At 42.6% G+C, this 72,089-nt stretch overlaps 3 protein-coding genes across 6 annotated transcripts in view; 2 read left to right on the forward strand and 1 right to left on the reverse strand.

Moving 5' to 3' along the window:
• The window catches only part of LOC105889127 (dnaJ homolog subfamily A member 2), a 10,575-nt gene extending 1,279 nt beyond the window's left edge, over positions 1 to 9,296 (reverse strand). Inside the window, exons 1-8 of the mRNA XM_012814912.3 lie at positions 9,154 to 9,296; positions 7,329 to 7,388; positions 6,524 to 6,747; positions 6,095 to 6,175; positions 3,807 to 3,940; positions 1,794 to 1,990; positions 959 to 1,103; positions 611 to 738 (exon numbers count right to left, since the gene is read on the reverse strand). Coding sequence (XP_012670366.1) covers positions 611 to 738; positions 959 to 1,103; positions 1,794 to 1,990; positions 3,807 to 3,940; positions 6,095 to 6,175; positions 6,524 to 6,747; positions 7,329 to 7,388; positions 9,154 to 9,231 — 1,047 coding nt within the window. The 5' untranslated portion in view covers positions 9,232 to 9,296. The remainder of the gene's footprint in view (positions 1 to 610; positions 739 to 958; positions 1,104 to 1,793; positions 1,991 to 3,806; positions 3,941 to 6,094; positions 6,176 to 6,523; positions 6,748 to 7,328; positions 7,389 to 9,153) is intronic.
• Positions 9,297 to 29,490: 20,194 nt separating this feature from the next.
• On the forward strand, positions 29,491 to 58,886 carry bnc1 (basonuclin 1). 3 transcript variants are annotated; one of them, XM_031569635.1, is made up of 5 exons: positions 29,491 to 29,751; positions 53,164 to 53,266; positions 53,444 to 53,679; positions 54,343 to 56,294; positions 56,480 to 58,886. In XM_031569635.1, exons 1-5 carry the CDS (start codon positions 29,725 to 29,727, stop codon positions 57,147 to 57,149), a joined length of 2,988 nt encoding a protein of 995 aa, XP_031425495.1. In that variant the 5' UTR covers positions 29,491 to 29,724; the 3' UTR covers positions 57,150 to 58,886. The 3 variants fall into 3 exon arrangements, with proteins under 3 accessions (XP_031425495.1, XP_012670290.2, XP_031425496.1); XM_012814836.2 differs by lacking the exon at positions 29,491 to 29,751 and adding an exon at positions 45,009 to 45,474; XM_031569636.2 differs by lacking the exon at positions 29,491 to 29,751 and adding an exon at positions 47,336 to 47,595.
• Positions 58,887 to 62,706: 3,820 nt separating this feature from the next.
• hdgfl3 (HDGF like 3) overlaps positions 62,707 to 72,089 on the forward strand; it is a 9,588-nt gene continuing 205 nt past the window's right edge. Inside the window, exons 1-6 of one of the 2 annotated variants that reach the window (XM_012814841.3) lie at positions 62,707 to 63,330; positions 66,341 to 66,417; positions 66,702 to 66,840; positions 68,778 to 68,927; positions 69,887 to 70,033; positions 70,693 to 72,089. The exon at positions 70,693 to 72,089 is cut by the window's right edge and continues 205 nt beyond it. In XM_012814841.3, the coding sequence (XP_012670295.1) occupies positions 63,247 to 63,330; positions 66,341 to 66,417; positions 66,702 to 66,840; positions 68,778 to 68,927; positions 69,887 to 70,033; positions 70,693 to 70,719 (624 nt within the window). In that variant the 5' untranslated portion in view covers positions 62,707 to 63,246 and the 3' untranslated portion in view covers positions 70,720 to 72,089. The remainder of the gene's footprint in view (positions 63,331 to 66,340; positions 66,418 to 66,701; positions 66,841 to 68,777; positions 68,928 to 69,886; positions 70,034 to 70,692) is intronic. The other variant, XM_012814842.3, reaches the window with a different exon arrangement.

Genomic DNA, 72,089 nt, shown 5'->3' on the forward strand with positions numbered 1-72,089 from the left:
GTCTGAGCTTCATGTTTCACTACTAGACTGCTAAATGGACCCTGGAGAACTTTCTGGATTCCCAATTTGCACAACACACTGAACTACGCCGTCATATCTTATAATTAACTAGGCCAACCAACTGCGCAGCTCAGTGCGTATGTTAATTACCCAGCTGGACATCAGCCAGTACCATATTTGTTTCAGTTATACATTAATGTAGAGTGGCAGTAGTTAAAAGTAATTTCATTTTTCATGGCCTGCCAGGTATTCTGTAGGCAAAAAGTTCACACTGAGAAATACAGTCTTTTCTAACCTAGAATACATTTCTGTGAAATCATGACTTTTGAAGCCACATTTTCCAGGCATATAATCTTAACCACAACATGGTCAGAATAACTATAGCGTTACCCAATATTGAGATTCACATGAAGATCTCTACTTCGGAGATTGAAAAAATATAAATCTAAAAGGGTTGAATTCCCCCACTGCAATTTTATGGATGGCTCACTGTGGTTTAAAGCTAATCCAACACACATTACCTCATAGATTTAGTCACTTCCACAGCCAAAACATGCAGGTAGGTTTGCCCTAGCACTGAAGACAGCATGCCTCATCCAAAGCAACTTACCGTCAGCTTCTCTGGGCTGATCCAGTTGTTCTCGGGGAACTGCACATCAAATTTGATGTACAGATCTCCTTTCTCAAAGGGGTTGCGGTACTGTGGCATGCCCTCTCCTCTCACCACCCTGATGGAGCCTGACGGGCACACAACACATCATCACCACCCAACCCTGGCACTGCCACAGGGGGCACACAACACATCACCACCACCCAACCCTGGCACTGCCACAGGGGGCAAGATCACCCCGCCATCACAGAACCCTCTGCCCCTCAAAGCAAAGAAACACAATGGCATAACACTTTCACACCATAACAGAGAATGGTTGTAAAGACATCATTTCCAAAGGCCTCTCACCTGGCTCAATGACTTTTCCAGCGGGGTACTTCACCACAATCTGTCTGGCATCTAGGTGTTTCAGTGTAAACTGGAATCCGCAAAGTGCTTCAACTAAACCAATTTTGTGAACCATGTGTAGGTCGCTGCCATCTCTCTTGTAAGTCTGAAATAAGAAGACATTTGATGAGTGAGAGTTTTTAGTGCATGCAAGGAAGAAAATAATTCCCCATCACGCACCTGGTCCAATGGGCAAACAACAGAAAAGTATTTACGCAATTAAATGATTTATGGCAGTTTATATCGGGGATTACATTAAGGAAATCAGATGGGAGGGCAACATTACCAAATACTGGACAGTGTTCAAGAACAATTACTGAGGTCTGATTAGTCAGTGCCCAATCCAATACTAGCCGTGCTGACAACAGGCACTAAAGCTGGGTGTCATCAGCATGTGTCTGCTAGCCTGGCTATTCTGAGAGGCCATCATCTCATCTCAAGAGGGAGTGTAGTGCTGGAGGTGACATAGCTGGCCAGGGAGAGCAGCAGAGGCAGAAGCCTGGGACTGAGTCACTGGAGCTAAGTGGCCAGGTGGTGGCCACACTGAGACCAAATCAGCGCCCAGGCTGGAGTGCTCTACAGGGTGCTCATGACATGCTGTCATGGCAAGCTGCTGCACTGGCCCTTAAGGGATTGCAATTACAGTATTTATCACTGGGACGGCAAACGAGCGATGGAAAATTCAGTCGACTATGTTAATATGAACAGTGTTGCCAATAGCCAACACCCCCACAAAAACCAACAATTCGATGGACTGATTTACCACTGGTGTTACTCAGAAACACAGAATAATTACCTCATGTTCTTTCTCCTGCAGGACCAGGACGATGTCCCCTGGCTCTACGGCGGGGGCCTGGTCTGCCTCGCCTCCGAAGGTGATCTTCTGGCCGTGCTTCATGCCCTTGTCCACGTGGACCTCCAGGATCTTCACCTCCTTCACCACCTTCTTGCCTTCACATTTTTTACAGCGGTCCTTCTCACTAATCACCTCCCCTGCAGGCAAACAGGCCATCAAACCACTTGGTACCATAACAGCCTTTACATTTATCAAGCACATCATTGGGAAACACTTCTGAGGAGGTATTATATAGACCTGGAGAGAGTGAGAATTACCACTACCAATCATTTCAATGGCTGCTGCTATAGCTGCTAATTCAGGCCAGGAAGGATGAAATTGACCACGGACATAATTTCATAATGGTGTCCCATGGCTGCTCACGTCTGGCACCATTTATACAAAAAGCCAATTAGGCACAGCATAACAGATGACCACAGGCTCTACAGGATAGTGTCCTCTATGCATGATGCTGGGTGTTCCCGGCTTGAAAACTCCCCACGATGACAGTCATAAAGCCATTCGGGAACGTGCATAAATGGCTTCAAGCAGCGCCAGGTTTATATCCGTAGCTGCTGTAGTTAATTGCAGTAACAATAACGCATGACCGCATTTGAACCATTACAGGATACAATTTCTACTCCAAAATCACTGTCCTGAAATCAACCCACACACACAGAAAGTGCTACTGGTTCCATTTATAGCCCACAAGAAACATGGGTTGCAGCATAGGTCTTACACATGCAATAATTAGAAAAGACTAAATTGTTTACATCAATATTTAATAGTATTATTATTAGTAGTATTGTGTTCTTTACTATATAAATAATAGGTGGTAATGTATGATGTTTATCTTCCACATGGAGTTATGCTAAAATACATTTCTTCATTCGCAGTCATAAACATGTCACCTACCTATAAGCCTACATTACACAACATGACCTCATTTAATGAGGGTTTTTTATTGTTTCTATATATAAGGCTGATATAATAGCATGGGCCAAAAGGCATTAGCTTTGACACATCTCAGCAGCCAGACTCTTTAGCACCATCCTGAAGAAAGCAGAAAATGGCCGACTAAAGCACCTGTTCTTATTTCATGAACCCCACTTGAAAACATTTAATACCTGCGACAGAGAAAGAGCATTATAATGAAGGATTACTAAATTAATTGTTTTCCAATTGCTTATTTAGCAATTCACTTTCCTATGGAGGCACTGTCTTAATTGCCTCCAGTGGTTCAAAGCAAGGGTATGTCTACCTGATGCTAACTGGCTGAAGCTAGCCCTCCAAATCCTGACCCCTGCTACAAACCTATAAATACAATTTGAACTACCGTAATTTCCGGACTATAAGCCGCTACTTTTTTCCCACGCTTTGAACCTCGCGGCTTAAACAATGACGCAGCTAATTTATGGATTATGATACCTTTGACTCCACGGTGGCTTTGTGGAGCTAGGATGCTAGGATCTCAATAACTTAACTAATATCAAAATAACCACAGTCTACCGGCGTAGACAGAACACAATTCAAATAATTGAAAATAAAATAAAAGTTTACAACAATACAAATCCAGTCTTTTCAAGTTCTTTAGCTCACTGGTTTCAAACTAGCGTCTTTCTTCTATCTCGCTGTCTTCAATCTAACGTTCTACCTGAACAGGAAGAACTACCTTATTTTGACTCTTGGAACTGTGCTCTCTTAAAGCAACAGCGCACTTATCGTAACTGGCAAAACTAATCATATGCATCACTATTGTATTACTTTTGATATTCATTTAAGCCTGTGTAAAGTTCATTTGTTTCAATGTACCGGTAGGCTTATTTATATTCAAAATATATATATATATATTTTTTAATTCAGTGGGTGTGGCTTCATGTGCGTTCAATAGTCCGGTAATGATGGTAGATGTTCAAGAGTCCACATACATTTCTCACAGAAAAAGCCCTTTGGTTTAAGAACATGGTGCCTTACCTTCCCCATTACAGTCAGTGCAAACAGACTGCATCTGTTGGACCATCCCAGGAGCCAGCTGTCTGATCATAATGCGCATACCGCGCCCTCTGCAGGCCGTACACTTCTGGACAGCACCCGTCTTCCCGCCCTGGCTGCAGTGGGAAACATGAGGTCAGCCACACACCAAAACAGTCCCATAGCGGTCTCATCAGATGGAGGAACTGCCCAAGCTGCACTGTACACCACAGAAGGAACTGACTGGCTTATATTAACACGTACTTGGCTGTCATCTCACATATGGACTGCAGTCATTAGAAAATCTACTGCTTCTGGAACACAAGCAGCCAGAAATGGTGACAAGAAAACAACCTGGGGGCCATTTGAAATGGGAGGTCTAATCAAGGCAACTTTCCCAAAAACACACTTCCTTAGAATGAACCAATGAATTGCATGCAAATGATGCCTGCTTGGAGCAGGTTCTGTACAGCTGGAAGTATTTAAGATGGACAACCCCTGGAGTGTTCTTAAGCAGCATTAGACCAGCAAAAGTATTAACTAAAATGTCGTGAAACATCCAGGGACCCCTGAACATGTATAGTAGAGACGAGGCCCAGTAGTCACAAACGTTATGGCAGTGCTGTCAAAGTTAACTTATTAGCTTACATGACTTAAAGAGTGCACTCTGCTGATTTCAAAAGGATAACTTTCTCCCAAAGCTGGTATATATTCATTTTCTTATTCTGCCTTTTCATCATCATAGCAAATTATGATTGAACACTAAGTAGCTAAACACAAACCGGTTTGCCCACGTTTACACTGTATTCTCAGAAACATTCCAAAACACTCCTACCTACCAATTAAAAATCCCAAGCCATCATGATGTCACAATCACATGTTCTTTGAAGTTGCTTTGTCATTTGACAGTTAATCATTAACTACAGGGGGGTTTTCAGAGAACACTACTGCATGTGGAGAAGGACTACATGCAGGCAGCTGAAACTTTAATCACCCTTGTTAAAGCTGATCTGAGCCGGTCTTAGGATAAAAGCCTGACCCAACACTGAGCCGCTTTCATTCACACCACTGATTCAGGCAAGAGTAGAAAGTGGAACTATGCCACACTAAACAATGCCATACTCAGTGTCAAACTTGGAGAGGTGGCTAATTAGGCACGGGGCGGCTGATACGTTTTGATTCAATATTCAATCATTCCATGGCAGTGTAATAAATTCTAAGCATGAGGGATGTGTGCAGAGCGAATACCAAAAGCAATGAGTCATCGAGGTACAGGGCAGAGAAGAGAAGTTGTGAATACATAAGAACCTCACTTATGGACATTTCCTCCTACAACACTGAAGGTCGAGTTTGTAGGTCCTGAGTACTAGGGATGGGCAGTATATTGGCATTATAGTTGACTACGGTATTACGTCACGGCATGAATTTCGCAATACCAGGATATTTTATTAAAATCCCCCAGAATTTCAGTGGTCAGAGAAGTCCACATCAGTTACCGGTAGTCTGCTTAAATCTCCTGTTTACAATTACCAAATGAGAGAGCTAGGTACCAGGAAACTGAAACTGATTTTAATAAGATAAACTGAAATGGAACAGATGTAATATATTGTTGACCACTGGTGAAAATTTTGCTGCTGTTGTTTTTTGTAATCAATAGAAAGCACGACAAAATACCTAGCAAACACTGGTAGGTGACAAACGTACACAGCAGCCTAAAACGATGTCAGTAAATCGATAATTTTTTGTAAATTAAGCAGATGTCTTGACATGTACCTGGACATCCCTCAAGCCAGGAAATGTCAACAGGCTGGTGTCCCTGGCTAAGAACTTTGAACGATAAAGACAATTTTGATGACTTCACTGAAGTTTAAGCTTCCCGTTTTTCTTCATTTCAGTCATACAGAGTAAATTGTGCTAGTAATTAGGGGCCTCATCATGGTTATTGTTTCATGTTTAAGGTATGAAAACTATTTTCTCATTAACATTATAATCTTTCTTGATCTTACTCATCAAAATGCATAACTTAGGTGCTTTTGCTGCTGAAAATGTAAGTATTTGTGAAAGTGTAGGTCGTTTAGATAATAAATACTGTAATAGCAATACCATCTATACTATTGAAAATACGGTGATCATTTTAGTCTATATTGCCCACCCTTACTGGGTACGGGCCAATCTGTACAGGCCTTTTAACCCTGGCGTGCATTCTCCCACAACTCTTATTTCAGAACATTTAAAGGAAACACTGCAAATGAGAAGGTCAAATAATAGAAGGCTTTTGCAAACAAACTTACCCATGGCAAGTTGCACACAGGACATTCTTGCTTAACTGTAATTTGGTTGCCTTCCCATTGTATAGGTCCTCAAGAGACACCCTGTAATGAGATATTCATTTCTTACTTCAGACAATTCATTAAAACACAACTGTGTCATGCCAAGAATGTGCACACACCCTTTCCTTCTGGGATACTATTAATATTTTGGTACCTCCGTTGAGGAACTCTTAGCATACATATCTGTTCTGAGTATAAATGCATCCTACAATATTTGGATCCAAGGCTTTCAAACATTTCTGTAATTCTAGATAACCATTACAATATCTGCTGACGATGCCATAATCTCAAGGTAAGAGTGTTTATGAGCGGGTATAGAACAGTACATTCCGTGTTAAGATCACCACAAAGTAAATGTCAATGACATAGCTTGGTTTTCCATCTACTCACTTCAGGGGGTGTACCATGTCCTCTCCTCTTCTCCGGCCACCATTACGGCGACCCTGCCCACCCATGAAACCAAAAAGGCCACCTCCAAAGATGTGGGAGAAGATGTCGTCCATGCCACCACCCCCTCCACCGCCTTCCCGCAGGCCTTGTTCCCCATAACGGTCGTACAGTTCCTTCTTCTCTGGGTTGGTCAACACTTCATAGGCAAAACTGATCTCTTTGAACTGAATTAACAAAGTAGAGGCGGCTGTTAATTCAAAACAAGGCAACTGCAATAGTTTAACTGAAAACAAAAAGGTTCTTAGTTGTCGGATAACGTGGAACTTTATAGAAATAATATATATATTTTTAAACAATCTATGTACCTACTCAGCTATTTTTGGCATCATATCCAAGTTCATTTTGAAGATATATTGTGATGTGAACAACAGAAACACACCTGTTGATCCCACTAGCCATCCAGGATATGCACTATGTAGTTATGTGTTCCAGGATGGAACATCCCATGATGTAAGAAAAGCTTTCACAGTACAACATTGCTAACTATACAGCCAAGCCAGTGCCAACTGGGCTGTTGGTGGCGTTTTAGGCAGTTAGCTTGCTAATTTTAAACCAAAACTACTGCCACTTTAGGCTTCATAATTTGTGAAACTTTGGCAGTCATCACAATATATTTCATAGCTTTTACACCTTGGTGTATCAATTTTATAAAAACAATTTACTGTCATTGTACATTTTATAAAGCCCAATGTGGAAATTGATGTGCTACTGAAATGCAACCATGTTAACTTGACATGTCTATTACCTTGTCTCCAGCATTGGGGTTCTTGTCAGGATGATATTCTTTTGCCAATTTCCGGTATGCCTGAAAAGGATGCATAAGAGCGATTAAGTAACCTTTGAAATAGTAGGTGAGACTAGCTAACTAGCCCTAGCAATAACGAATTAGTGTCTTGTAACGTTACTGCACAGCAGTGAGACAGCAATGAGGAATTCGATCAGAATCTGACTGCTGAACATCAATTTACGAGTTAGTTAGCCAACGTTATCTTACCAATTTACAGTGCGGTAGGAAACATAGGTTGGTCGGGTAGCTGGCTAGCTACAGGCCTTGCTAACTTTACACGGAAGGACCAAGTTTTTTTTTACCAACTTGTCTCGTGAACAAACCTGCACAGCAAACCTTAGCTGACAAGTTAATGTTACATGATATTTGGGTCAGATAAATACGAAGCCATTGTCCATGCCAGATATATCTAACTTAACATCTAATGTTAAGTTACAAGTAACGTTACAACCTTAGCTATATGTTTAGCAAAATTACCGCAGAATATTCTCGCCAACTTTAACAAAGGAAATGAGTTCAAGTTCAACTTCCAACGACTGGGCTGATGCCGGCGGCATGGTAACATTTGACTGTCTAGGTTAGGCATCACTGTGTATAGATTTCATCTAGATAATGTAAACCCAAAACGACAACTGTAACTACAGCCATAGCACGTGAATTAACGTTAATCTCCATTTGGCTTGCCGGTGTTACGCTGACATTATTAGGACACATAATTAGGACAACCAGCTAGCATAGCTTTGCAATCAACGAACGTTAACTTGAGATCTAGATCATGTTCACTAACGTTAACTAACGCAATACTACGGCGTAACTTAAACTCAGTTAATGATTTCAAAAGCATGTCCACTGGCTAACAACTTTAGCTAGCAATGTAGCTTAGCGAGATGTAAACAAGTAACGTTAGCATTTTCAGCAGCTAGCCGGCCAGCTTTTTGCTAACCACCGAGTAGCACATTCACATTTTACAAGCTAGTCGAGCTATCCTATGTGGGATACGTTAGCAACCTTCCAGAGCCAAATCTCCAAATCAAGTGAATCGTGAAACTAGCTTTGTCTGGCCGTGGAAGATAAAGATTCCCAGCACTTCTAGATGTCATAACTAACGCCCAATGCTTAAAATGCGGCATTTTCTCCAGCTAGCAACAGCGACAAAATAGCTAATAATTACAAACTAACAGCATTTTCCTAGCAGATAAGTATGCCATGTCTCACATTTCGCGAAGTGTTAGCTATCCATCTTAGTTGGCTAATGTTAACTCAAGGATAGGTGACATGGTTGATAACTTAACCATGCCAAACCGCTAAACAAAATGTCGTAAGGTTACAAATGTTATGTGTATCTCGTCTACGTTTATATAAAATGACAAAGAAAATGGTCAACTAACTAATGGCTAACAAGTATTCATCAGCATTTAATCCACATGACGCGATTAGCTTTAGCTAGCCAACTAAGCATTTCTCATCCGTGAGGCCCAACACCAACACAAACGTTTCCTGGCTCTATACATTAAAATTAGCAACCTGGCTGACGTTAGTTAACTTTAAAATGACTGCTAACTTAGCAAAAGCTAGCTAGCCAGCCAGCCAGCTATCGCTACATAACGACGGCTAAAGTGAACTTCTACAACTAGGCCTCTATAGTTGGCCAATAGATAGGCTAACTACCTTAGCTAACGTTAGCTATCTATCGCTAGCTAGCTAATCTGACTTTTCTCAATAAGACCTCATCATTCTACAATCTAAACATTTGCTGATCGCAATAAATGAAAGATGTTAATACCTTTTTCAATTCATTTTCTGTGGCCGTGGGAGACACTCCAAGAATGTCGTATAATTTAGTATCAACAACGTTCGCCATGGTGAGGCTTTACGAAGGACCTTCTGTGGGGTAAGCGGCGAAGAGAAAGAGGAACCGGTAGAAAACGTCATACGCATGTATCAATTTTAACCGCTTCCGCTACTTTGCTAAAAGCTTTCGCGCTGATTTCCGAATCGTAGTTGAAGGGCCACAAACAGTGGTTTGCTGACTTCTAAGTCAAGTTTTCTACCTTTAAGCAGTAATTAATAGTTGGGTTTTTATGAAGGACAGGCCTTTCTAGAAATTCACGAAATAAATAGATAAAGTATTCCCAGGGATCCATCCTTGCATCTCTGCATTGCCTCTGAAAATATTAAACTAGGATATATTCTTAGACGAAGCAGAGATTTGTCATGCAGAATGAAATTACTTGTTGTCTAGAGCCTGCTAAACCTGCATCACTGACAAACAACCATTTTATTGTTCTTTCTTGCTCATAGTTGTGCCTTCCTTTGGCTGCTAATAAAACATTTAGGCTACTTATTATTTCACATCAGGTCAGCTAACAACAAGGATACATACAGTTTTTCAATTATGTTGGCATCCATTGACTTTCAACTTTGTATAAAAAGATATATGAAATATATATAAAATAGACTATAATATTGTGGGAAAACTGAAATGATGTTTTCCTCCAAAAGAAGATCCCTAAAATCCTTTATACAAGTGCATGTTTGCTTCTTCTGTACTGCTCAAGGACTTGACCATCACCAAAGTGAAATGTTTGGATCTAAAGTTTGCTTTATACCCCTCAACTTCCTTTTTGATATTGCTGTTTTAACACCCCCCATACAAAAGCCGTGATGTCTCTGAATGAAGTTCAGAATTGTGCAGTAAAAATGGATTAATGGCTTAAAATCCTATATTCTTTCATTCATGAAGGAACTAGTGAAATTGAAAATCCACTGCAGGAACCTCTAGTTGAATTGAACCCTGGTAGGTGTTTAGGATACCGGGTACATCATGCGGAATATGTTGCATCTGTCACCAGCCAGTTGTACGTTGTTGTTGTATCTTTTCCTGTGTATAACTTTAAAAATATATATACAGTATATATGTGCTTTGCATGTCACTAGAATAAATACAGGTGCTGCTTCAGTTGGAGCTCACTACACCCATGAAGCATTGATTTATTGCAGTTTCCGACCTCAACAACAAAAAAAGAGAGATTTAACAGGTGATTTTGACAAATATTCAGGGAAAAAAAACAGGCTTTGATAATTTCACTGAGTAGTAGTAAATGGTACAGCTCATATTTACAATGTAGTTTTAGCCTATCTATAATGTAACTATTCAATCATTATCATCAATGTAGTTTTAGCCTATCTATAATGTAACTATTCAATCATTATCATCAATGTAGTTTTAGCCTATCTATAATGTAACTATTCAATCATTATCAACAATGTAGTTTTAGCCTATCTATAATGTAACTATTCAATCATTATCATCAATGTAGTTTTAGCCTATCTATAATGTAACTATTCAATCATTATCATCAATGTAGTTTTAGAACACAAGAACAGAACACATGTCCATCCCTGACCAAAGATGGACAGTTCACTTGACTTGGTCCCCGGGCGCTTACAAGCTGCCCACTGCTCCTGGGGGGTCCTGGAGGAGGGACAGTCCAGGATGGGAAACGGCAGAAGATAAATTCACCGCAACCTCAGGCCTGCGTGTGCGTGTGCGTGTGCGTGTGCGTGTGCGTATGTGTGTCCTGTGTCGCTTCCAAATATTCACGTGTGTGTTCCAGTGTGTCGTGTGTGCCAATAAAACCTGACAATTATATTATTACAATTATTAGCCTATCTATAATGTAACTATTCAATCATTATCATCAATGTAGTTTTAGCCTATCTATAATGTAACTATTCAATCATTATCATCAATGTAGCTTTAGCCTATCTATAATATAACTATTCAATCATTATCATCAATGTAGTTTTAGCCTATCTATAATGTAACTATTCAATCATTATCATCAATGTAGCTTTAGCCTATCTATAATGTAACTATTCAATCATTATCATCAATGTAGTTTTAGCCTATCTATAATGTAACTATTCAATCATTATCATCAATGTAGCTTTAGCCTATCTATAATGTAACTATTAAATCATTATCATCAATGTAGCTTTAGCCTATCTATAATGTAACTATTCAATCATTATCATCAATGTAGCTTTAGCCTATCTATAATGTAACTATTAAATCATTATCATCAATGTAGTTTTAGCCTATCTATAATGTAACTATTAAATCATTATCATGTGCAAGTCCATTGTGGTGCTGATAACTTGGTGCTGGATAGCAGTCTGATGAAGTAACAATCTCTAATTCTTCACAGCAATCCCCTGATAAAACCCTACACAGAAAATCAGCTTTAAGTCTATGTCCTTCCTTAGAGGAATGGACTATAAAAACTGAACAAAAACTAAATGAATTGCATAGGGCTTTATCAGATATTTTATTAATCAAATTAATTTGTAATTGGGAAATATTTTTTACTTCCAGCTGTTCTTGGACAGTCTCATTGGTCTATGCTGTATGAATTTAAAAATAAAGCTATCATTGAATGTGAATACCTTTTAGTCATTACATAATTGTTCACATTTGTGCATAATAAACCATAACAATCTTAATCCATGGGCCTAATGAATGTAATCACATTTCCAGACTTTATGTGATCTCTAATGTGGAATGATTCTGGTAAACATTCTGAATGACTCTGGACCCTTTAATGATCAAATATCGGTGTAGTGTCTCCATGACGATACCTACAACATCAACCATTGTCCTATAGGAATGCAGAACTATTGTCTATGGAGCATGTCTTTTACAAAAGAGAAATACAATGTTATGATTGTCCACTAAACAGAACCCTGCTAGCTACCTGGCTCTTTAAAGGACTTTGCCTTTACTACTATTACAGTTAATATTTGTATTTTTTATATGGCCAATTTATATGTGTTTTCACAGATAAAGGTTTTAACTTTTTTTTCTATTCGGGACCTGCAGATGTGTGAATTCACTGGTTTGACCTGAAATTAACAGGGGTGTGAATTGGTGCAAAATAAATATTTTCTAGTCCAGGTCCAGTTGAACAGATGCATAGGCCTGAGGGTGGCGATAAAGTCAACATTTAGTTTAAGGGATGTATGCATACCACCTGCTAAGAATTATGTTCGTTGAGGCTTTGCAATATCTGGTAGGCTGATAGTGTTATGTGATCTTTTATTGCCTAACTGGTACATTATGACCATATGTTTAGTGCTGTAATTAATTGATAATTGTCATTTCTTTAACATTTTTACATTAGATTTACACTGCAACATCATAGATCACGCACACAACTCCTCTTATAAAGTTGTCTTTTATAGAGTATGGTTATGTTTGGTTTGAAGACCAAATAATATAATTACATAATGAATGTCAATTAATATCTCTTAGATCCACCATCCTTTTTCATTTACTAGATTGTTTTCTATGAGTTTCTGAACATGCAGAAAATAATGAACAACCTTTTTTTTTTAATCATACAATAAGTATTGGCAAAACCCAAGCTGAGAAACTGATTTCTGTGTCTATGAGTAGTTAAGCGTATTATGAGACTAAACCTCAAAATGCCTTATTTAGGCTAATTGGATATGTTGTCCAGTAACTCATGATAGATAGACAACTAGTAGGCTGTGTTTAAAATGTGATCTCTCGGAACATGTCTCTCTAAAAAAGAACTTGTCTGATGTGAAAGACACACAATGATTTATTGTGTAAGGTAAACAAATGTAATAATATTCTAACAACTCCATAAATGATATACTGTTTATCCAGAGCACATATCCTTCTTCTCAGTAGCATTCACATTGAATCTCCAATACATACTACTATTTTTTGACCAGTAATACTTTTAACCTGACGATTGTAAGATGTGGCTTGACTGTACACAGGTGTTTACGTGGTGAATAAGGTGAAAATGTCAATTGGCCTACTACAAATGGAAAGTCATTCTGTGAGCGTGTAACGTGTATTTCCACTAGGTGGCGTAATTTCTAATTTAATAGGCCTGCATGTGGAACTAACTCAGCGAATATGAAAAATAAAACTTCACGAACAACTCAGTTGGAATGGAATTTGAAATGGCCTTTTCTGTGGAGAATATAATTAAGTAACCATTATAACCAGATAATCATTATTCAGTTCGTGTAAGATGGTTCGTCAAAATATATTTCTTGCAGTTTCTTGTAATCTGTGCGATTCTTGGCATAATTAACCCTATTATAAAAATGAATCGCAACCTTTTCATTGCTCTCTGGGCAGTCTTCTCTCAAAGCACGTTGTTGTGCAGTATGATCTTGGTGCTTGCTGCACAACTGACTTATCCACTGTCACATTCTATGAGGCTAAACTGCTGCAGCTGTATATGCATGGAACTAGCACAAAATGGTTCCCAGTCATCCACCCTCCAGCCTGGTCAATTTGAGATTCATTTTCACTTTCACACATAACAGGGCTTTTACCCTCAGATGGTGTTAGTGTCAGACTACGAAAAAGCTCCGTGACACCCGAGCAGAGTACCTTCAATGGCCTGTGTCTATAAGCGAACCTAAGGCGACACGCTCAGGACTGGCCCAAACACGAGCAATTTTGTCTAGGGATGACACTGAATAAACGATCTAAATGTTTCACAGAGATTGTTTTGCCACTGTATCCCCTCAGTGATGACACGGAGGGAAATCGACCCCCGTGGCCCATGGTTGCAGAGCCAGGATGCATTGGGGGAAATGAGGCAGACAGCCAGTAAATAATTGTTGCCATTGTGCCCCTCAGCCACGGCAGGGCCGGGGGACGGCTCCACACGAACTGCCAGGGCTTGACATGGCACCCGGACCCCGAGCTGTCACCCCTACGGAAACATCACACGCGCCTCGACAATTTGTGCACTTAACACTTCACTTGGCACATGACAGGTGCTTATTTCCTTATACTAGTTCACTTTTTTAAAAGAGGGCGGGGGCGAGTGGAATGTGGACATATACCATGGGTATCTGAGTGCCCTGCAGCGTCTGTATGCGATTATGTCAGTGATATGCCCATGTGGACATATCGAAGATTAACACCTTACAGTATTATTGTAATGATTATTATTGTTGTTTACTATTATTATTATTTATTTACTACAACAATGATTGAGCTTTTGGATTCGAGATGAATCGCTAATTTTATAATAATGCTCAAACTTTAATGTTTTGGATAAATATCAAAGCACAGGCATGGATCACAGTCAGGGAATATAACAGAAGCATTACTGTATGTGTGTTCTATTGTCTTATCAGATTTATTGAACACAGGACTGTACCATGCATTCGTTCCTATATTTAATTTATTCTTGATCAGAGACTAGCCCTTAAAAAGGTTGTCCTAGGGTTGTCCCCCGATTTGGGGGAAAAGTAGTCATTTTTACACTCTAGCCTTTTTATACTCTGAAAGAGTATGAGTTGAAGACGCATGGCTTGCTCAGACATCAATAATCCAATGCTACTTGAATCCGGGAGGTCAGCTGAAAGAGAAACATGTTTTTGTTTAGTGTGGCAAACCACACAGAGACAGTGCACTTTTAGTGGAGAGTGTGCACCTGGGCACCTCCTGCCACCTGCACAGAATTGTGAGAGTGGGAGGGCAGTGCCACGCTCACATGCTGCACATCTCTCGGTTAATTGATGTCGGACATTTCCACTGCTGTTGCATTCAAGGGAGCCTTAAACAATTTCACCCAAGGCCTTGGTGCAGGCCTCTGGTATAACCTTGCCTTCTGCAAATTGGTCCCATCTGGAGGTGTGGGGGAGCTGCCAAGGGCTCGAGCAGTGGAGGCCTTCAAGTAACCAGAAGGTTCTAGAAGCCCCGACGTCCCCGTGTACATGGAGATCTACGTGACCTCGATGCTGCTGATGTCAAGATAACATAATCTGACTTCAGAAGTCCTGCTTTTGGTGTAACAGCCACAGATCCCATCAGAGTAGCAGACTTTGTGTTTGGATAAGCAGAGCGATAGCTATGATACCGCTGAGGGACCTAGAGAGCTCTCTTTCAGAAGCTACCAGCTCTCTGTGACACCTGCCTGCAGTATTCCACTTGGTATTCCGCATAATCTATTATCCATCAGCTGTCCATGCCTATTCAAGTTACTGCTTCAGAAGTCCTCAAAGCAGAAATATTTTAATACTATTTATTATGCCATTGTAAATAAAACAGAAACATAAAGTTTTTGTTGGGGCCTGTTTTGGTGAATTTCTCTAAAGTATTGTTTTTTTTTTGTATTGTATAACTAGCCATTGATCTATGTTGTATTGGTATGGGGCAGGTGGTCTAGTGTGTTCATGTGTCAGAGATGTTGGATTGTTTTTTTTTTTTATTATTATTTGTATGGTTACCAAGATTTTATGACAAAAGCAACTTCAGTAAAAAAAGCACCAGCACATGTGGCCTTGAAAGAGGACAAAGCCCCCAAAGTAATAAATAATTGAAAGTTTAACTTACTAAGAGCATCTCTTACCTTGACACTTTAAGTGACTTTCCTGGATATTCTAATAGCACTTGTCATGTTTTAGTCCTTACCCCTTGCATTCAAAGTCATGGTCTCACCCTTAGTTTTCAAATCCCATTGCTGTGGTTGACAATTCAAAAACATGAATGGGATTACACCTCTTTTTGTCCTTGTCAATCACTGGCACCTTGCGCTCATCTTGAAGTCACACTAGAGACTGCAGGGAGAGACTGTCAGGTGGCATTAGTGTCCCACTGCCACAGCTAAAAGCCAACTTTTTAACATAACAAAAAACCCACTGATGCATTATTAAACGTGCAGATCAGGCACAATTTTCCGTGAAAGATCTTGGATCTTCCAGCGTTCGGGCTCGCGGTCAAGTCTCGCTCGTGAGCCCTCCAGTGAGCCGCAAGGCCGCGGCACGATCCCGCCCGCGTCGCTCACCATGAATAAACCATCACAGGAGCCCGAGAAGCTCAGCGGCGCACACCACAGAGATCCACAGCCTCGCCCAGACCGGGGGCTGGAACCTGACAGATGTGAGGTGGAGTGAGGGGAGGTGGGCAGATGCAGACGGGGTCCAGGTGGTCCCAGGCCCTTCCGCCTGGCCAGCAGTGGCTCATCGCAGCATTCACCTGATTGGCACTAATTGGCAGGCTCTGCTCGCTGAGACATGGGGAGAGAAGAGGCAGGAGACGTGTCCCCTGTGCTGCCTGCCAGTGATTTTTCCTCTGGTGGACTCCCTCTCCCTGACCTTGGGAACTTACACTACCACTGTCCTCCTCAGATCAAAGCAGGCAGCGAGCTGAAGAAAGATGTTGAGAAGTGAAGCGAATGGTAGACAGAGCTTTCACCGTGCGGCGGCCTTGTGTGAGTGTGTCATTGCTCCAGCCTGCCCGCTGACAGGTACTACCAAACTATTGTCTTTTTTAAGCTCTCACAGGTGCCTACACAAGTGCATGTCAAATCTAGACATAAAACAAGCTAACCACACAACTCCCCTCTCTTACTGTTCTCTGTGAGAGTGATTTACTGATGTACAATTTTCATCCAATTTTATTCAATTATTTACTTTCTATCAGTACCAGGAAATGAACTGTTTTGATTTTGCTCCAAACGAACACCTAATAACCCACGCACTAAAATAACACAACAGTTTTAAGAGCATCTCCAAGGCTATCAATTATTTCTGAGGTCCTCAAGCAGGAAAAAAAGCCTCTTGACAAAGAGGGTAGATTCACTGTATGAGGTGCCTACAATTTCACAAAACCCTTGTTTCACAAAGCCCTTGTTTGATACCAAGGCACTTGGAGGAAAATTGGCAAGGTGTTTTTGGGCTACTCTGAAAGGAGTGTGTCAGTCCACCAACCGGCTAATTGTGTCTCCACAGGGATTTCAGACATTACCTGTAAGCCAGCCAAACCACACCGAAAAAGAAAAGTCACTCAAGCAGTGGAGTCATGCTGACCACTTACACATGCATGACGCGGATCAATAAACAAGCTTGAGAATTATGAGACTGTAGTGGAAGTTTGTCAGATGCGAGCAGCACTTAAGTTTAACAAGTTTATATTTTTTAGAAAAAAGGAGAAAAGAGCAGACCTTGAGGTGTTCTCCACCCGATGCAACAAGCCGCTCTCATTTCAGTGACATTACAGCAGTCACTCAAAAAGCCTGTTTTTCTCCTGGTCTTCTCTGCTTGTTTTCTCTTTTATGAACATGGGTGACTTGGCCTTTTTCTTCCCTTTCAGCCAAATTGATCTCAGTGCTGGAAAGCTAATTGTTCAGGCATGTGTTCGGCTTCCTGGTGGAGAGTGGATGTGAGCCAGCCGAGGTCAAAGGTGGCCGTGACATGTTTTTCTCTTATTCTGAAATGGGGAGAGGCATGGGAGAGTGTCGAACACACAGATGAATGGGGCCTTCGTTGAGGCACTTAAATGTGGATGGGTACAAGCACCAACAAAGGCAAAAATAACCTGAGTGGCTTGTGGTAGCTCCTGTAAAGGCGATAGATGTCAGTACATCTGTCACAGTGAAAAGATGCTGAAACTACAGCCATCACCATTGCGGGCAGTAATGTCTCAGAGAAAAACCAATGTCACAATATTATTATCCATTACTATTTATGTTTTGACGACTGTGATTTAAAGTTGTATCCCCATTGACAGCCTTTATGAGATTGTCAGAGGTAGCTTTTGAAATTGGTGGTTACATTTCTATGAATTTAGGACATCAGATCCCAAAATTGTCCCAAAGACAAATTGGTTATACTGAGAAAAAAATATGTTCAAAAAAAAATATGAATTTCAAAGTGCACTACTACTTGCACTACTTAAATTTTAAAAAGGCTTTTGAAAAATAAATGTTGCTCTCAAACAGCATTGTCAAACATTTATAATACAGCTCAAGTGAACTTAATAATAGTTTTGTTATAAAAACTATAAAATGACAGATATCGTGATATGTATGGACTGCAAAAAAAAATGCAATGGAGAAAAAGAGAAACAGTAAAAGCACATTCTGGAAAATGAACAAATGAGCAGGGAGCATGACCATTGATTTTTATCCTTAACGTAAACACCAAAAATGAGTGAGCCAATAAAATGAGCCATGGCTGGACCTGGCCACTGACAAAACCATAGGATGAAAGCAGACACCCCGCTGAGACACTAGCCCAGCGCTGTGGTTGCTCCATAGGAATGCAGTCATGCATTATATAGATGCCCCTAATCACAGAGTCCTTCACTGTAGCGCTCAAGCAGATGAAACACCCTTCTTTTGCGCATTTGCTGTACAGGGAAATACATTTAGAAATTTGACATTCTATTCAATACATATATGTTTTATGTGTTGTCATAAAAAATGAATATAAATAAAATACAAGACTTGAGTGTTTGCTTTTTTTTTCGGACAGTTTCCAGTTCTGGCAGCAAGAAAGCAAGGGCCCATTTAACAAAGCTTGTGTAATAGATTCTGGCATATCCCGCCAAGCACCAGCGGGGGCACAGACCTTCAGTAAGCCCAGCAGAGGGTCTTTAATTGATGTGGATAAGGAAATTATCTATACTCTGGTGATTCTGAGTGGAGGATGCTGAAAATTCAATTAAACCAATCTATTTTCTTAAAATATAAAGTGTGACCATGAGACTCACCTGCAAGGTGAAGACAGAATTGTCTACATTTCTGCATCATGGAAAATGTCTGCTATAAAATATTATCATAGACGTCTGATACATATGCTTATTGTTCAGATACAATTCAAGGATATCATTAATATTGCATCTTTAATGGACCAACTCTCAATACCCTTTGTATTATAATTTAAAAAAAATTTAAATGCACTTTTTTATCAGTAAAGTCACAATATTTACACTTTTGTAACTGGTTTCTTGACACAGCATTCAACTAGTTGGTCTCCCAAAGAAGAGGGTCTGATAATACACTGAAATTGTATATATGGTACTATAGCAATTTAGACACACACACACACACACACACACACACACACACACACACACACACACACACACACACACACACACACACACACACGCGCACAGATGGTGCTATAGAGCAGACAAACAAACTCCAAGAAAAATCAGTTGATCTGTGCTGTGCGGTAGTGGTAGTAGGGGGAGTCGAGGGATAAAAGCAGGGTCTGAATGGTCACAAACACCTCTGAAAGCCATCAGTGTTTTGGTTTTAGCTGGCTGAGGGAGAACCAAAGGGCAAGGTCATTCTCTTTTTTTCCCATGAAAAAAAAAGAAAAGGACCTTTGCAAGTTTGCTATCAAAACTAAAAAAAGAGACCAATCAGCTTCTTCACAAAGTGTGAATAATACAGGGGCTTTCACCTGAACAAAGTCAGTGAAAGCCACATTGGTTTAAGAGGAAGAAAAATGACTTATGATTCTGATTCAGTTTTCAAGGACAGAGACCCAGACCAACTACAGGCCCATTTGCCACCATTCAGACAAAAAGAAAATGGATACTCAAAATAACCTCTGATAGTGGGATTGTATGAAGTCGACATGCCAACAATGATAGTTCTGTTTGATGTTTGTGTACATCTGTACAGTGTCTGGTATTGATTTTCACTTGGAATTTCTGGCACCTGTAGCACTTCCTTGAATATAATAGTTGTCCAACAGAGCAAACTGAAATGCTGAGAACTTTTGTTTGTTGACAGCTTAGATTGATCATGCAGCAACACATTATTTAGTTAAAAAAAATCAATGACTACAAGGTTCCCTGTCCTAAAAGTGATAATCAGATTCTCTTATGTCTATGAATGTCACTAACTCAATATTCATTGGACCTGTATCAATTTATCATTGCCAGTTATGCCACTTGCCTGTTACTTGCTTGATACTGCATGCATCTACCATTAAACATCTCAATAAGTGTCACACACACTGTGACCAGTCCTATGTTTCTTGTAAACTCATTTCAAAACAAATGAAGTGACATGACACACATTGCCAGGTGGTGGCTGAGAGGTCCATCTTCACACTGACCCCTACTACTCCCTTCCTCCTCCTCCACAAACCTCCCATCTTAGTGGGAGGGTGAGTGGTCAGGTCTGTTTGAGGGAAGTGAAACAGCAGATGGTCTGTGTAGCCACCAGACAGGGCCTGACTGAGGAGGAATGATGAAACCTTACAGAGCAACACCACGAGCCCAGGACGACTCCTGCCTGCCTGGAAGGGAGCGCTGACCTCTTCGAGAGACCTCCTCCCCGCCGCACCGGGCGTCTCCCTGAGTGACTGAGTACAAAAACACGCAGTGATTTGTCATTGGAATAAACGTGGGTGACACGTCTGAGCCACTGCGTACCCAGGGTAGAGAAAGACCCCTACTGTCAGTATCATGGGGTACTCTGATTGCATACTTAATCAGCGATCAACCCACGAAAAGATCAGACGTGCTGGAGACATACAAACAGCGCTAACCACCACCGCCTCCCTCCTTGCTCCTTTCTCCACTCTGATGCGTTTGGGTGTAATGGATTTTTATCAGGCAAAAGTATCAGGGCTGATTTGACGAGTCCCCAGGCTGCTCTTGTATTCCTTTTGAAATCCTGTTCTTTAGTAGTCTTGCTCAAGTAGCCTGGGGCCATGGCCTTCAGAGATCACAATGTTATTAATATAAACATGTCAAACCGCATGCTGAAATTCAAAACAGAGGTGCCAAAGATGTCAAGGTGTCAAACTCCTGAAATATAAATTATGCTTTAGTATTCCTAACCACTACACAAAATATGGTTTAATGCAAAAAAGAAGGGAAAAAAACAGCTGTACGTGAATGCTTAATTTCAAATGGCTGCCTTATTTGAAATGGAATGTCACCAAGTGCAGGGCCCTGAAGGACTCTCCGATATCTCTATATAAAGTCAGGTTGTCAAAAAACTTGGGCACCACGAAATATAATGACCTATTCAAAAGAGAGGGAAAAAAGAATGCCAACTGTTGATGAGAACTTTTGATATAATTGTGAGAAAAGCAAGACAATCAGCACCAGTTTGAATTGTAGCTGCATGCGATTCAGTTTCTCAGTATATCTGCTTGCCGTGTTGCAACAATTTGTCTTTCAATGGGTTCCCAATTCCATCACAGTGTGTTAAATATAACAGACAAGCACAAATAGTAGATAACAGTTTATCTAGTTAGTCAGCATCAACTGTATATTCAAATATTTTTTTCTCCATTCTGTCCAAAGCATGAGATATTTCAGAATCTTTGTGTACCGTACACCTACAGCAGAACCAGCCTGCATATAAAAAGCACAGGAGAGCCTCATCAAGAGCCTTGAAATGCATGCTGTGCCATTTTGCATGGAAATATTATCATTTTGATTGCTTCCTTTTTTTGCTGCATGAAAAATGTCACGAAGAGCCTCTTTACTTCTCGTAACTGCAAGTGGAGGATGGACACATTATCTCTGCCCCGCCAGCTAATTTTGGAAGGAGAAACACAGCTCAGAAAATGATAGAGCAAGGTTTTGAAAAATAACTGGTATCACCCCACTAAATGTTTTCACCGTATGCCACAAGCACTTCCAGGTGCCTGTCACCCCCGATGAGTGTTAACATTTGACATAATGCTATGATACATCTGTGACAAAAGGCCCGAGAACAGGCCGGCCAGGCAGAATTACCTGATGTGATGTGTCACCTCTTCCGGTTTTCTGAACAGGCATTCGCTTGGGTGTGCTTGCTGCAGGCCCCTGAGTGTCAATGCACATCTGCCATTGCACCGAGCCACGGAGCACCAGCATGACATCTGAAACTAACCAGATATTCAGCAGTTTACACTTCAAATGTATTTTAGCCACTGAGCCCTGTGAGAGCAAACTGTCCATCAACAAAGTGGAGAACCTTCAAGCACTTACCTGCCTACTACAATTAAGTGAACACCCAAGCTCTTTCACTGTGTGTAAATACAATCCGTTAGGGAATGCAGTGTGTTATGAAAAGGCTTTTCATCTGAATTGACATGGTTAGTGGTATAGAAACATTATATAGTTCTCTGTAGCACTCCTGGTGGTATATAAAATATATCTTACTACTACAACAACAGAAAGATTGAAATCTAAGAGGCTTATGTAAAATACATTCACAATATTTAGTACAAAGAATGAGCTTTGTAAAGAGAAGTCAAACCTAGGAGCCTAATTAACCTACCTGCGTACTCCACAGAGTATTTTGATATTAGGTTTGAAAGGAGACACACATTTGGATGCGTCTTGAGATGAGAGTAAAACAATCTTTGCTCATGAACTCTTCAGCCGGTTCATTGTTCTTATCCACTGGCCTGGAATCTGCCAGGAGGAGAGGAGGAGGATGGTGGCTGGGCAGACCTAGGTCTTGGGTTCTGTATGTCCCAGTGGTTAGATGAACCAAACACACACACACACCACACACACACACACACACACACACACACACACACACACACACACCCACACACACATACACACACACACACACACACACACACACACAACCGCCTGCCCTGATTGCCCCGAACCGCTGAACCGCACCTTCCCCCCGCCACACTTATCTTCACAAATGCTTGGCTGTCAAGGGTCAACGTCGGGGTGGGAGAGAACCTTGAGCCCCACAATCCCCTCACCCCACCTCCAGCACACAGCCTGGAAGGGCAGCAGAGACCCTTGCAATGAGAGGTACTGCTGTTTTAGTCATGAGCTGCACAACCACAATATTACTTAATGACTCACCGTGGCACAGATTCACCAGTGAGCACAGGAGACGCTGGGGTCTGTAATCCCGTTACGATTTTGGCCCCGAGCTCAACAGCAGGCTAGTTAACAGTTCACTGAACCTCCCCCTGTCCATGTAGATTACTGACGGGCGATATTTACCAAGAACCAGAGGTCACCCACCAAAAAACACAAGAACCCCAAACAAATGCTGCCGCACCGGTCCAGATTAGGTCGCTTCTGGACTTGTGGTACTGAAGAGCACTGGAAATGCTCTGATCCAGAAGCTGGAAGCAATATATAGGCATGACTTTAAGGATTCAGATCCTGTGATATCTACAGGGATGCAGGCTGTTGACAGCACGCGCATGGCACAGGAAGGGGAAAGCAGGGCAGATATAGATGCAAGCCCATCTTCAGCTTACCCTTCCAATCTTGTTATAGCTTAAAAAAGCTGTTAATGTGAAATTTAAAAAATGATTCCCCCATGCATGGGTGTACTTCAAAAGTGACATCAAAATACTTTGATACAAAACATATATATTTCAAGTTGGAAATATTTGATATAAGTGCCTTTAGCATTCATGTAAACAACACCGATGTGACCAAAGCTGCATGATACTGGTCTTTGATCTTAGCTCCTAGCCTTTGATCTGGCTCTAAGAGTAAAAAATGTATTTTCCAAGGGGGGTATCAAGCAGCACGGTGGAATGACCCTGGCAGCATTAGGCAAACAGCAGATTAAGCAGCTCCCCTCAACCTGCAGCAGCAAACTGGACAAATAAAGTAAACATATTTACCAATCTGCCACATATAGGAAAAAAGCATGCTCAAACGATCTTTAAAACATTCCTTAAATTAGTGTACCATTTATAAACAAACACATGAAAGTTAATCAATTTCAAGCTAGTAGAAAAACAATTCAAAGACATTTATTGCAGCACTAAATTAGGACTGCCTTGGAATCACACCTCAGTTGCAAGCATTTAGTTCTCTGCTACCAGAATGGTCGCAAATAACTTGCACTAATTGACTTTGAAGGCAATTACTCTGATGGGGAAAAAAATGGGCGAGCGGAATGTTTAAAACCTAGTAGTGCTGGACGAAATGCATATTGATGGCTAGCATCAAAAGGACGGCCTTTGAAGTGGTGTGGTGTCAGTGTGTGATGGGAGTGCAGATAGGGAGCCCCAGATACTAAACAGGTTCTCCTCAAGCATCATTCTGTGGGCAAGAAAGGGGAGGGGAGTGTATTCATCCAACTTCAACCTTCACAATAAAGATAAAGCCTACGAGCCTTCTTCTATCACCCATCATTCAAGGATGGAATAATGGGGGGCATGAGGGGAACTCTAAGTGCGGTATTATCAACAAAAAAAAACCCCCGAAGCCCTCGGAGGGAAAAGTTCCATGTTGTGACTCTGTGGTCGGCTCGTAAATGCCATCCACTTGGAAGGATAATAATTATGACCAGAAGTGTCACTGGAATGCAACGCACAACTGCCATGTAGATGTTCTCTCGCCTGCTGTGGTTTCCAAATTGCTCACTCAGGACCCTCCTCAGAGGGCCAACTATGCCAGCTTCACAGCAGCGGTAGCTGGGCACTCGCATGTCGCCATCACAGGGGCAGTAGCCAAAGGCCTGGCTGGTCATCAATGTCTGACACTCTTGTTCAGTAGCTAAGCTCTGATGTTGCTTGTAATTTTGCTCCTCTTGTGCCTTAAGGGCTATGACAAGCCCATACCCACACTGAGCAAATCCCCTGGCGACATACTGGGGAGAGATGTGAATTTGCCGCTCCTCAGGGGCAAACATGTGCGCTGCAGCTTGACAGCCAAACACTATAATTCCCCACCAAGACCCCACAGTGCAAGGGGTCAACACAATATCACCATCATACAATGTGCTACTGGGTAAGCCTGCAAAAAATGTTTTTTTTTTTTTTTGTCTTGTAAGTTTACAGGGTGAGGCATACACGGGCTTAAATATTCATGTTTAATTCCATTTTGTCAAGCTGTAGAAATCCTACAACTCTCTGGTTCAAACTACTGCCCCACTCAGAGAAACCTTGGTATATCCACAAATAATGTCTAAAGAAAATAGGACCTTCTGATTCATATTTGAGACACATAATTGACTTCACCTTATTTAACCCTCTGACAAAAAAAGATGCCCTTAAAAATAATGTCATTTTCTAGACAAATCAAGCACTTTTTCAATACGGAAGGATAACAAGGATGATAAATATAAGAGGCTGTGTGTTCTCTGGTTCATACTATTGATTTTTCCCCTTTTGAAAAATACATTTAAAAAAAGGCTCGAAGCCATCTGACACCATGATCTGGCTAGACATACATGGGCAGCGCTGTGCCCTGAGGGTGTTGTGGCCCTGGAGAGAACATGAGGAGCAAAGGTTCTTTTTCACAAGACAATGTCCTGCAGGTTCCTCTCTCCACCATCCATATGAATCTCTGACCTCGGAGTCTACATGAAAGGCGCCACCACAGTTAGCAGCGGTCAGGATCTTTGGGGGCAAAATGCAATCTTTACACAGCCCTTACATACACCATTCAGTCATACTGCTCCACCATCCCTGTGCAAGGGCCTCCAGAGTTAAAAGTCTACTGACCTTCAACTGTATGTACCCAAAGAGAAATGAAAAAAATTGTAGACGATACCATCAGCTCAGGTTAATGCGCTATTAGAGTGGTTACTGCCTCAGCAACCTATTGTGAACCCTTTTCAAAGGCCCTTCCCCCCTATATTAATGAGAGCACTGCAAGGTAGACTTCTCTTTGTTAGCATCACTCATCAAGATGTTACTCCAAAGAAACAAGAACAAGGCACACACTCACTATGTATTTAAGAAATTGTGTACAACACATGCATATTAAAATGGCAAAAAGTGAAGGCAACATGGCTAGGGGGAGAAAATAGCAGTGATGTACTCATTTCATGTCAGTGCTTAGGGGAAATAACAGTAGCTACTGTGTCATTGCTGAAAGAGTGGACACTTCAAAAATAGTCATTTTTTTAGGAGCAACTTTGTTTCACAAGCATGACAGTAAGAAGTTTCCAAAACTTCCCATCATCCTAACCTGAAAATATTCGTTAACCACAGTTGCATCGATTCCTACCCAACAGGTGGTGAATTAATATATTCGACTGACCTTACATAAAGGACTGAACAGCTTGAAATTCTGTCCAAAGTCATTAGGATGTTTTGTGCATGACTGTGCCAAGGTTGCCTATTGATGTCTTCATGGCTGGTGTAGTGTGGCTATGACAAAGACATTGATTGAAACTTGGTTGCGTTTAGGACTGGTGAAATCGTACTGTTGTGATTTTTTCTAGCAATTCTTTTATTTGCAGTGACTGTCGAGCATTAAGGATGTTTTTGCTGCATGAGATCAATTTGATAAGTAACTCTCTATTTGGAAAAACAACAAAGAAGGCCTTTCAGTTAGGGGCCACAACAACACAGCAAAGAAAACACATATGGTCCACCGCCTACCATTTCTGAGCTGTTTCTTTTAGTGCTAGAAAAACAGCAGTCAGTGTTGGTGCATGGTATCATTCAGCAGGCATCTCCAACCCATAAGTCACATTTATGTCTGACCTATGGGAGGCAAGACTGATGGCTTCAGGAACCGGGACTTCCTCAGTGCCCAGTGGGGCCGTGGATGCCGGAAGCGTGGTGTGAGGGAGGCCACGCTATACTGTGTGACATGTGCATTCCCTCTGAGTTCCATCCCCCCGAGGGAATCAAGGGGGAAAGTCAGGAGGGAGGGACACGATGAGCCCCCTGTAATTTATGGGCAAATAGGCCAAAAGTGACTCCCCAAGCTGTGGCTCTGAGCCTTTGTGCTAGACCTCTAGGTGTCACATGAGAATAAAAAAAGCTTTGATGGGAGACTGACATGTTTTCTGCTGTTTCACAGATAAATCAAGGTCCCTGTTAAATATATTGCATTTAATCTTCCTCACACAGAATCTTTAACTTATCTGATGTACCTTACACCACGGTATAAATATCTGAGCTGAGTTTCCTGACAGATCCACAGTTGCTCTTTCTAACAGAGAAGTCAAAGCCCATGAAGCCTAAACAATTCACAGGTTCATCAGACAGGAGTCTATTTTTCTCCTGTCTACTTCTTGAGATTGCACCCATTCCCCCTATTTGTCTGTCTAGTTAGCCGCCGCCTCTCCCCTTCTCCAGCCCTCTGCTGTTATGGGTAGTGCTCTCGCCGGGGAGGAGTGAGTGCGCCCGCCATGCATGTGCTCAGTGTCATCTGACTTTTCGGGCTGGCTCGCTGATCTCCTCTGATGTACAGTACGTGACATGCCGGTGAGAGCCATCCTCTAATCAGAGCGATGAGGCGCGGGGGGAGCTGGGGTGGGGGGAGCGAGCGCAGCCCTGCCAGCGAGGGGGCCAGGGGAAGTCAACAAAGAGGCAGCTGTGTGCGCGGCACTCAGGTGGAATGAAGGGATTGGTGCGGAGGGTGGAAGCTGAGCAGAAGGTTAGCCGAGCAAAAAAGCCGGAGATGTTTGCATGCCTCCGCGGCCTCCAAAGCCCCCAATTACCTCCGCGGTCCCGCCGGCTGCGGGCGGCTTGCGTTCGGTGACTGGGCCAGTGGTGGCATTCCTCTCATCTGGGAGATTAGCTTTGCTCCTCCACCTGTCACTCGCTGTCACTTAGAGCCCCTGATGACCCCTCACCAGCAAACTACGGAGGCTTCACCATCAGCAGCATGTCTAGGGACCTCCTTACAACCTATAGCCTATACAGTCTAAAGATATTTTATACATTTTTAGTCTGCGCTTTATACATCTTATGTTCCCACAACTGTAAAATGTGTTGTTTAAATGATCCATTGTTAACGGTAAGTAGAAAGGATTTAACAAGCCTTTCATCATCTCTTTTCTAGGAAGTCCATTTAATCACCTCAATGACATTTCTCTGTGCCTGAGGTGAGGAGGGGCCTACTTGGCTTTTAATTACGACTGTCTGGCTCATTGGATGGATTACAGGAACAGGTTTGGTGGAAGTGTTTGTTCTTGAACGTGCGCTTTCTTATGTCTCGGGTGTGTGTGTGTGTGTGTGTGTGTGTGTGTGTGTGTGTGTGTGTGTGTGTTATAAGTGTATGTCAGCAAACCACAACTGTAGAAAAGTCCACAATCTCCTCAAGGACTACAAGAGCACACCCCTCTGCATGAGGACATGGTAGAGTTGGGGGAAAAGTAATAACTCTGGAGAGAGGAGAGAGCAAACACTGCTGTGGCGGAAGAGAGCGCTGCCTGAGGGGGAAGAAATCACCGCGCAGGGAGTGGAGGCAGGAACTACAGATAGAAATTACAGTGTCTATGGCTGAGCAATCAATACTGTCACTGAGGAATGGCACTGGTGCAAGACCTAACAGCACCTCCGTTATTGGGTACGTTTTCTGTGTGCTGACAACAAAGGAGGGCGAGAGGCAAGAAGACACAGGTGAAAAGACAGAGAAAGTGTATGAAATCAAGAGAGCGCAAAGTGTCGTAAGCCACAACAAAGAGTGGTAATTACATGCTCCAACATGAAAAGTGTTACTGGAGGGCACTGAATAGTCACTTCTGTGATGAACAAACCTGCATACGTGTATTTTATGTGGTATGGAAAAACACACAGACAATATGACATTTATGTATGATATAACAACCTTGTTGCAGTGAAAAACACCTCTGAAGAATTCCACAGTAAATGTTCTTTCTCATAGAATTATCCAGTCTACTAAATAGTCTGGAATAATAATATATTTGTATGTGATTCTTGTAATTTTAAAGGAAACTAAGGATTAGTTATGGAGCTACTTTGATTTAAAAGTTGTGACTAACACAGATGCCCTCGCAAAATGCATATGGATACTGCAGAACACCTTTTTCCTTACATGGTAGGTCTATTCTGTAAAACGGCTCCATAAGGTATGATAAGCCATTGGGGTTAGGTCTGTTTGTGTTACCATCTCATTCTCAAGCTATCTAAAAGTAGGCTGCAAATAAAACCAAAATAATAAATTTGACTTAAGGATCTCTCAGGGCCTACTGATGATTACATGATTTAAATTAATGATAATGTTGACATTTTATCAATCATGAAACAGGTAGCTCTGGATCTGTCAGTGACCATTAGGGCCTAACCATTGATCCGACAGGTTTTTTTTTTCCATGTTCAGTAAATCCAATAAATGTCGGTTCACTAACTCCTTGCTTACTCAATGAATGGAATCTGGCCAAAGTGAACTTGACCTGGTTACCAAAACCTCTGCTCTTAACTGCCCGCCTGCTTGATTATTGTAAAAAAAAGTAGACATATCTATCTGCAGTTTTTACATCTAAACATTTCAGAGTGCAGAAGTTTTCGTTGTCGTTACCTGTAAAAATGGACTGGAAGCAGAAAACTTGTACATTGATAGGCTAGCCTATAAATCCTGGCTATGACCCTTGTCGCATTCTGCGCTCACCTCATAGGCCAAATAAGATCACAGGTGTAGCCTACTTAGTTGTGACAAATCGTCACAGCTCCACGCTGTTCAACAGAAGTGACATTTAGCGACGACAACCATTGAGTGTGTTCTAGCTGTTTGAACAAAATTCAGGCTTCGTGACATTAGAGCAATTGCATAGGACATGAGCAGAAGTGGCACACTTGTCATGGAAAGTTGCAGAACGTTGAAAATCCTATCGGGACCAAGATGTTCAAAATCACTAACATGGCGTCGGTAAGACTGTTCATATCACTGTAAAAAGGATTTACATGTACATTTTACCTATATATATTAGTCAACAAGTGAAATGTATAGTAACTGACAGAATAACCTATATTGGACTACCTATTAGATCAAACTGCAATATAAAAAAAATGCATAAAATTAACAAAAAATGTGCCCTGCACTGCAATTTGCGCATGCGGTGACGCTGATTGTCACAAGGCAAGTGGATCCATCAGTTTGGCGGGAGTGCTGGAGTGTGCTGAATTAAGGGTAAGATTAATTCATGTTAATTATGTTTATTCATGTCATATTACATCATACATGCAAATATACGCATTTTAAAAGTAAGGTTTGTCACAATCTGCGTGGTCTGCGTGTTCCTATATTAGCTGAAATTTAAGGTTGCTAGCTGTATCTAGGCAGATGGTTGGTTGACTTCACGTTACTCCCTGCTAGTCTGTCATGGGTAAATTAACATGAATTACGGCTGGAGGCAAGAACGTGTAGAGCCTCCTATCTTCTACTGTCGTATTTGTTGGGTATGATTTGAACAAAGTGAAATGTTTTGCCTTATAGGTTAAACGTACCCTCCAACGCTAAATTAATGTATACCAACGTTTATGTTAGCTTGTAGACGTTATAGCCATAGACATCTATATATGTCTATGGTTATAGCTACCTGGTGCATAGGGGCTAACGCTAGTCTACTGCAAATTTGGCGCTCTTCGAGACCAACATTTGGATCGCTGACGCTTGTGTGTGACACATAGGAGTGACAGAGTAACTCACCGTTTAAAGTAGCCCAGTTCAGCTTAAATAGCTAAATCTATTTTCAGGGTTTTCATGGAGGCGTACTTACTGTTAATATTTCATTAACGTAACGGAAGCTTGTTAGCTCACGTTAGATTGAATTTGGTTGATATGCTTTAATAATTTGGTGGGAATGCTTTAACTTCGCCAGCTAGCTATCCTAGCTAACGTAGCGTTGCTGGCGAACGTTAGTTAACCTTCTCCCTTAGCTGAGTCATTTAGCAGAGACATAATGTTCGTTAGTTCATTAACGTTTTTTTATTCAGTTGTCAGTGAGCCATGGTAAATGAGTAGTGGTTTGTTTTGGAGGATAGACTCGTGTACCATTAAAGTGTGCCTTTTAGCTAACATTGAAATACTGATGGCAAGGTGGTATATATCATTTTTGTAAGTTAATGTTAGCTAATGAGTTACCTTGCCAGATACAATACTGTCATATTGATGGCCCAACTAAAATGCAGGACTCCTCATGTAATTATCCATCCTGTGTGTCATGCTGTGTGTTGTATCAAGGTACAGCCACCATTTTTGTCCAAAATGTAATTATTTGATTGTCCTTAGACTGACGAGTCAAGAATTGTAGTTGAACTGTTTTTTTTTATTTGTGTTAAACACAGCCAGATATACAACGCCATTTATTGTACAGAAGACCAAAGGATTCCGGTATGGATGGAGTAAACCTGGATGAAGTAGACCTGTCTAAAAAGTCCCCACCCTGTAAAGTAATCTAATGGCTTGAACATAACTGACATTTACATTTTTTTCAGACTTGGGTGTCCCTCAAAATTCAAATACACCTACATAGAGATGATAGAATGTTTTTTTTCTTTGTACTTTTTGAACATTGGTCAATAAAAATTGACATGATCAATATTGTCTCCTGTGTATGACGTATTTTTATGGTGAAGCTTTTACGTAAAATAAATCTAATTTCGATAACTAAAAGTGAATTATTTATATTGATTATTGTATGTCAGGTTTTTTAATTGTTAATGTAATTATGAAGTAAATAAACAATTACCTACTTGACATTTGAGCTCATATTAGGCCTACTCACCTTTTCCAAGTAAATAGAGGGGAAAGTGAAATATAAAGAGGTAGGCCTACAATTTAACCATTTTTTTTTTTTTTAACCGATACACAATATCCAATCTTTAACACAACCACTTTGTTGTGTTAACGGTTTTTACTTTTTATGTCAACGTTGATCAACAGTCAGTTGATTGAGATTCATTCTTAATTTGCTGTCGTAGTCCAAACAAAAATGTGATTGTCTCCATCTTAACCTCTTGACAAGGTATGTATTATCCTAATATAAAGTAGGATTTTACCTCCTATCCAAATGCAGCTACTGCCTTGAGTATTTGTGTGTAAGAGTATGTGAGTGTGTCTACTCATTCTAATATGGGGCTTTGTGCATGTGCGTTCATATCCATATTACAAGGTTTTGTGCCTGTGTTTTGTTTGATTTGAAACCCTCATTATGTTCCTAAGATAATTAACACATGGCTGTCTAATTATATTCAAGCCATATGACACCGGTGCATGATTGTCCTCCTTTTGTAACTTGCCACCAATTCACTTGCACTGGAAAAACACATGTCTTCACAGGAGGTAGGGTGAATATTTTAGCATCAACAAAGGCATTAGCAGTGTCAGGGTAGTTGATGCTGTTGGGGTTTTAGAGTGCACATCTGGCAGAAGCTGTGGGCGTAGCCAGTGGCAGCTCCCTTTCCCCCGTACCAGTCTCTACAAGGGAGCTGTCGCCCAGCTGATTTATGCTTTCCTAATGTCACGGGATAGCAATGTGGAAACTGTGGCATAAACACCCAAATGCCTCCAAAGTTCTGTGAATATGATTCAGAGACTAGGGAGGAGTGTTCCGAACCTCACTCCACCACTCTGTCCTCAGCACTCCCCATGGGCCGGTGAGATAGCCCAAATCTGGCTGTGCCTTGCCGTTACAGACACAAAGAGGTGATCATTACCAAGGGGGTTGGTGTTATCTCAAAGTGACATACAGCTTGCATTTTTAAGCCAATTTTTACCTTTTTTGTAAAAAGCAGGGCAGCTTCAGGTAATTGTCCTTGACTGAAACCACCAACCCGTCTCTCTTATCAGTTGTTATTTTACAAGTGCATTTGAAGCTTGACTCCAACCCTTTCCAGAGAAAGCTGGGTAATGGGTTGCCGATAAATGGGCTGTGGCCTTCAAGAAAGGCTCAGAAATACAAAAACTCTGGGAACTCTTGTCGGTGTAAAAATCTGTACATTGTGTTGCAATCCCATCAGGCACCATGGGGGGGAGCATTCTAATCCTACAGAGCATACCTCATTTTATACATTTTTCAAAGAACCCTTTAAGGAGGGCTTTTGCAGAAATAATGTTATGACAAATTAACCGAAAATCATTTGGCTAACAACTTTAGCTTGTGCCAAGCAGGCCCATGCTTGTGTATTCTGTTTTGGAGGCGAACCAAAGGCGGTGGAGTCCTCCAAGGAGTCCCGGCACCAGGGCAGGGTAGGCAGCTCTCTGAGGCTCTGAAACATTAATGCTGAAGCTGGATTACCAATGCCATCACAGGCATTGCGCTTGAGTATATTGATTTTCTTTCTCCACATCCCCCCCCAAAAAAAAGCAGTGGGGGTAGCAAGGAGGCAGGTCTGTTATGAGATGTCCAACTTCTGCTTTACTTTGAGACTTCTTGTCTATGTTTGTTGGTCAATTCCACTGTCGTGGATTTCCTCTGAGATTTCCGAGGGCTTCGCTCAACTGACAATCGCCTGGGGTGCTTTGGGAAACCAGTGAAATACTCAAGATAGTCACTTAAGCATTCAGAGGAGCACGTCTGTTTTCATGCTTTGCAACGATTAGGTATATATACGTCTTGACTTTGTTTGTTGCAGGGCAGAGTGCACAAACTGAAGACATGGTTTCAGGGTCAACCATATCTGACCAGTTGTCAGTGTCAAAGTGATAGCAGAATGCCTGAGCAGATGCTCATGAAAACAGAGCATGGAATGCAGTGGTGACGTTTATTCAGGGCCCAACAGCTCATTGTGGTGAGTTAAATAAAATTCACCACCGTTACTGTCTCATGAATATGCACACACTGTGTAGGAGGACACAAGTGGCTTAGTTTGCGATCTGATCATAGTGCCATCCAAAGAGCACTACAGCTCTGATACAGTGGCTTCACCACATCCTGTGAGCTGCGCAGATACCCGTGTATGCCTCAGCAATGCATCACGCCAAAGCCTCTCCGCAGAGTATTAATGACGGTAGGGAATAGCTCAGACCTTCGCAACAGTACATTGCCTAAGGGCTCTACAGCAACCAAGTATTGTTGACAAAAGGCACGGCCTCATTTTTGAGGGAGTACCTAATTACAGTAATCATGTGTGCATAGGTGACAAAGTCTAGACGAGGTAGACGAGAAGATGGGAGGAAGTAATCTGTTAAGACAGAATACGAATGTTGAACTCAAATGGTGGTTTTCTAATTGGTGGGACTGCTAATGGAAAGGAGAATGTTTTTTTTTTTTGTGGATGGCCACACTAGTAGGGACTTTGACAAGTCAGAGGAGGTGCTTACTGACCTAGCCAGGAGTGCTATTCCTCACCCCTCTCACTGGGTCATTAGTCATTTAAAAGAGACATTACTTGGAATTCAAATGCTTATGTTGCCACAACAAGCATAAGTAGACATTATTGAAGTGAAAAACTGAGTGTTTACACGGAGATTCGTTTGAAATATCCACCGGTCCAGCAGTGCAGTGTTTCTGCTGTACAGAGACAGGAGGGAGGGAGGGAAAAAAAGAGAGAGAGAGAGAGAGGGAGGGAGGGAGGAGGCTGAAGAGTATTGATGATGTGCTGGCAGCGTTGTGAGGGCCAGCCTGGCTCTCATCATCTGCGCTGTGAACTGTAGGCGTGCACCAAGCCCCTCTCCTCCCGCTCATGTCAGGTAGCGTGAAACCTGATCAAGAGAGAAAACTGGCATTACACTCTGGACAACCGGCCCTCGCCGTTTGAGGCATTATTTATAATTTAAGACTATATTTTCTATCCCAAGCACAAACGGCAGCCTGTCGGGTTCATTTGAGAACTTGAATTGCTGTGTACGTTTTCTACAAGGTAACTTCAGGACCTGCATATTAACAAGGGTGATTCCGGACACCATTAATGACATTTAATCTTTGGTCTCTGCCCAGAGTTTTTTTTGATTTATTCTCTCCTTTATAAGATGAGGTGAAATATGAGAAACTCATAACAGCAGAGAATTTTATCTGGTGTTCTTGGCTGGAAACCAGTTGCTCCTGAGACTGAGGGGAGGACGGAGCCTGAGAACTTGGCTGTTCTCCGCTGGCATGTTCCAGGAGTGTGGGGGTCGACATAAGTCTATCTGAGCAACTCGGCATTCTTTTCAGTTTGATAGAATTGGAGAGCTTTGGCACTCTTTCTCCTTCCTCTCTGCCAGTTGAGTGTGGTGCTATACAAAGCACTATCCTATGAGTCTGGGGAGCTAAAATGATTAGTTTTAGGTAATGTTAAGAATAGTATGTCTATTTTCTGAAAATGTGTGTTGAAGATGTGTACGGAATGTGTTGTGAGCTACTGGAAAGACATTTGAAAATGTTTTAACAGTTTTATACAGCTACTGTATCTACATGCAAGATTGTGAGAAAACATTTTGAACTGAGTTGAACTGAGTCTGAATTCATAGGTGGAGATTCTGCCTTCTTCCGCACAGATGATTAAACTCTAGTCACGAAGCACCCATTTATGGGCGGCAGGGACGTGAGACAGAAAGCCACATTAGGTGCCTGCCTTGAAATGCTGATTGATGTAACTTTGGCTTTTGCAGCCCTTTGGCATAGGTGGAACAGGTGTGACTCTGCCACAGAGTGGAGCTCAGACAAGCTCCATCACAGCACAATGAGGTCATTGTGTAACATCAACATTCTTGCAAAAGGCCTCAGCTTTTTACAGGCTGCGTTGCTAAAGGTAGCCATCTGGGAGCTGGGAGATCCAGGTGAGGAGGATTTGAGCAAGATTTGCCATATAAAAACGCTGTGTGCAAACCAGCTGTGTGGAGACTCACACCCCCTAGCCAAAGTCTACAAGGTCTGGTAATGTGTTGGCAAACTGAGGTTCTCTACCCCCCACACCAGTGTTTAAAAATAGTTACAGGGAATGTATGCCCCGAGTTGTTTCCTCCTTAGTCACTGTAATGACAAATGAAAACCTGAAAATCATAACTCGAGGGGGTAGTTTTCCCCCTCACTCAGAAGCACTTCTAAGAAATCACTGCCTGCCTGTACAGACCTCGCAGATCATCACTCACTTTTGAGGGCCTTTGTCATTGTTTTGATCCCGCTTGAGCCAGTTTTACCTTTTTTTCTCCTTTTCAGTAGTTTCTTTTTTTTTTTTAACAATGAGACACATATCTCTTTTCCTTCTGTCGTGTTTTGCCCAGGAGACCATCGGAGAACTGGGACTGGCGAGTGTCGAAAAAAGTGACAGAGACGTGTATTTTTGTTAGCACAGGGTTGGGTGTCTGGACGAGGTCCCTTAGCTGTTTTATAGTTTAACCAGCCTTGACTTGCTCTGTGGTGACATGCATCTGCTGACTCGGAGGATCAGTGCGTTAAGCTCGGGGCTGACTGGTGGGCCATGCTTGAAAGACTTTTGGCATGTGCTGGTGCCTGCATTTTTCACCCTTGACTGAAAGCATATGCCGCGCACAATCGAGACAGTGTTAGCGTGTGGGTCCCAGGCAGCTTCCTACACATCTGGCAGCGCTTGGCCCCCCTTCCAGGTGAATCATCTCCCCCGGGAGGGTGGCTCGCAGTGCTGTGGCATCTGCAGAGTGGCAGGAAGTGTCTGAATCTGTCGGAGAGTGATTTCTATCTCCACATGCTTTTCCAATTTCACCAGAGCTCCCTTCCCCCATCCACCCCTCCTTGAAACCTCCACCCCCACTCCGTCCCTTATTCCCCCCCACCCCTGTACCCCCAACCCCATCACACCCCACCTTCCTGCACTTGGCTCCCGGTTATATGATGAAGCCAGCCTCAGATGAAGGAACGGATGGCTGATTTGAGGGGAAGAAAAGGGAGAGAAAGAGAGAGAAAATTATGTGTGACCCTTAAACGGGTGTGTCACGGCCAAGATGGGTAATTATGTCCTGTAGCCTGATCTGCAACAGCAACCGCACAGGCTGTGCACCTTGTATCACGCTGATTATTTCTGACACAAACAGATGTACATGGTGTTGTCAGTGGCCATGTGGGAGTAGCATGTTGAGACCTTTAATGGAAATGAATATCTCCTCACATTACAACAAAATAAATGTCAAAATGTCTCAAATGTTAATTAGGTTTAACTCCGAGCTCTATTATTTTATTATGTTGGAAATTATTTATTCTTGATCAGTAAACATATTTTGAAGTTTTCTCGCATTTTAATGAAGGTTTTGGTCACCAGGCACGGACGGTGTGGGTAATAAAAAATGAATTATAATTATAATATCTCTGCGGCTTGTAAACAGAGTGTTCAGTTTCATCGTTAACGCAGGCAGATTCCAGGAGTTTGGCACTGCACCCTTTCAGAGAGGAATTCTGTTTGGGTTTCAGATTTCACTTCAGAGGCTGGGGCCAGCGGTGGGGGTGGGGTGGGGTGGGGGGGCGCGGTGGGAGAGTGGGCACCCCAGTGGTCGAAGCTCTTTTGGTGTCAGAAGATGCAGACGTGAGTGTCACCCTTTGCATTTGTGGAAACATTGAGCAGCTTTCCTGCGGCCGCGGTGCCCACAGTGGTGAGCCACAGCGGTGCTTAGCGAATCATCTGGAAGCCTAATGAAGGCAGAACTTTGATTAGCCGTGAGTGTCAGATGGGCCAGTGCGCTCGCTCATGCTCGCAGAGGTCTGTGATTGGCAGCGGGTGATGTTTGTGCGCTGCTGCCGAGCAGGTTCACACCCCCATCCGACCCCCACCCCCACCCCTGGGGGGATATTGGCAGAATGGGGGCCCTCCCGCCTGTGACCCGATTTCCTGCTCCTTCGAGGGAGAGCGTTAGTGTCAATCTGGAACCTCCTCTGGCAGACAGGGACCTGCTGGTCATGGTCAAAACAATAACACCTCGCTGATAATTGCCATCCAGCGACGACCCCGACGATCTAAGCCCAGTCTGTTGTAAAGGGAATTTTTTTTTTTTTTCTGTTTTTTCAACCTAAAGCTACTTTTGTGCCCTGCTCTGTATACAAAAGGTTGACAATGTATGCAATTGGGAATGTGTTTGGACACATATATTTCAAATTAAATTTGTTTTGAAGCAGAATGTGGCTTTTCGCATGAAATGTGACCACAGAAGCTTGCGCCTCGTATTTGCCTGCCAACAGACCACAGTGTCATAGCCAAAGGTGCCGTTCAGACTATCACCAAGCTGCCTGTCAGTCCTGCAAGCCCAAACACGGACCTCTCGCCTCAGGCCACAGCGTACCTCTCTACTCCCCCCCCCCCCCCCCCCCCCCCCCCCCCCCCCCTCCCTCCACATGCTGGGGACCTGATCAGGAGATAGTACTCTCAAAACATTCTTCACAAAGCAGAGCTCCAACGACAAGGAGTGACAGTTGCCAATGATCAATGGAACCCCAGACGAGCTGAAGAGCAGTTTCCACGTGTATGTGTGTTTGTGGCTCCTCGTTTCAGGATCCAACTGCTCCTGTGGAGGTTTTGGTTGCGTGTGGAGAGAGATGGGTCGGCCTTTCATCTGATTCGATGGTTAATTGGTGCCTGGTGGGCTTTTTCTCAGGTCAGGAGCGAGGAGGTGGAGTCTGTGGTGAGGAGACGCAAACAGACAGCGTGAGCCAAAAGGCAAAAACCCCACCAAACACACACTCGTCTCTCCCTCTCGCTCTTAATGAGACCTAAACAATATGGAGGCACGCACATGCTGGAAAACAATCTTCTGTTCCTCTCACTGTCATACACATCCCCAGTTATTCCCCATAGAGAGGCCAAGTTCACACCGTCGCATCCGTCACAGACACCAGTTGTCATAGGGTCAGGGTATGAGGCACCAGTACCAACTGGGAAAATAAATAAAACTTCTAACCTTTGGTCAACAACCCAAAGCTCTTCTACCCTCAGATACCAAGCAGCTTCTCGATCATAGATTTCATTAGAAAAATCAGTCTGATTTACTGGCTTTCACACGCTGGGGCACCGTAGTAACATAGGGGATTTCTCCTGAGTAGCGATGGCAGTCTCCCAAAGTGACACCCAAAGGCATGATGTGAAAAATGTATGAAAGGTGACATGTAAGAATGAAATTATTCTCTTTGTGCTTGGCAGGGACATTTCAGCATTGCTGGGCTCGTTGTGCGTGTGGTTTGATTCAGTTTTCAACAAGAGATCACATGGCTGTCAGAGGGTCTGACCATGATGGATGTGCATGCATAGCTGGCTTCAAACAGACCTCAGAGTGTGGGGCCTCGGTGCCTACTACTGGCTGCTCTGGGTGGGAGATGGGAATCTGCACTCCGGCGCTCACTCTGAGAATGAACACGACTGCAGATGTCCCTCTGTGAGTCATTAGCCTCGGTGGCTGGGGGAGAGTTCACTGGAAAAATGTGTCTAGGTGGAAGGGGAGTGCAAACAGGCAGACGGGGGTCCAGGGGTCAGATGCAGGCTGCAGCGGAGAGGTCTCCAGTCCTCCCCTCCTCTGTGGCTTTGACTCACTGCGTACAACACATCCCATCACAGGTCAAGCCCGGTTATTCATGTGCGGTTTTACCCCGTGTGACTTGATTTCCATGAACCCATCTGAGCCATGTATTGTGTCAAGCTTGAAAGACTTCCAGGTCACACAGGGTGGGAATTTTACTCCTTAGTCTTTCATGTGTTTGTAACCGAGGTGTTGATTTGAGATAAGAATTGTAACCCACTGTAAAGTGACACCTTCTCCCACCCCCGTCCGGAGTGAGGGCAAAGAAGGATAAAGATGGTCATGCTTTTATTTATTTAGTTCGTGAGCGCTGTGCAGTTCCACAACTTTGCAGGAGTATGGTTTGAAAGGTCATTTGTGGTTTGCATACGAGGCTGTCCTTTAGAGTTCCCCACTGCTCTGCGTCCACACGTTCAGTGCTGGACGTGACAAGCTCTGAGACTGTTCCCCACTGCTCTGCGTCCACCCGTTCAGTGCTGGACGTGACGAGCTCAGAGACTGTTCCCCACTGCTCTGCGTCCACGCGTTCAGTGCTGGACGTGACGAGCTCTGCGTCCACGCGTTCAGTGCTGGACGTGACGAGCTCTGCGTCCACCCGTTCAGTGCTGGACGTGACGAGCTCTGAGACTGTTCACACCTGCAGAGGTGGAATCCTCTTTCGTTCCAGTCGGTTCTTATCTCAGGTCGGCGAGGCCATGTGCATAGTCTGCATTCCATTCAAATGTAATATTGTCATTACATGCTCTAGATGTGTAACCTGCTTCCTACGGGAAAGAGCTTTTTTGGATGGAGGGATATGTTTCACTGCTTACACTGACACTCCTCACAGCAAACACTTCCCATTCTCACTCCTTGGCTCAACATTATTTATATCCTATCCACCCTTATGAATGAAAGTTTTTTTTTTTTTATTACTTGATTCATGACTGTCAGCTAACATTACGACAGCCCAGTGAATTGCAGATGTGCACACAAGGATAGCATCACTCCAATCCAAACTTGGTGGTTGGGAACTGTTGAGTGATGTCGGGCAAGTCAGTAGTCGGATAGTGACTGAGTGGAAGGCCACCGGGTAACTGTGGCCCCCGGGGGCCTCAGGGGCCTGTTGGCCAGGAGAGGGCGTTCCCCATCACTGCAGCCCAGGTTAATGGTGGGCGAGCCTGTGGCCAAGGGCCACCGGTGTCAGCCCCTAGTAACGATCCCCCGCCCCCCGCTTTGAATGCTAAGCGTTGTCCCCCGTTGAAAGATTCCAGAAACTTCACTAGCGCTCAGGGCTCCTGGGTCACTCGTTTGTCATCATGACCCCTGACCTGTGCAGGCCAGCGTGCCGGGAGGAATGTCGGAGATGTTTACCTTGGGTGAGACTGATGGTGTCCAGGTGGCTTTTTTCGTCAGTAGTCTCTCACTCTCCAGCCAGGGGTTTTCAGGCTCAACCTTTAAACCTGCCAGCCACAAATACTGCAATAAACCAAACCCAGCTCCTTTGTACTTGTAAACACAATCATCATATTCGCGTCTCTTAAAAAAAAAACTGTTGACCAGTGATAATTCAATCTAAAACAGAAAAAAAACACTACACAACAAACTGCATCTAAGTTGCATGAAACAAGACTTGTGCTGTCTGTGATCCCCTCACATAGTGACACAGGAATTGGAATGCACCCAGCAGAGAGAGGGGTATTGATTAGTCCTCTCAGGCTTCTTCTGCACAGCTGTGTGGATGCACTCCTCTGTTAACTGACCCTGCGGCCGCACCCCCAGCCCCCGAGCTTAACTGCAGGGCAAAGAGTGGCGTCCATAATGGACAAACCAAAACAGTGTCATCTATCACTCGATCATTGGCTCTCCCAGGATGGCTTTTTGAAGTGCTCTCTCTGGCTGGAACTTCTGGAAAGTTTTTTCCCACCACCTCCTCCCCCACCCTGGCCCCCACTAAAGGGGCCATTAAACACCGTTGTAATGCAAACAGTAATTCTAAAGAGACCAAACAGGTGTCAGATACTAGGGGATGGTGCCTCTAATGTAGCCATTACATGAAGCGAGGGCAGATTATCATAAAAGCATCGCTCTCCTAATGTGGACACGTCTGATCAATACCAGACAGGCGGGATGGAGAGGCCAGGAAGGGAGCGGGGTGGGGTGGGGTGGGGTGGGGGAGTGCTTGTATTAATCTTTCTCCATTCTCCGGTGACCTGATCATCACACTGTCCTCACCAAGACAGCACAACACAAACGGAATAACACACTTAGAAGGTGCAGATACTGGTGGTAGCAACACTTAAGTTACCGTAAGACACACTCACACTAAGTCAGAGAGGGGAACCACCCATCAAGTACAAGCTTGACTTGGGACTAGACGCTGTCAGCAGAGCAGTGCCACTAAAAGTGACTCATTTCCTGTCTCTTAGTCAACATTATCTCCTGCGCTGTTCGGCTGCATTGCAAAATCAATACTAATCCACTGCTGGAGTTTGAAGTGTTAATCTTTAGCACGCTTCGGTTGCTCAGGAGATACCTGCTGTTACCCTGCATGGCCTTTATGTCCAGCGCCGTGTCGGAGAGATGTCACTCTTCCAGATGGATCTCGCTAATCATTCTAATTTAATCCCGTATTCCATCGGTAACTTGCGCATCGAAACCGGGTAGCGTTTCCTCCAGTGTCTCCAAAGTGTGAGATCAAGTGAGACTCGGCCTGTTTCATCAGTCACCTTTTGCGCCGCACATTAGAATCCGCAGTACACCCTCACTCGCACACATTATTGTATTTGGTGTGTTTTCGAAAACCCAGTCTCTCTGGGAATGTTCTGACCTGCGGGTCTGCGTGGTACCTCTCAGCACAGTTGATATTTTTAGAGCTCGGACTGTGAAATTAGCCACCCTTTTTACTTGCGTGTGGAGTGCACTCAGAGGACGCCCATGCTTTTACTCACTCAGTTTTGTATTAAACTGATCGTCATTAAAGCGCCATGAGCCCTCTCATCAGAGCTGAAGCGTGCGGGGAAGCCTTTTTAATACGCCTCGTGTCGGAGGAGTGCACTTGAAACAGAAATGCCATTTTCGTTTCCAACACACCACGTGAAACAATGACTATATTGCACCGAGCACCCGTCGTGTTTTTATGTCAACTTTTTAGTATCCAGCATATCAATGGCTGAAACTGTAACCAAGCCTGATCGCACTGGTCAATCTGAAACAACAGTGATACAACATTCATGTAATTTGTTATCATGGCTCCTCTGTATCAAATAACTGATTTCAAGGAATTCATCTCTACAATAACTCATTTGGAATTTGATGTTGTTCCTCCTCTGCAATATGATTTAGATTGACCTTGTACAGTTGCTTCCACTGAAGAATGAGCCAAAATCACCGGTAAATTCCAATCATTTTGAGGTGAGGCCGGTGCCTGGTACCACCGCTGACATTGGCCCCTGAGAAGAGGCAGTAACAGGTCCCCCCTTTGGCCTTTTTATTGTCAGTTAAAAGTGAAGGCAGACACATGGATGTCTTTACAATGTGCAGAGTGGCTTGAACGCCAGCCGGCCTTGTCTGGGCAGGTTTGCTGCATGCACCTCCAATGACATGTCTCTGCATTTCCAACACAAATCCAGACAGAGTCCTCTCATAATCCGTGGCAGAAATGGTGCAATTGTGTAGCTGGGGACTTTGCAATAGTCCTTGTTTCACCAGTGTGGTTCCCTGACATTAACCTTGTACATGTTTGTGCGGTCTGCTTGATCACTAAGTAGACATTTTGTTCCACTACAACAAAACAGTCAACTTCTGTATATTTGTATTTCAAAAACAGTGATTTGGCATTTTTTTAAATTGATTTGGTGGTGATAGTTCCTAAACAAACCATACTTGCTATTCTTTCAAATGTGATCATCTGATGAATAGTAAATTTTTTTTTCTTACATCATCTTCTGAAGAACATAGACAGGGAGTGCAGATGTGAACATGGCTGTTTCCCCAAGTGGGCACAAAACAAACATTTAAATAGCCACCTAGACCTGTCGGGATAAACATGCACTGATGCATTACGCCCCACCGTGAACACTGCCCTGGAGGGAGGCACCCATCTTGGAGTAATTCTGTTTAAAAACAGCAATTTTACATCCAGAAGCCTCTTAATCCCAGCAATTTCTTGGGATTGATTTTGTATGCATCCCTTGGGTGTGGAATAAATAAAATGTTTCTGGCATCTTTTCTCGACAGGACAACCACTTCAATCTTGTGCTACATGCCCGGTTGAAAAGCATCCCGAGTGTAACCTCATAAAAATTTTCTTCTGACAAAATAAAAGCTTTGATCTTCAGTAAGTGATGCAGTTTTAATTGAATATTTCAAGGTTTATTAGTTACACATTAAATAGGTATGGCCTGGTCTGGGTCTGTTGATAAAACTTGAAAAGAGATGAAGATTCGGGCCCATTAGATTCCCTAACTGCCTCATGGTGGTGTTCCTCTCCCAATTACAGAGCCCCTGCAGTTAGTCAAAACATACCTGTTAAAACCTGCATTGTAATTTGTGGATTAAATGCCGCGCCTAATGGGTTGGAGCCGTGGTGGAGGAGCCCTCCTCTCCGCTCCTCGCTCTCCTCCTCCGGGCTGCTTCGCTCTGGCCTTCTCTCCCTGCTCAGTGGTCGTCCTCCTTTTCTTCCACTTGCGAGAGGATGTTTTTACAGCTTCTCATATGAAGTTGAAGTAGTGGAATGGTCTGACCTCCACTACATTATCGTGCCAATCAGAATATCCCGTTTTAGCCACAGAACCCATTTGACCATTGTTTTCAATTCCATTTATCTTGGAAATGTGTACTTAGGTCCAATTAGAGAGGAAAATGGGGTAATGTCATAAGATTTTTTGTCATAAACTCAACACCTTGATAGGTGGGCTTTGGTTTTTGATTCTGAGTGATTTAGGTCTCCTGTGCTTCTTCACAGTAAACTTTAATTTTTTTTTTAAATCTTTTTTCCATATTTTCCCATCACAGCCCTCACACCTCTTCTACTTGCTAAGTGTGTATTTTGTGCCAGGTGTGATTTGGACAGTGGCCGTTTGAGCCTCGTGATTTAAATAAGCACGTCCTTTTGTGATTGCTGATAGTGACACACTTAAGGAAAAATAAAATCACCGGCAACTGACCTGCACTTACATGTTTGGGGATACTGGGTCCAGGCGGTGCTGAGTTCCAGTCAGCACAAGGTACAACTTGTTATCGGGACTGTTCACAGAGCAGTGTTGAGACACACACACGCACGCACGCACACACACATACACACACACACACACACACACACATCCGTAGTCAGAGCTCAACTCTAGGGTGAGCTCTGTGCAGGGCTGCATTGATTTAATGCATTACTCAAGCTGCCTTGGAGAGCCGGGGAGAAGGAGAGAGGGAGAGAAAGAGAGAGAGCAGAGAGGGAGAGAAAGAGAGAGAGAGAGCAGAGAGGTAGAGTCTCTCCTGACTGCATTAGGAGAGCCTGGAGCCTTTGTGATTCCTTTTGATCAAATCTCTGTGAAAGATGAGTGTCATGCCCTCTTCCAGCCAGCTGTGAGGGGACTGCCCTGTGACTCGGCGGGGGAGGGTGTGTGTGTGTAAGTGTGTGTGTGTGTGTGTGTGTGTTGTGGGCGGTGGGGGTGAGCTGGAGGGGGGGCATGCTCCAACACACCACGCTGGGGCTCGCCGGGGAGAGAGAAGGCAGCTCCTGAGGTGAGAACGCCGAGTGGGAGGGTGGGAGGATCTCATTCCAATCCCCTGTGCCCAGTTTCAGCACACTGCACATCTTGAGCAGTTTAGAGCCAGACCACGGACAGAAAAAATAAGGAAGAGGGGGAGAGGAGTGTAGAGAGAGAGAGAGAGAGCGAGCGAGAGAGAGAGAGACCGAGAGATCGAAGGCATGTGTAAGAGTGGCACGTTTGTTGTTTTTAAAACGCGAGGTAGTGCTTGAAGAAGAATGTGTGTGTGTGTGTGTGAGGGCGAGAGAGTGTGAGTGAGTGAGTGTGTGTGTGTGTTTTGTGTGAGGCTTCAGTGTTCATGTGCGACAGCCTGAGAGAAGCGGCGTGTGACGGCTCGGCAGCCGTACTACTTGTGCAGACAGGAGAGTTGGAGGCATTTCTTTTGTAGGGACTCGCAGGGAATGGCAAACAACACAGTCTGCCTGGGAACATCCATTTCATAAGAATGTCGCAGGTAAGGAAGATATCTCCATTACTCTCGCTTTCTCGCTCTTCTTCCTCTTTCCTGTGTCCTCTACAATGTCTTCACTTTACAGATGGGTTTGAAAAACTTACCAGAGAGGAGCTGTAGGGCTGGCTTGCCAAGCGGAGTTTTGTTATCTTAATCTTTTTCAAAACTTTTGATGGATGTTTTTCATTTATTTAACATCTCACATGCTCACAAAAATTGATTATCCTCTCAACTACAAAAAAAAACATAGGAGGAAAATGCAGAAACTTAAATATAATGAGTTGTTTCATACCTCTTGAATGATTGACAATCTATAATCCTTCTGTAATGATACGGAAAGTGATAAATTCACACCTTTTTTTGTAGAAAGAGAAACATATCTAATGATTTGTAGACTGTTGCTGTTTAGCTTAGGCACTTACTTTCACTGTGGCTGAGTAGCTATCCTTCTCTCTCTTTTTCTCTCATTCTCTCTCCCCCTCTCTTTCATACACTTACTTACTCTCTCTCTCTTTTCCTCTTTTCACTCTCTCCCTTTTCCTCTTTTCACTCTCTCAAAGAAAAAACCTACATTGCCATGTTTTCCTTTTAGTCCATCTCAGCTGGCTGCAAGCCAGGCACTATTGGAATGTAATTTAAGACCGGCGTAATGTTTTGTCGCAGCCTTAATGCAACAATTAGCCAAGCTGTCAGTGTGCTTGTTTGTGTAAGTGTCTATGGCAGACAGCTTTGTACTGTACTGTATTTGTACTGTGGACAACCACAGCTTGTCAGCAAACTCATGCAAGACTCATCAGATATAGAGGAAGTCAAGTTTCATTCATTCAGCGCTTCCCAAACTCTTTTACCGAGTTTATCTGGAGGCATCAGTGTTGTTTTGACTCCTGAAGATTTTATGTTGACAAGTCTTTGATTTGTTTTCCTTGTTATCATATGTAGTCATGTATGTAGGCTTGTAGTGTGGAACTTGAACAGGATCCCACCCCGTTGTCTTCCCTCTTGTGTGCCGTTTCAAAGATAAAATGTTTAAATAAGCGATTAACTCTGAGGACAGGAGTGATCAGGAGGAGGGGAGTTCCCTGTCTCCGCTCACACCAAAGGATCTCCACAGGAGAAAAAAAAAAAGGAAAAGAAGGGTGTTTTTTTTTTTTTTAAGACAGTGCTGCACCTCTTCAAAGATTTTTCAGCCCTCTAAAGCCACTTGGGCAAAGCACTGACACTCACATTTCGCTGTAGCACCTTTCTAGAAAAGTCTATCAAGCAACAGCAGCAGCAGCTCAACAGAGAGATTAGAGCTGTATTGTCTGTGCTGTTAGCTGTCTCTCCCTCCTCCGCAGGTGAACCTCTGGCCTCCCAGTCCCTATGAACTGTGTGGGCTGTCTGTGTGAATCCTTTCTCTCTCTCCCCCCCCCCCCTCTCTCTCTCTCTCTCTCTTCCCCTCCATCCCTCCCTCCCTCTGCTAACTGCGAGTCGTGTAGAGTAGGGCCCCAGGGCGTGCTGAGCTGAGCTGCCTGGTGCTGCGCTCGGGCACCGCAGCCTCAGAGCCCCGCACTCGGCTTCATTAGTTTCATGATGGTCCATCAGCGCAGGGGCCCCTCCGCTGCAGGCCCCGTGCAGCCCCTCACTGCGCGCTCGCTCTCCTGCCACCACCGACACCGCTGCCGACGCACCACCATTGTAGAGGGCGGCTTGCGAGGATTTGTCAGCCAGATGTGACAAGATTGTCAAGAGGCAGGGTGAGGAAAAAGAGTGAGGGAGGGAGAGGGAGGGAGGGAGAGGGAGGGAGAGAGAGGGAGGGAGAGGGAGGGAGAGTGAGAGAGAGAGGCAGAGAGAGAGAGAGAGAGAGAGAGGGAGAGAGAGAGAGGCAGAGAGTTGGGGAGAATCTGATATTAATCAGTGCATAGCTCGAAGCCAAACTTTCTCAGACGCAGTGTACTAACATGTTCCTCTCATTTACTGCCTGTCTTTGTGGTCTATGAGCTGCCACTGTCTCCACACTGCAAGCGGCAGAGGTGGTGGGTGGAAGCAGTTAGGGGCTTTTGTTTGTTTTTGTGCTTTTCCGTCTGCTTTTGGGATCGGTTTTTATGGTCATATGGTCAGCACAAGCTTCACATGGAGATCCAGGTAAAATCATCACTGCTTTAAATCTTTAGTATTTGTCATGAAGAGATCAATGCTTTTTATTTTTGTTTGTTTGTGTTTTTTTGACATGATGTAGTGTTGTAGGCTAAGAACACAGCTGGACATTGCAGTTGTGTCTTCAAGATTAGTACGTGTATGATGTGCTCTTGCAGCACCTGTCTGTCTGTCTGTCTGTCTAGTGAATGGTGTACTTGTTTCTCTTCGAATTCTCCTCAATTTTTTAACTTTAGTTATTACATCGAAATTAATCATTTTTGTTGTTGTAGTAGATTTCCTGTGACCTATTATATCTAACATGTAATATAAATATAATTTAAATAAATATAAAAAACAATATCTGAGAAAAGAATAAGGCACTATATGGCTTCCTTGGATTCTGTCTTAGAAAATATTTATGGTAAATTATCTTTTAGGAGACATTTTTAGTCTCAACTTAATACATATTCAGCTCTATACACTACAGTACTGTATTTAGTCCTACTCTTATTTATCTTAAGACAAAACCTCTTGTGATCTAACATAGGAAAATACTTGAGGCAGATAGATAGATAGATAGAGTTCTGATGTGTCTTGCCGGTTTACGATGAAGTAATTTGAGTATGAGGAGGCAAATATTTCCGACTGATGTCACCAGGAAAACTTTGAGCTGCTGTGTGTTCTTGTGGGGTCTCTGACACTTTTATTAGGTCATCCCTTAAACATTCAGTGTGGTTGTTGTGTCTGGAAATTGTAGTTGTGTCACTTTGTTCTTGGTTATCGCCAACATCCATCGACTTTGCCACTCTTTGTGCATCTATACATACTGTCATTGTCTTGGTCTGCATCCATCTTAGAATCATATTTGATTTTTTTATTCAAGCACCAACAAAGCTACAGGTTGTATGTTTTGTATCATAGTTTGTATTTAATTGTTTAATATCTCAGCAGACATCTTAGGAATATCTCTGTCATGATTCGTGTTCAGATCTGGTTAGGGAAACTTGTTTGTGGACAGTGGCAAAGAAACGAAACAAATCATTCTTAAATGAATCACACAGACTCCTGACAAAAATCTGCCCCCACCACCACACACACACTTCCCCACCCTCCCCCTTAAATATTTAGAGACAGTTGTAGTTATTATCGAGGCTGTGTCTCTTTGGCACTCAATGCCAGCCGTGTAGCATTTAGCTTAATTGATTTGCTTTACAGTAAATTATTTCAACAAGGACACTCAATACTGTCGGCCCGCAGCTGTCCACACTTGTTATGAATATTGCTTAGCAATTGCTGTTGAGTCTATAAACTTGCATGGCTATTATGTACATATGGCAGGATTTATTTTAAGAGCCAAAGAGAACCGTTTTAATTTTTTTTTCTTCACGAAGGATGTTATGGCCCTGACCCAGAGGCGACTGGGAACTGAGTTCCCGAATTCCCAAAACACCAAATAACTAACATTCTAGACAATTGGACACACTCTGCCTCACTGTGAGTGTGAACAGTAGCCTTGTGCAGGAAGGGGCATAGACACTGGTGTTGTGGTGTTGTGGTGCTGCTATCCTTTCCTGCCTCATGTTCTACTGTTCTACCTGAGCACCTCTTCGTACAGCAGCAGTGGCCCAGACCAAATGGAGCATGTTTTTAAATCTTCAGGAAGCCTGAGCGTGTTGCTGGCAGTGAAGTAATTGAGAGGCTATGTGGTGAAAGACTGCTTAATATAGTTATTTGGGCCTACATCACTTGTCAAGACTACCACAAAGGAGTATTTCCAAGCGTGTCTTTGTGTGTGTGTGTGTGTGTATGTGTGCGTGTGTGTGCGTGCGTTGGCTCGTTGCTCCTGTGTCTGTTCATGGCTGTGTGGAAAGGTATCAGGGGCATCTGCATCTGGTGCTCTGGCCTCAGTGGCCCTCTCTCCCTCCTTCTCTCCCTCCCTCCCTCCCTCCCACAGGCGAGTGTTATCACTTAGGGTCTGGGGCTTCATGGTACGCAGGCCCTCTTCCCCTCACTCCCCACCCGAGAGCTGGCCCGCGTCCCTGGAGAGGGCCCGCTTCATTTTAACTTTGACTAAGGAGCATTTCATTGGAACAAATGAGTGCAGACGGTTGTGAGCCCACAGATTTATGACTCCTGAAGAGAACATTAGTTGCAACATATTTAGTGGAAAGTCGTTCTTTTTTTTCCTGCCCGGTTCAGTGCTTGTATGAAGGGGGTGTGCTAAGTCTGGATTGAATTTAATTCAGCATTTAAATGTTTATTTTGGCAAGGGACTGTTTTTCGTGTTTGTTTGTTTTTTCGTGTCAGTTAAGAAAGAAAAAGTTGTGCTTCAATTATATGAAATGATATGCAAAGAGCATGAATCATACAAATCTTTTTTTTATTTACTATATCTTTATTTTATATTAGATTTTCTATATTTTTGTTAATTACTCACTAGTTGTCTTTTATAGTTTAGCATTAGTCTTCAGTTTTGTTTTAATATGGATGGTTTAATTGAGCTAAAGCCCTTTGTAAATTGAGGTGATATGTAATTGTCATCAAAATATTTTATTTCAAGGTCAAATTAAATAGCTGACATCCATGAACTAAATAATCTGGTGTGACTGATCACTTTAAATCATGTAAAATTAAAAAAAAAAAAATACTGATTAGAGTAGATTATTTTTTCAAATTCACTCTTTCCAAAAACAAAAGAACAGCGATATCCATCTCCTTTTGTCAATGTGTGGTGCTGGTGCTGGAGTTGAGAGAGGGCATGTTGAGAGGGAGGCCATAACAGCTCCTGCTGGGGAGAACACCTCTGTAGACATCTGCTTCACATTTCCCAGGCCAGGCAATACAACACCCAGGAGCTGAGAGGCAGCATCAACACTCAAACAAAGGAAAAAAGAAAGTTTTATTCTCTCGTCTACCCCAGAATATGACCAAATGAAAAAGGACATTTGATTTATCAGAACAGGAGATAAGAAGCTAAGTGCCTGAATAGTTGAATGAATGTGGTGTATTCCTTGAAATTCTTTAACCACAAAATGCTAATATAATTAATGTTTTATGTGGGCTTTTAAAAAGAGACCATTTTACAGTGCTCTCATTTTATGTGTACACTAGTTAGGGAAATGTCCTTGCAAAAGAATATTTTACATATATACACAGCATATAAATCAATCCACGCTGACTAAAAACACCATTTAAAGACAGAAAACACTATTTAAAAAGTGCTATTTTTTATTCTCTCTGTTGACAGTTAGCACCTTCACTTTGACCCTTTCAAATGGTTTACCCAACTCTTTTAACACTGGGGAATGTATGTGTCCCATGTCAAGATGACTTCACAGAGGGACTCGTGTCATTTATTTCCTTTCATGAAATGAATAGCTAATTAAGAAAAATCGGCTCAAACGTCGAACAATGGAATTTCCTCCTGTCATTCTCCAGCTTGACTGATTGAGATCTACATTAAACGTAACAGCAGAGGAACCGCATGCATGTAATGGGATTACATTAATTGGCCCGTGTTCACTCTGTGGCTGATAATGACGGGATTTTGCTGCTTTAAGACGCGGGGCTTTTTTTTTTGCCCCTCGCTTTTCTTCTTTGAAATGAAAATCAGGTGCCTCACAGGGTCCAGGGAAGCTCGCATTAAAGTGTTTCTGGTAATTATCCTCAAGAAGGAGTCATATTTGATTAACAAAGTGAAGGGCTCCTCCTCCCTGTTGACCAAATCAGCCTGCATACTTGCTCCGTTTTAAGGATTACAAAACACGCTGCCGATACATTATTTATCACGTTGGAAGAGGTACAGGAAAAATCTCAAAGGGTTTGCTTTCAGTCTCACCAAGTAGTTCTTTGATGACAGTGATTTGAACAGGTCCTGTGTCAAAAGATTTATCTTCACTGCTCTTGAAATGAAAATGTACTGAATACAGCTATTTATTAGAGCGCTCTCGGGTTGGCTTGGCTTGAATATGTCTCTCAAATTGGGGATGGGTAACCAGAAGGGAGGCTATTGACAATATGAAGCTTAATCACACTGGCACTGCTAATAGTCTCAGTTAACAAGGGCCCATCATTTTGACATTTAAGGTAACAAAAAAGAAAGCTGCTTCTTCTCAGTCCTCTTTCTTTGTTTCTTTGTTTCTTTCGTCTCAGTCCTCACAGTCTTTTTCATTTACTTACGGAACATGGCTGGACTTGCATGGTGAGCTCCGTGCTCAACTCTTGGTGCCCCAGCTTAGGCTAGGCTGTCATCTCAGCATCCCCTCCACCTCAGCTGTGCCACAAGCTCCCCTGTGTCAGAGCAGCTCAAAGGGGGGACCTCACCCCCTGAGGCACATACATCTGTGGAGGCCGAGCTTCCCCACACTAATTAATGGCCCATTTGACTGGAGATGATTTTAATGTGTCAGAACATCAAATGTTATGCATGTGCTGTCCTAAAACAGCGTATTTTTCCATCATCCAGTTTTCCACCTGATGCCTTGAAATGTGGGCTTTGATTTTTGTGTGGACTATAGAATGAAGCTGTGATGAGACGTCCCAGGGTCAGCCCCAACCGTGAAGCAGCCCCTGACACGCGCTTGCCTCCCACCTCTTTATACCTCTATTAACAGCAGGCAGGAAGCGCGCGCAACATCAGCAGGCAACACGACAAACACAATATGGAGTGCACCGCCGGGGAGATAAGCCCCATTAGGTGAACCCAAGCCCTCCCGATGGACTATAAAACGTCATCTAGCCGCCAGTGGCCCCGGAGCTTTGATTTTTTTTTTTCTCTCTCTCCCCCCTTCAAATGGCTTGGCTGGTCCAGGTGTGGCCAAGTCCTCCTTTGTTAGAGAGGATGAGCGTGGCTTCTACTGCCCCGCAGCTGTGTTGGCTGCATCTCACCCCGCTCTCCATCCCCCAGCCCAGCCCAGACACCCCCGCACACTGGAGGAGAGCGTCTGGTGTGACATGCCCCACAGTGCAGCGGCTAACATAATCCCCTTTGGTTCCCTACAATGCTCTTTAGAGAATAGGCTTGAGTTATTCGCTGGGAAGGCCTCGCTGACTGGCCCCAATCAATATTCTTTCCTGGGCACAGTGATCTTAGAAAAAAAAAAAAAGAAGACACAGCGTCAAACTCTGGCTTGTACCTTTTATTCATGGGACAGATTACTCTATTCTGCTGAAGAATGGAGGGGCTCTCATTTTAAGGATGAGGTGGAAATCGTGAAATGAAATGCCCTGTGAAATGGAAAAGCAGATATATCTTGGGGTGGTTTAAGGTTGATGTGTTTCAAATGATCCATCTCACGTGAGGGGGTAAAAAAAAAAAAAAAAACGGAATGTTTGAATGTGATTGAGTGAATAGTGAGTTTGTGTCTGTATGTAGATTGAGATTTTAGCATACATATGACACCTGGCCAGCTCTTCAGTGTGAAATAATTAATAAGGATGGGTAACTCTGTGGTGCAATGTCAAGATCATCATTTCCTTTTTCAGTGAGCAGCTCTGTAGTGAAACACAAAAGATGACAATGCACACTATTTTCTGCTGGGAGTGACTGACTCTTCCTCTCTTTTCTTTGAACAGGCTATTTGCTGTACCTTGGTGAGCTGTAATTGTGATAGTTTCAAACCTGGGAAACTAAAGAGGCGACAATGTGAAAATTGCAAGCATGGATGGGTAGCTCATGGTAAGGATGAATTTAAATAATCAAGTCTGTGTACTCTCGCATCGTGTGTGCAGTTTGAAATTGGAATAAAACAACCATGCATTTCATGTAGTCTGATTGAGATTTGACTTTAAAAAACAAATACATTTTCTAATGTTCTGACGGTAACAATGTGTTGTGATTTTTGTCTCCTTTTAGCACTGAGTAAATTGAAGGTTCACCACATGTATCAGGGCAGTCAAGTAGAGATCGTCCACTCCAATGTGGTGTTTGACATCTGCAGTCTGATGCTGTACGGGACACAGGCTATCCCAGTGCGCCTCAAGATCCTTCTGGACCGCCTTTTCAGCGTTCTCAAACAGGATGAGGTCATCCAGATCCTCAATGCACTAGACTGGACCCTCCAGGATTACATCCGTGGATACGTCCTGCAGGTTTGTACACAGAGCACCCACACAGGCTTATCCAACTGCCCCTTTTGGAAGTCCCAGACTTAGATCTATTTATTGTTGGATTATTGCTGAAATCGTCCTGGAGTGTAAATATATATTGCGTAAATGTGTAAATATAATTTTTCACAAGGACTTCCTCAAAACCCACTAGGGAACCACCAAGGAGAATCAGCTCTATTAGTTGACCATGAGGTATCGTGGGTGATATGTGTGATTCATGTTAGCCCCCTCTAATGGTGAGCGCAGAATCAGAATCCTCAACAGGCCCTCGAACGGCCAGTGTGTGATGAAATATTTATCGTGGTTACGGCATGAAGTTCCCATCATGACTTTCAAAGGACTTTCAAAGCATGACCGCAGTGGTGTAATTACTGTGGAGTTGGGCAACCCAGGCATTTGATCAATAGGCAGCTCCCTGTCCTCTGATCTTCAGCCCCGTCGTGAGATCCATTAGGCAAAGGCAAACTGAAATGAATGGCAACGATAAGGATAAATAGTTCCTATAATTAGACAACCTTCAAATAGTCAAAATAAATGTAAATATCAAATTGACAGGTGATGAAAGGTGCTAAATCGTTTAGTTTGAATGATTTGGTTTATGATATGAATCATTGAATCTTTTTTTTCTTGTTCTGTGTTTGGCAGGATGTGGCAGGGAAGGTACTAGACCGGTGGGCTATTATGACGTTCGAAGAGGAGATCGCCACACTTCAGCAGTTTCTGCGCTTTGGGGAAACCAAGTCCATTGTGGAGCTGATGGCCCTCCAGGATAAGGAGAGCCAGGCCGTCCTCGTACCCAGCACCCGGACCAACTCCGACATCCGGACCTTCATTGAGAACAGCACCCAGCGCAGCCCCAACCTGCCCACCAAGGTGGAGAAGCTCAGCACGGGCAACGTGCACCACTTTGAGAACTTCATCAACAGCATGGCCTTCATGCTGCCCTTCCAGCTGCTGAACTCGGTGCCTCCCGTCCTGGGCTCCACACCCAACGCGCTCCAGATGGACGCGGTGCAGAGGCAGGAGCAGCAGGCCTGCCTGGAGGAGGCGGGACTGCCCGGGGAGAGCAGCCTCCTGGGCTCCAGCTCTGCCTCCTTCACCTCCGATATGGAGCGGGCCGACAATCCCCTGGAGATGGCCATCACCAAAAAAGAAGCCGAGGATTTTCCCACAAGTGACAACTACTCGGACGGCCCTCCCACCCCTTGCCCGTCCTCCGTGAGCTCGGATGTCAATCAGATGTCCCCAGACAGCAGGATGAGGTCCCTGGAGAAGAGCGGTGGCCTGAAGAAGGGCCGCGTGTACTGCAGCGCCTGCGATAAGACCTTCTACGACAAGGGCACCCTGAAGATCCACTACAACGCCGTCCACCTGAAGATCAAACACAAGTGCACCATCGACGGCTGCAACATGGTCTTCAGCTCCCTGCGCAGCCGCAACCGCCACAGCGCCAACCCCAACCCCCGCCTGCACATGCCCATGAACCGCAACAACCGTGACAAGGACGTGCGCCACACCGGCTCCCCGTCCGAGGTGAAGGAGGAGAAGCGGGCCGAATACTGCGCCATCTCCACCGGCGTGGAGAGCCGCTCGGTCACCAGCTACATGGTCAACAACGGCGACTCCAAGCTCCAAAGCAGCTTCCCCAACATCAGCCAGAGCGGCATCCTCTTCCCCAATCTAAAGACGGTGCAACCTGTGCTGCCCTTCTACCGCAGCCTGGTCACCCCGGCAGAGCTCGCCAACACTCCAGGAACCCTCCCCTCTCTGCCCCTCATCTCATCCTCCGTCCCCATGAAGCCAGCTGTCAGCGAGGCGTCCTCAGAACCACTACCAAAGAAAAAATCGCGCAAGTCTAGCATGCCCATCAAGATTGAGAAGGAAGCCGTGGAGGACATGGAGGAGCTGGCAGACGGCAGCGACTCGGAGGACGAGGCTACTCAGGCCGGCAGGGAAATCGAGGAGTCGGGCGGCAGTGGTCGGGCGTTTGGGCGACAGATCTCCAACGACGGTGAAGATCAAGGGCTACTTTCAGCAGCAGAGAGGGAAAACCTATCCAACGCTTTGAAAAGGCCGTTCAGTTTCATGCAGAATTCAAATGTGGACGCAAACAGTAGTACGGAGGAGGATGGCTCACACATTGTCGACGCGGGGCTGAGGCTCAGCGCGGAGGGCAGCGTTATCACCTGCATGTCGCCGAAACAGAGAGAGCACCACATTCACAGCAATGCCATGGATGGGCCAGAGGATGACGGCTGTGTTAACAAGCCGCTGCAGGACAAGCCCTGCGACTCTGTCTATGCCGACGGCAACCACAGAATGGGCAACGGACCGTTGTTTCAAAAACTGGCCGGCGAGAAAGAAGACACGGAGGTCTGCGCAGACGAGTACGCCGATCGCGATGCAGAGACTGACCCTCACTCCATGTGTGTGGATGACAAAGACGACCAGCCCCATTACTGTGAGATCTGCAATAAAACCTTCAAAAATCCCTACAGCGTCAAAATGCATTACCGAAACGTGCACCTGAAGGAGATGCACATGTGCACTGTGGACGGCTGCAACGCGGCTTTCCCCTCCCGGAGGAGCAGAGACAGGTGAGGCAACCTTAGATGAGCAAAATTCTGAGCTGAATAGTTATTTGAGCCTATTAAAATTAAGGACAAAAGTACCATAGACATAAAAATAAGTGTGAGTATATGAGAGTATCATTAACATACAAATTTTGATTATATCTGGAGGTCAATATTTTTATATATTTTTCCCATTTTTCCCATTTTAGGCACAGCGCCAACCTGAACCTTCACCACAAGCTGTTGACCAAAGATCACTACGGAGCGTCCAGCACAATCTATTCCACGTCCTCCCTTTGCAGGGAAATTGCCAGCGACTTCCGGCAAGATTTCTCCGCGAAGGATCACGTTGGGCAGACGTCAGTGATCTTTAAGGGCCACAACCGCATGGGCCTGGTCTTCCCCATGAGCAAGTCGGCCGAGAGCACGGACCCCTCGGCAGAGGCGTCAGTGGGGGACGAGGCGGTGTTGGATCTCAGCACCACAGCCGCCTCTCGCGGCAGCGGCCACTCCTCCTGGGACTCGGACGGAGGCAGTGAGGAGGGGGTTCCCCTGGAGGACAGCGATGAGAGCTGCGATGGGCTGAGCCTGGGGGTGAATGAGCGCCTGGGCCCAGAGCTCGGGGAGCGCTCCCCCGGGTGCCAAACCCCGCAGCTGCAGGCCGGCTCCCCCATCACCTGCCAACTCTGCCAGAAGGTGTACAGCAACAAAGGCACCTTCAGGGCACACTACAAGACAGTTCATCTCCGTCTCCTGCACAAGTGCAAGGTTCCAGGCTGCGACACCACGTTCTCCTCGGTCAGGAGCCGGAACCGGCACAGTCAGAACCCTAACTTACACAGGAACATGACTGTAAATGCTGCTCATGAACAAGAGTAGGCTTCTGCTTTGGAAAAAAGAAAACGTGTCCTCTCAAACTGACTGGCTTTCATTGTCTGTTTTTTGTTTTGTTGAATTCTCTACATTTGGGGGGAAAAAAAGAACCTGTTTACTGGCACTTTGGGGGATTAAATGCATGTGAGAATATATCTGAGGATGGTTGGTCATATCAGTGTATTACAATTCAGCATAATGTCTCTGACTGGCACAAGTCTTACAACTTCAAATTGTTCATTCAATAATTTTTGGATTAAATGGAATTATTGGCAACACACTGTTTTTTTTCTAAAGGATAATCTGGTTTTAGGCAGTACATAAATACTAATGTACCCATTTTCAGTTTTGTATCATATGGTCAGATGAATTTGAATCGTAATATTGCTGCACCTGCAAAAACGTTATGGGAGATAAGTACCTCACTACTGATACTATGTTATACCTAATGAGATCATTAGATTCAAATTTTTTTTTTATTCATATTTGCAAAGGGCCACTGACCATCATACATACACCATAATGTCCAGTTTATAAATCCTAGTATGTACCACTTTTTGTTCTATGCACTTATCTCATAACTGAAACATTGCTTGCCTTAGTCCGTTCTACTCGTCAACCTCAAACGTTCTCACTTTGAGGAACCAAAGTGCTGTCTATTGATGTCAAATAATATCTGGTGCAGGGTTCCCCGTGTTGCGTTCTTTATTTTAGTCTTGTTGGAACCAGACGAACATTTAAGAAGTTCTTGTTATTTAGTGATGACTTGTCAGTTCATATCTGTGTGAGTTAAAATATTTTTCAGCAAAACATTGTGAAGTTTTTAGTTTGTGGCAGTTTGGGTCTTTGATCCTAAAGGTCTTTGCTGAAACCTTAACGTGTAGTGGTCCTGTTCAATAAGTTATTGTTTGGTGTTGTTTGTACAGTATTGTTTTCCCTCTGTTCTTGCTATTGTTGTTGCTCAGAAGGCTAAAGCTGACCAAAGAGTAAAAGTCCTCATCTACGAGGGAAGCAGTATTAAACAACCCTAAGAGATGCTTTGACATTTTTTTTTCCAATGCATCAAGCTAATATCAGTATTCAGACTTGGGTTCTGTCCAAAGCAAACGTGTACATTATTTAAATGAACTTTATACCTTTTTTTTGTTTTGTAAAGGGTTTCTTCTATTTTGTGAATGCTACACTCACTGAAAATGTATGAGTAAAAAAAAACATCTCTAGAAATACAATCATTGTGAATCACGAGTCACACATTGACCAAGCACGATTAAAAGCCTTTGCAAATGTACTGTATATGAATGATTTAGAAAAGTCCAACACTGAGGAGTTAATACTCCTGAAGTCAAAACACATAACAGATCTTCTGATACATTCATGTTTATTTAATTGTATATTTTGTGAATAGTCATTTTTAATCTGATAGGAACCAAAAATGTATACTGTACTGGAAGTGTTCTGTATATTGGATGCATTGTGCCTCCTGTGAAATAGTACCTACAGGTAAATGGACCCTCTCTCCATATTTCTTTGATGTTCTTCATTTTGTATTCTACATACAGTATATCTTATTTCATGATGCATTCTGGAACATGGTGGACTTAGTTTTAAAATAAGTATTTCAGTTTCTTGAGTGATGTCACAGTTTTGTAATGAGACAAACAAAACATCCTGTCAATAAATGTTTCATGTTTATGATTTAATGGATCAATATTCATTCATCTTAAATAAAAAGCCATAATTGTTTGCAGGTTTTGTATATTATTTGTATGGTTATTGGTGGAGTTGATCATTCAACAAGGCCTGCACTTCATATGACCTGTAAGACAAACATTAAATCATTTGTTTAAAAATAGTACTTGCTGTAACATTAACAAAAGCCAGTAAGACTTGACTTGTAGTATTATCAGTAATAACATATATTTGCATGGAGGGCCTGTCCAGTAAACCACTAAATATTTTTACTATGAACATTTTTACAATTTTTAACACATACACTTTGGCATTGGCAATCTCCTACATTTGAAGCCAGGTTCCACCCAGACTGCGTAACATGTATGTTTTGTTGAAGCAGTGCGGTAGTCATTTGGGTCGAACTCCTGTTCAGTGGGATTCAGGGAGACTGTGTCCCGAGTCGCCTCCAAAAATCACAGGAAATTCCATTGCGCGTGAACACCGCCACCAGAGTTCATAAGAAAATCAGGTTCACTGTCCTTTTGCTTAAGGTCTCCAAGGTCTGCAAGAGTGTCCCTAAAATATGTTGGACAAGATCCTGGCTAATGATTTCTGTACTCTCCATCCCCAGTCGACCCCAACAGCTGTCTTTTCAAACTAATACGAGCAGACACACACATGCAGAAACTAATACGGGCAAACACAGAGGGAAAGAAAGAGAAACCCCAGAAGTATTTAAGCAGGTAGTATCTTGAGGGCCTGCATTAGGGGATTGTATCCAGCTAGAAATTATTTTATTTTCTAAAAGAAGAGCCGATGACTCAAGTGGTACTATCCCATTACAGCCCTGAACATTTGACGGAAACATGAAGTTCAAAGGTCAAGCTGAAGTGGAGGAATAAATGTTATGCAATACAGAAAAGAGGCACTGATAAAAAAAAAAATCAACATTTTGGCTGAAAGCATTGCATAACTGAACAGTTTCAGTCAACCCACCATTATGATTTACATTTATAAAAGCGTTTCATTACCACTTCACATCTGAAAAGCTTGTCCTTCATGTGATCTGTGACCAGTGCACAGTTGTAGTAGTCATCAAATACCTGTCCAGGACATGATTTACTAATGTTATTATATATACAGTGTGACATTTAAATATAAATAAATAACACATATTTCAGTGATCCGGAATTTATAAGGCTTGTATTATGGGTGTGGACAGTGTTGCTGTCCCATATGGTAATATTGTGTAAAATGGTCCATTGTGAGCACTTCTGGTGCTGCTCCACATGCTGTCAAGAGTCCTTGTGCTGTGCTGATATCGGATCCCACATCCCGGGCGGACACTGCGGAGGAGTGTGAGCGGAGGAGAGAATGGATTGTCCACGGGGGCTTGGGAAACTGATGGATACGGGGGGAAGGGAGGGGGGCACTACTGCCTGCACTCAGGACAGATGTGAGGCAGATGACTTTTGTTCCCCATAACAAGCAGTGGGCTGGAAGAGAACAAGGAAAAGTTTTGATAAGTCGCTGGACTTCCGTTATACTGTGAGACCATGCTATGTCTAAACGCAACCCATTGCTTCCTGTCTACATCTTTGACTTAATTGCTATAAACTCTGAAAAATCCATATGTGAGGTTTTTTTAGGGATTTTTTAGAGGCATTGCATTGGTCTTTCCCCAGACCTGTCATTAATTCATATTTGTAAATGCCTTACTTTAAGCACTTTAAACTTTAAATGATGGGTCGTGTGTAGCTACAGACGGATAACTACTACATGCCTGTAGGTGCATTATATAAGTATTATAATCATTAACTCTGTAGTCACAATTTTCCTATTCAGATTGAATTAATCATTTATTGTTGGTGTTGCCTTGGTTAAGCTGAATGCTGTCAGTAGAATACACACTTTCAGTTATGTAGTCTGAGAATGTAATTTACAGTGGTAATAGTTATTTATTGTTGCAGACATACAGGCCAAGTCTAAAAAGAAAGTAGCTCATGGATAACAAAACCATCAAGAATAGAACATGCTATTGCTGGATTGAATTTCCATTCAAATGTGAAGGTTTATAGTGTGGAGAAAGGACAAACTATCTAATATGAATGACAACCAATTAAATCCAACATGTTTTTCCTGGAGACATTCAAGCTCAAGTGTTTTCTAGAACTAGAGTAGTCAAACAACACACTCAACATATTTAACCGACCTACATATCTGCCTGTGCACTTGCACTGAGAACTGCAACATCCTTTCACCAGTGCTCACCAGTGGCTTAAACTTTTTAAAGGGCTCACAAGCTGTAAACTCTAGATTTTAGAGGCTATGTCCTATGGATTGTGATCACTACAAAATATCAGCTCTAGCTTTCACTGATAAGGTTCTTACTGAGAGTACACCAATATGACCAATTCAGTGTGAACAAGAGAATGATGACTTGAGACTTATTAAATGATTAACAGCACTTGATGTAGTGCCTATAAGGAAAACACATTCTTATATTTTATATACGTATGTCTGGGTTCATTATCAAATTAAGGTTTATCAAGTACTGGATTATATTTTGTCATCTGTCAGGGCTCAAGTAGATGCCTATAAATTGCAAGGCCTTCAAAAGATAGAAAATGCGACAGTAGGCTATAAGCTAGTATTGCTAACATTTTGGTTTATAAGTCTATCTCAAGACATCAGTCGAGGTTGTCTTTACAAAATAAAACCTCCCCGCAGGATGTTGGGAATTTTTTTCTAGATCATTTATTGAAAACCTGAACTCGTGTACGAATTCATAAAAACAACTTGCCTGCCCTCTGTCGACAGTGAAATATGACGTTGAAATGTTCACTATTTTCCTTTGGCGCCCTCATGTGCCCAAAATGGAAACCTGCAGGACGGTCAGGACACGCAGGACAGTCGGGCCACGCAGTTTTGTTAATCCAATCACATTATTTTCTTATTTTTAAGGATGCCATTGGAAATGTTTTATAACTACTCTTTGAAGATTTTTTTAAAATTGGGAAACTAAAGTAAGCAGGCAAATCATCTCAAATAGCGCAAAACATGACAAACAGGTTGCGTCAGAGTTTTCGTGCGTAGTTTCTAGTATGTAATTGAAAATAAACTTAGATTTCGGGATAATAAATCGTAAAACCCTACGCCGAACTGAAATAGGATTGACGAGTGCTAAATCTTCCACCATAAAATGTGAGCATCAATGAGAGCCGCTACTTCATCGCCGTAGGTCCAGACTACAGTGAAAATTCATAAAATGACAATGTTAGGTTAATACAGACCTAATTTGGAAGTTAATCAAACTCCTTTTGAGGTAACTGAAAAAACAGGCAATTAAAAAGACTAATTAAAATAGTACAATGCAATTGTTAGGCAATAGGCCAAGACCTGAGCAAAGAGCATTTGATGTCTTAATATAAGTCTAGGTGGTCTGAACCAATATTTTGTCACGTTAATTCCTACCATCATCATCACACTGATATTTCCAGGGGAGTTCTATTAGCGGAACAGAGTTTTAATCAGAAAATCAAATCAAATCAAAATATTTAATCAAGCTATAACAGCAAGAACTGTTTGTGTTGATTGTATGACTGCATTCAAAACGAGATGCAGGTTTTTATTTCTAATAATCAGTTTTCTTGTCTCTGTTTGGCACAGGCTAATTGGAGAGAAAATAGCTTATTTTAAAGTATGGTTTGTAAACAGCATTCATTTACATTCATTATTTTTCTTCTTAAATTGATTGGAAAGATGTGCTATATTGGCCAGATATTTTTGCATATTCACAGGCTTCTGGTAATCCATATTCGTTATCCTGAATATGCATTTTTAAGAGTGGCATGCTCACCAGAGAATAACCACCTTGTCTCAAATGTGTAAGCATAAGATCTGAAAGTAATTGCTTTTACCCTACAAGGGATGTAAACACCGAAGTAATAAAGCAGACCTATGAGGTTGTAAAGGTAACATTCATGTCGCAGTAAAATTAGGTCAGGGTAGGCTATGTCGCGAAGAAAACTGTAACAGTCCCTCGTCGAAAAAATTGTTAAGAAAGAATCCGTATCCTCTGCGTTCGACAGTCGCGCGGCGTTTCAAATGAATCAGGAGAGAATTGGGGCAGGTTTTGCTTTTGTGTTGACACGGTGGCATTATACCAAAACCAACGAGGACCACATTTTCAATATTGCGCGACGAGTGGATTCAAGTTTCGTATCGTGGAATCTCTGTAATCTACACACATTTTGTGTCTGGAGAACAGGAGGAAAGGACCGTGTCTAGGGCCTTTTCCTCGTTTTATTTATTTATTTCCTCATAAACTGCAGTCTTGCTATCAAAACATTGATGGTCGATCATTTCCCTCTGTGTAGGGGACCAGAAGGAAAATAACTACATTAAGATACAACCCCGGTGTAACGTTAAAATGGCTCGCCCACGGCCTCGAGAGTACAAGGCTGGAGATTTGGTTTTTGCAAAAATGAAGGGATACCCACACTGGCCAGCGAGGGTGAGTATGAGATGCAGCCGAGTTGAAATGTAGGGAGGCGGGGTTGGTAAGGACAATACAACCGGTGTTGTAGGACATTTGTAGGCTACTTGTCCCGTTCGTTCCATCGCTTCTCATTTTGTTTTAATTTAATATGAACAGTGTATATGTATATATCGGTTACACTGTGATCATTTACGTGTCATTTAATGTTCCTTAGTTGCGCGTACAGAGAAGTGCGCGTTGTTTTCGTCGAAAAGCATGATCTTTTGCTGGTTTCCTCTACGTAACTGAAAGCGCTAGAAATAGCGTAGGGTAACAAACGTATTCATTTATTTTAGTACTCCATTAGGGTTATCAGTGCTTTTTAAACTTATCTACATTTTATTGTGTAAAACTTGGCATTGGACGAGAACATTTTGAATTACTTGTACGTGGGCGACTGTTGCAACGAGCTAATTAGCTTGTTAGCTATCTCGTGACGGACCGCCCTCCTCTGAGATGTGTGCATGTTGGCCATGGAGCTTTTAGCTCAGTGTACTGTAGTCTGTCACTACTCATGTACCGGATTTGCCCATTTGAATGAAAACCACTTTGAATGATGCTACTTTTCAGCGCCCTACAGGAATCCTGATATTGGCTTAACCACCATTTTGCTGTTTGCTACATCAGGGCATTTCAGAAGCCAAACCACTAAGATAAACAGTGTGTTCTACAACATAGCTGGTTGTAAGCTAACTTTCCCAAATAATTGTAGCTTATGGAAAAGTGAAAATTGAGGATTTCACTCTTAGGAAGCTGACAGTGCTGCTTGCTGTTATCTGCCTCTCCTTCTTCCCATTTGACCTTATGTTGCCATAATCATTTGTGTAGATCTAAGCTTAAGTAATTCATACCTTTAACTATTAGTTAAATTAAAATGTGTATGTTGGTCAAATGCTTCTAAAAGCATACGCTATTTAGACAAAGCTAAGTGAAAATGATGTGGAATTGAAAATATAATGTAATGTGGTGAGTGATCATAGTTCAGCTGTGGAAGGTTGTGTTTGTAGCCTGCAACTCAGGATGTGACATTTTCTTTCTTCACTTATTCACACCACCCATTTTAATAGCATAGATTACATGATGTTTGTGCAACAGTAACTAAGGCCTTATACCTTAAAAATAACACAAAGATGCATTCTTATCAACTGTTCCTCCTGAAGATCTTACAGTTAGTTTTTGTGCCTGAATGAACAATAAGACTTAGTCCTGACACTGCGATGCTGATTCTCATTCCGGCCTTGACCAGGCTGCCTCACCTCCTTAGGTGTACCTTTGTGGTCTAGGTACAAGCCCCTGCCATTCTAAAAGTTCTGACCATACACCACCTCTCAGAGCCCATGCTAAAATGGGTCAATAAATAGATCTTTGAAGTAACTGAGCAGGATACACATGGCTCACCGAGTACCACTAAACAAACCATAAAAATGAAATACGTTTTTGGCATCTCAATGAGTTGATTTAAAGTTTTAGAATGTGAAATTAAAGTTGCTACTGTGGACAAGGATATTTGACTCTTACTCTTACTGTATTGTCTAAATTGAAATGTAGATTAAACTACATAAACATGGTCACCTCTGTACAGACCCATCCTCCTGGCCTAACTGTCCACCCTGTAGAATGAACTATTAACTGTTCAAGCGCAGGGTAAGTCCCTGGGAAATTCCGTGTCTGTTCATCACAAGCATGCACTAATCATTTATGACCATGTGATAAGAATTTGTAATGGGGTATACTGTGTTTGAACCGCCATGTGTCTGCTGAACCAGTCAGGATTTGTGTCCCAGGGTATGATTAGTCATGATGATTCCTCTCATCCCTCGTTTTTAAAGAGGGAAACATGCACAATTATGCCATTGTTCAAGTGCTCATCTGTAATGTTGTAGTTCTACATTAACATAAAGAAATAGGGAGGTATCATTTACCAATTAGGACAAACCATCTGGATTACACTTTTTAAATACATTTCCATTCACCACACGTCACTGAAACATATCAAGTATTTTTCCAGAAGAATCTTTACAACAGAGCTTAATTTGTTCCAGTTAGAGACTGGTTCATACCCAAGAGCATTAGCTGAAGTTGATTGGCTTCCATAGTGTACATAAATTAGAGTAAGGATCTTACTCTGAAGTCATTCCTCAATCAGGCACCTTACAAATTCACTCTCCTATACTAGTTAGAGTAGTTAGAACAGCATTACCTACTGACTAATAAACCTACCTGGTCAAATGGTTGGTTTGTTTTGGTTTTAATGCTGTATTGCAGAAATGAAGCATCAACTCTTGATCAGACAGAGACCTTTCAAAGCCCTTTACATCCACTCATATTTATGTCTTTTTTTAACAAGCATTAGGATTTAAAAAGAAATCAATTTTACAGTTTGAGGCAAGAATAGCATGCAGCTAGTGCCCCGATGGAACCATTCAGAGTTTGACTTGAGGCAACATGAACATGCAGGTTACAGATAAGGCTCTAACATGAGTACATGTCGTTGGCTACTGCGCTTAGGCAGGACGCTAGATGATAATGACAGTAAAGTTGCAGCACTGAACTATGCCTGAAGAACAGGCATCCACACATTGGCAAAGTGTGCCCAAATGCAGGAAATAAAACCAATCAATCATGAGGCTACTAGCAGCTGTTCCCAACTGTAACTCAACTGTGTTGTTTAATAAAGTTCAATAAACAGGCAGTGTTGTTTAACCAGCACAGTGATAAAAATCACATTATTTTAGCAGTTTGTTTAAACTGCAGCTGTGTTTTTTTTTTCCAGTATCTTTTCCAGTTGTCACTGTTATAGTGTAATTTTATGTGTAATTAAAAGTCTTTATCATTACAAAAAGCCTATATGGGAAGCACGTGATGATATTGTAACATGCCCTCCACAGCTGTGGAACACTCTTACATTAGATTAACTTTAAAATGACTGTGAGTAAGAGGCAAACCTGCCTCCTATTTATCCCCCTTCTCCAATATGTTTCTGCAGATCGATGAACTCCCAGAAGGAGCTGTCAAGCCACCTGCAAATAAATATCCCATCTTCTTCTTTGGAACCCATGAAACGTATGCATAAGTTGCTTTATCGCCTACCTCAGGAAATCGTGTTAGATGTCCTCTGTTTCGCTATTGACCTGCGAGACATGTGGTGATTAATAAACGTGATATCCATATCTAAATTATTCATTCAGCTATTCAAGTTCATTCCGTGCTCCGTGTACTTTAATACTGGGAATTTCTTGTGATTTTGAAAAACATGTGATCACCAGAAACTAGTTGGTGTAAGTGTATGGTATTTTTAGTGATCATCACATCTCCGGCCTCATCTCTGTGTCTCTCTTGAACTGCAGCGCGTTCCTTGGCCCAAAAGACCTTCTGCCATATAAGGAGTACAAGGACAAATTTGGCAAGTCAAACAAGAGGAAAGGATTCAATGAGGGTCTCTGGGAGATTGAAAACAACCCTGGTGTCAAGTTCACCGGCTATCAGGTCAGTTGTGTGTTTGTGAGTGGGGGAACTCAGCGAAGGCATGGCTTAGTTATCAAAGAGCCATTCAACACTGTGGCATTCAGAGCGCAAATGACTACTCTAGATGTGCTCGTTCTGTGTCTGTCTCTGCTGATGTCAGGGTTGTTGACTGTGACTGTGTCTCCATGACTGGTTTCAGTTGTAGGTACTCAGGCTAGCACTGAAGAAGCCTAACTGCATACGGCATAATTTAAGTCTCTTGAGACTAGACCTACTGTGTCCTACTGCATTTGCTGAATAACTGATAAATGAAAAGCATCACCAGAAATCACTGAGTACTAGAAGCAGTGAGCCTTTATTACCACCCTTTTCGATACTGGCTAGACATTTCTTTTACAGTGGATTTTTGAAATATAAGAATGGATACATTGAATGAAATGCAAAGAATGGAAGAAGTGTTTCTTGTCATACCACATCTCAAGCCAAAGAGAGATGCATAAAGATTGAGCGCTGGAATTGTAGACTACTCATAGTACTTTTAAATGTATTTTCAGATCTAACCTGTGATTCTTAAAATTGTATGTGTGTTACAAATTGATATTTAAATGGGAATGCATTTTCCAGTGTAGGCAGTTTTACTTGACTTGAATTATCTCAGGAAGGGGTGCACTATTTGCAACAACATAGGACCATGAATTTTAATTCTATGGACTCAGATACATAACCAAGCATGACAACTAAGAATGCCTTTTGGAATCTAACACTGATAGTCTCAGCAGTAGGTAGGCAGGGCCAACTTCGAGAGGCCCAGCTATAATTCAACCCCATGTAGCTCATGAGAAAACATTATGTGTGTTTGAAAGACAAGCCCTTGAGCAACTGCCAGTGGAATCACCAACGAATATCTTGTTGTGCGGAAGCAAATGTGTTACTATCTGCTACTTCCAGAAGGTCACATTATAGGCAGAGAAACTGTCATCTGTCCCAATAGCTGAATGGCTACTTGAGCTGAAATATTGCTGATGATTTCTAGGAAAACTTGCAGGAAGCACCGCCTCTTTGTTAATACATACACTAGTGTTACCTAGTTAGGTTTAGCAAGGTTTTGCACATTATTGTGAAAACAAACATTGTCCGTAGCTGTGTTCTGGGGAGTAATCTAGTATCATTGGCAATGCGCCATGTTTTGTAAGTTGGGCCACAGAGGTTGTTACTAGTGATGGCACAAAACATTGTGATATATTGTGATATTTCTGCTGGCGATACATTATTGGTTTACTGACTCAGGACAGTTTAAAACTAACGTATTCACCTCTCGTTCTGGTTCTTCAGCGAATCATTACCTTCCGGGTTCTTGATAAGAGTGGTAACGGCTTTAAAACGCAATTGTAACTGGCAGCAATGAACACATTCTGTCGAAATAGGCCTTTTACAGTTACTGTAAAGTACAATTTTACTGTTTTCATTTTGTAAAATGGCATCCCTTTTCTTGTTTGCCAGTACTGTGATATATCAATATCGTAGGAAAAATAACCTGTGATTCCCACTGTGATTCTCACTCCTGGTTATTACCCTAATCTTCATTTTTCAGTGAAACCCCTGAATTCAGCAGTCCTCAAGTGATGTGAATTATCAAGCCCAAATTATAAGCAGCCCCCTGGGATGTCCCTTTATGTAATGTGTCATGTATTATAGTGAGTGTAATATCAGTAGTGTGAAGTTTCAAATTCATCTTTATGTAATGTGTCATGTATTATAGTGAGTGTAATATCAGTAGTGTGAAGTTTCAAATTCCGTATGAGTACTGGAGCAGACATGTTACATTTGTCTGTCCCAACCCATCGTTGTGTGCCAGAGGCTCCCATAATATGGCAGAAAATGGCTGCCCTCCAGCACGAGGCAGGTGTAGGCAGGTAGAGCGCCTGTGACGTGCTGTGCTCTCTGCTCGCTATGCACAGGCCATCCAGCAGCAGAGCTCCTCAGAAACAGAGGGAGAAGGGGGGAATGCTGCCGACGCCAGCAGCGAGGGAGAGGAGGGCGACTCCATAGAGGCGGACGCCAAAGGAGACAAAGTCGGCTCCAAGCGGAAAAAGACAGCCTCCTCCAAGGTGTGTGTTCGAAGTTGACACCCAGACCTGGGCGTTTTTTCTTTAGTCAGGAAGAAAAGAATCAATGCATGCACCCATTTTGTACTAGACAAGGGGACACCTCTTAATGTGCAGTGAAAATGTTCAATAGTGCAATAATATTAGTCCTGAAATCAAGGATTGATCATTTTCACATCTGTATTCCCAGTCAATTAAAAGGCAACCCTTTGACTGACTGTTACAAAAGCATATAATGCCTATCATAAAATAGCTTTAAAAATGGTTTAAAGGAAATCAGTGTTATTATACCCCAAAATATGGTACTGACAAACCATATTACACACAATTGGCCATGTTAATCAGAGGCCATTTTAATATTTATATCTATTATCATGATAAAATGTTAACAATTCATATAACCTATTTTTTTTTCTTTCAAAACTGAATATAAAACAATATCATCAGTAAATCTACAAATCATATGTCTCTGCTGAGGTTTGAAATCAAGACACATGCTTTGTACAAACCAAAATAGAGAGAGAGAGTATCAGTGTTTTCAGGTTGGTGGAAAAAACATCCACGCTTTTTTCTGGGAAAGAAAAAAAAACCTTCCACATACTCACTTCAGCTGTCTGAGCCCTTGCTTAGCAACCGCTGTTGCCTAGCAACAGGGGTCTGTCATATGCACTATATCCCCTGGAATGTAGCATTGGAAGCCCCCCACTTTATAAAAGGGGATAAGATAGGGGGAATGTTAAATTATGCTGTCATTTATTTTCCTTCCTCCTTCATGGCTGGAATTTGCATCCCTTCTCCCTACATTGTTCGACCACCCTTTGTGTGTCATATATCCACTGACACATTTCACCAGGAGTTCACTGTCCTGGTAAACTGCATGCCACCCTGCCAGCTGATGTAATGGTACAGTACTCGCACAGCATTGGTTCCTCAGATGGTCCTTACCGTTGTGTTTGTCCTAGAAGTCGTCCAAGCTGTCAAGGAAGTCCTCTGGGGAGGAGGACTTGGACAAGGATGGCAAAGAGGACGACCACAAGAGTGGCTCCGAGGCAGGAGACCCGGACAATGACATCCAGAACACCTCAGACAGCAAGACGAGCAGTCAAGGGGTAAACTGATGATCTCCCAATAGTGTACAGCCTCTGGAATGGCAGCGTATGGTAATGTCACGTTGAGATGGTGCTCTGACCCATGCAGAGGATCATGCGCCCCCGATTTAATTTGATGTGTGTCTCCAGACTACAGAGGGGTCTCCCATATTGTACAAAATGATATCATAAAATCATGTCCACTGTGTATAGAAACCTTGCATTAACCATCTCCCTGATCAGTATTTATTGTGACTAAATAAAAAGGCCAGTGTTACAGTGTGCTAACTAGTATGGTGCAGAGGCTAGGGGGTTCTTTTATCACTGACCTTTTCTGCCTTCGAAACGTATAGTGGAGAATCAGAGTGAAAAGTCACCCATGTAATGTCATTTGTTACCAGGATTGGCCTGTCTTTGGCACTGAATGTCTTTTGCCAAGAATCGCACCACCAGAGGTCAGCAATGCCCTAGTTGTTATGCACTGGATGGAATCCAGAAAAGCAAACTGGAAAACATATATTCTTAACCTTTTAAGACACTAATTCATACCTATACTACTAGGTGTTTATACATGCCGATACAGCTAAAACACAAATTCATCATTACACAGTATTGTGATAGATGTGCAAAACATGGTGGTTACAAAATCAAGTAAAATTGTTTTTTTTATTCCTTGCCAGAACCAGTTGCTCCGAGAAGAACATTAAAAGTCAAGGCGGTCCCATCAGGGAGGTCACTCATCGTGGTTGTTTTGTGATATTGGAGTTGTGAAATTCTCATTGATCTTCAACACCAGGAACCCCCACAAAGCTATTATGGAAATCACATTTTAAGTGATTGATGCATTTATACCATCTTCTTAACCACAGTGCAACTATAATTAATCATGGGGTGAAAATTCAGTCCAGTAGGGTATGCATACAAAATTAGTCAGTCTGTACACATTCAACCTTGATACACTTCAAAAATAACCCCTTTTTGAAATCTATAGCGAAAGGTAACAGTAGTCATACATTGATATTAGCACTGTTTCATAGCTTAAGCTCTCCAGTTCAATGCACCAATTTTAGCATATTACCAGATTACTTTCTATGATTAAGTTTGCAAAGACTTCTTAATAGCTGCTCTCTCTCCCTCTCTCTCTCTCGCTCCTCACAAAACAGGCCATTCCGTGTGTCGCTCATAGTAGTACATGTCGTAGCTCAAGATCGCTTTCTTAAACAACAGGGAAAGGCCGATGGACTACCTTCTGGAATATTTGTCTGTAAAAAGCATTCTCCATATCGCTATATGTTACTCTTTTATGTAACCAAAAAAAAAAAATGAATGGAAAAAAGTAGATTAAATGTATGAAGTATTGTGCACAAAACTGGGTTACACATTGTAACTCACTATTATCTCTCTATTTTATTTTGCTGTAGAAACTAGGACCACTATCCAAACAAAATGCTCTCTTAGGTAACTGCTCATCTTTTTTATGGCTAAGTGAAATCTTTGTTTCCGTGTGTCTGTGGAATGGATTATGTTGTTCTGCTTTTTAGTGGCATGCTACGCTGTCGTATACATCATAAGATGGAGATAGTCTTGGTTGTTTTTGGTTTTTGAAGGTTTCCAATTACTTGCAGTTTTCCATTTGCACTTAGTAAGAACCCCACCAATGAGAACAGAGCACTTCTATGATAACATGTTTCAGGCTTTGTGCTTTCAACATCGATAGTACATTACATTCAGCAGATGCTTATGTCTAAAGCAATTTACAGAACAGTAAAGGTATACATCTCATCAGGTCATGTGCTCCTGAGACATGAACCCATGACCTTTGCATTTCCACTGTCACTTAAATGAATGGAGCACACTGAACTGTATGTTTCAACATTGGCACTGGGTAGTCCTTAATCCTCTTCTGACAGATTTTTCTTTTTAAAACGAACATAACCCCCATTAAAAAGTTGCCTGTTTTGATTCCCTCTTTGTTTTATATAAAGAATATATTCTATTTATTTTTTGATGAGTAAACTGAAGAAATCTGTGGTAAATGTAGTCCCATCATTTTTTTGTTTATTCCGTCACCTTTTGA

Source organism: Clupea harengus, chromosome 6 (assembly GCF_900700415.2).
Source record: "Clupea harengus chromosome 6, Ch_v2.0.2, whole genome shotgun sequence".
NCBI lineage: Eukaryota > Metazoa > Chordata > Actinopteri > Clupeiformes > Clupeidae > Clupea > Clupea harengus.

Excerpts from the sequence above, each read along its gene's own strand:
- bnc1 (XM_031569635.1), top strand. The coding sequence starts at position 29,725 with ATGTTCAAAATCACTAACATGGCGTCG. Across the intron at positions 53,267-53,443 it reads GCATGGATGGGTAGCTCATG|CACTGAGTAAATTGAAGGTT; the intron begins GTAAGGATGAAT and ends GTCTCCTTTTAG. Across the intron at positions 56,295-56,479 it reads TCCCGGAGGAGCAGAGACAG|GCACAGCGCCAACCTGAACC; the intron begins GTGAGGCAACCT and ends TTCCCATTTTAG.